At 45.3% G+C, this 72089-nt stretch overlaps 1 protein-coding gene, 1 non-coding gene and 1 pseudogene across 2 annotated transcripts; 1 reads left to right on the forward strand and 2 right to left on the reverse strand.

The window, feature by feature from the left end:
* Positions 1–510: 510 nt before the first annotated feature.
* On the reverse strand, positions 511–47116 carry SORD (sorbitol dehydrogenase). The gene is made up of 9 exons (XM_003900874.5): positions 46876–47116; positions 31119–31152; positions 28149–28313; positions 16114–16273; positions 11965–12083; positions 9062–9127; positions 8274–8449; positions 5210–5331; positions 511–4284 (listed from the first exon to the last, which is right to left on the reverse strand). Exons 1-9 carry the CDS (start codon positions 46939–46941, stop codon positions 4119–4121), a joined length of 1074 nt encoding a protein of 357 aa, XP_003900923.2. The 5' UTR covers positions 46942–47116; the 3' UTR covers positions 511–4118.
* Positions 19516–22159, reverse strand: LOC103885797 (annotated as a pseudogene).
* A 21287-nt stretch (positions 47117–68403) lies between the features above and the next one.
* On the forward strand, positions 68404–68568 carry LOC116276140. Its single transcript, XR_004185580.1, has one exon. It is a non-coding gene; the product is annotated as a U1 spliceosomal RNA (small nuclear RNA).
* Positions 68569–72089: the final 3521 nt, after the last annotated feature.

Below are 72089 nucleotides of genomic sequence, written 5' to 3' on the forward strand. Positions count from 1 at the left end.
AGTATCAGTTCATTGATTTGGTCTCACTGCTTCACAGTGGCTGAGTCACAGCTCCCTATGAATTCTGTGCCAGTCCTTTACAGGAGCTGTTTGGTGTCACGTCCTGGCAGTAGTCCCGGAGCTAAGAGGGACCACCAATCTTACTAATAAGGAAACTGGGGCCTGGAAAGTTGGCAAAATCTGTCCAAGTTTATGGGTCTAGGTCCCTGCTTTCCCAAGGGTGACCTGAAGCCATAGAGCCAGTGGCTTCATGGCCTCATCCTCAGCAGCCCCTGTGAGCTACCCAAGACCCCAGAGTCCTCCCACATCACACAAGGCCTGGGGCACCCCCAGAGATTTTCTTAGACAGTCTTAATGTCAATACCGTGTTTTCTCGTCTAACCAGGTTACCTTAAAAATGTGTGTACCCTTAACCCCAGGTATTTTCATTCTAAAATATAACTTCAAGAAATAACATATTAATAACTGCAGGAAATAATAAGTCAGGAGCACAAAAATATGCAACAAGGGTAGTCATTGCAACTTTATTATTAGAGCAAAACTCTGCAAAGTATCCAAACACTCAAAATACTGCAATTTGCTTTATAAATGATAGTCTATCCATACAATGGGATGTGGTGATTTAAAATAATGATGTGTACAATTATTGACATAGAAAGAAATTTAGCCATTTATTTAATGAAAACAAGCACGTTTGTAAAACAGTATCTAGAAGACAGAGGATCCAGTTTCTTCAACGTAACAGTGGCATGTAAACCAAAATGTAGGAGGAACTATAATAAAGAGGCTTAAGAAAGAACAAAAAATTTTAAAAAACGCTTAATATATCAACCACATGCAATATGTTTAAATCCTGATTCCAGAAAAGCAAGTGTAAAAAAGTACAGTTTTGGCTGGGCATGGTGGCTCATCCTGTAATCTCAGTGCTTTGGGAAACTGAGGCAGGAAGATTGCTTGAGGCCAGGAGTTCAAGAACACGCTGGGCCACAGTGAGACCTTTTAAAATTTTTTTCTCTACAAAAAGTAGCCAGGCATGGTGGCGCATGCCTATAATCCCAGCTACTCCGGAGGCTGAGACAGGAGGATCACTTGAGCCCAGGAGTTTGATATTGTAGCGAGCGCTGATCAAGACCCTGTCTTTGGGGGAAAAAAAAAAAAAAAGTAATTTTTTCTGTTTTTTTAGATTAGGGAAAATACAGCATGGGTTGATTGGGTGTTAGCTATTATGAAATTATTATTAGTTTTATCGGGTATAGTAATGGGAATTATTTAATAATTGTGATTTTTTGTAAGTCCTCATCTGTTACGAGTAAAATGAAAAAAGTAAAGTGCACTCCCTTAATGTTTACAAATGCATGTACATGTTTTATATATATAGATTCATGGAAAGGGGCTGCAGGAAGCCCAGGAATTCATTCCTACCACCACCACAACCCACTAAGTGCTCAATCAATACTGATTGTCTCACTGAATCAGTCCCGGAACCAAGCATGTGAATTCCCCACAAGCTCCGTGACCTTAGAAGCTCTAGCAGCCTCTATGTGCTTTGCCACCAGTGCCTGGCACTTGATTCAGGCTTTCAGTCAACACTGAGGACCCCACCCAGTCAGCAACACCAGTGCTAGTGAGTGAAGAGGTGTCAGGGCGGAGAGCTGGGAAGAACCCTTCAGGCAACCTGGAGGGTAGAAAGCAGCAGACTGCTCCACGGACCCTAACCGAGAAAGGGGACATGTTGGCTCCAGCAATTCCCTCTTGCAGGCCACCTCTGGCTACCGCAGATGCTGGTGTGAAGTCACCTCTGCACTCAGGCACTGGTTCTCTGACATCTTCCCCACCCAGTCTCCCTTGTGTAGCACAGTCCCGCCTCCTCCCTCCTGGCTCCTAGTGTGTGTGCAGGAGGCCTGTTGGGGAGTTGGTAGAGCCAGAGATTAGGAGAAGGGGAGGCAAATAGGATTTACGGGATATTTGCCTTTCCTGAGAACTGTCCTCTGCTCATGATGTCAACCTAGGTTCAAGGTACGGAGGCCAAATAACAGGGAAGCAACGCTGACTATTAGCAGCCAGCTGTGACAGAGGCTGGGTGTGGCTACAGGCGGTGGGGCCTGGTCAGGGTCATCTCTGGGTGGCCTCCTCCACACACTGACTTCTACCTAGGGCTCAGGGAGGAGAAGGATGAAGGGACAGCAGTGAAATGGCTTCGCAAGGAGTACGTAGTCTGCAGGAAGTGCCTCCAAGACACCAGCAGACATTCTCTGGTAGAGCCTCTGCCCCTCACTCCCAGCTTCTTTCTCCTCTTAAAGCTCTGGCTGAACCAGACACAGAGCTCCTTCCCTGGGCACCTGAAAGTGGGCACAGGGTGTGAGGATGTTCCCACCGAGATTGCTGAGTGCATCTTCTCATCAGTAGGAGCTGCTTGGTGGGGGTGGTGCCATGGGGGCATCCTTTGTCCCCTAGGACTGGACCCCTCTGGCCTATGAGAGGCAGCATGTTGTAAACGATTTGATGCCAGGATTCCTGGGTTCTGTCTAATTCTGGGCCATTGACTAACCCACTGTGTGATCTGCCAAGTCACTTCCACAATCTGAGCCTCAATTTCCACCCTTGTTAGCCGAAGGGTTGTGTTAAGACAATCTTAAGGTCTCCTCTGGCATTTATATCTTCTTTATCTACAAAATGATTGTGTATGTGACTTGTTGTGAGGATTAGACATAATTCATGTCAATGAAATTATATTTGGTACAGAAAATATGTCACCTTCAAAAATCCTGGGATCCTTTCCTCCGGGAAATGGGTAACATAAGTCCATTGCCCACTAAACAGCAGCATGAGTCAGATGCCACTAACAATATTTATTACCCAAAGCAATCTGACAGATTCGGGCACAAGGTCATGGCTTTCCCACGTTACAAGAAAATCAGAACCTCTTCAAACTCACCCTCCACCCACAGTCGAAGTAAGGGATTAAAGGCTACAGCTCAAGCTATGTCATGGCTACTATCTCCTCATTCTTGATGAATAATCTCCAAGTCACAAGTGGGCATGATGCGATTTGGATCCAAATCTTACCAGAAAAAAAAAAAACCCCACCATTAAAATAAGACAAGTTCATAGAAATCATTTCAACAGAAAGATATCAAGAGCCTTTACTGGCAATGAGAAGAGGAAAGATTTTCTGTTTATAATAACCAGAAAGAAATGGAATTGTCTAATAATCATCAGTTGAGTATGAGCCTAGTAGGGGATGCTAATCTTCCGGGCTGGGGAAGTCTTGTGAGCTAACCAGACCCTCCTGGTCTCTGGTGAGGTCAACAGGTAGCAGTTTCCTGGTTGCCTAGTAACAAGGGACCGTGTTTAGGGGTGGGGTGGGGTGAGGTATGTTGGGGAGGGGGGCCTTCACTTGGCAAGTGAAATAACACAATTCTCAGGAGATGAAAAAGAGGCAATCTTCAAACAGTGCTGAGAAGTCCTCTTACTTTTTCCACATTAGGGGAATGCAAGCTGGTTTAACCTCACATGACACTTCCTTTTTTGTTTGTTTTTTTCATTTGATTGGTTTCAAAATTATCCTGGATCCAGGAAGGTGATGCCTTTTCTTACTCTCCTTTTATCATCAAACCAAACAGCCAATGTGTCTCTAGAGACATTGCATTCTAAACTGAATGTGCTGACAAGCCTTCATCCCAGACCCTAAGTGGCAGGTTTTCATGAAAATCAGCTTCTGGGCCAGTTAAGTCTTCATGAAGTTATCTTTTCATAATTCAGCCCTCATTCCCCTCCGGGTCAGTAGCAGTGGAACCAGGAAACCCACGGGCCAGATTTCCTTACTCAATGAAGGCACTCCAGGAAGAGTTCCCGGCACCTGCCTGCCAAACTCCGCTCTGCTTGCTGGACTTTGCTCAGCATGAACAGGCCACTCTGGCTACAAGTTCCCCCAAACCATCCCAGATTGTATATTTAAGGCACACCAATTCCTCTGCGTAAGGACTTCTGTTCATGATGAGTTATATTAATTATTCTTAACATTCAAAAGAGAAAGTTCTGCATGAAAGCCCACCCCTGTCCAGCCATTGTGCCCTGAGATCCCGATACTGTGCGGATGAGGGCAAAGCCAATAAACATCAGGGATTCTGGTCATTGGGATCACACTTGAGCATGATCTTCAACCCCAATCCCTTTTTAAATGTTTCAAAGGCTTCCAGAGCTTTCTCCAGAGGAAATCTATGGGTGACGAGGGGTTTTATGTTCACAGACTTGGACGCAAGCATCGAAATCGCCACTGGCCACCTGTAAAAGAGCACGAGCATTATATTCAACCTTCAAGAGGAAAGAGCCAGGTGCCCAAAACTACCAAGCACTAGATCCGCTTGGCCATATTATTGATAGCACTGCGGTTCGGCAAAGCCAATTTTACAGGCCAACAACCGAGGAAAGGACCTTATGGCTTACGATTCAGGGGTACAGAGCCTATTTCCAATTTCCCCCACCCCTCGCCCACCCCCTCACTCTGCCATGTCTGCCATGGAGCCTAGAATTCCTGTGGCACGAAGGAACAAGGCACATGGTGGAAGCCACTGGGAAAAGGCAGAGAAGCCGTGGGGAGGCAGCCCAGGACAATCCAGTCACACCCACTAACAGCTCAGCTTACTGGAAAGCTGGTGCCCTGATGAGGGCATGGAGTTGCAGCCTCTAAAGCTAGGAGTAAGGGACACTGCCGCGGAGTGGGGTCCCAGCCAGAAGGTCCCAGCCGGGGAGAGGGTGGAGCTGCGGAACACCGGTGGGGCAAACTAAGACCCTTTCGCTCCCCAGGGTGGGCCCTAGGGCTCAGGAACGGGAGCCACAGGACTTGATTTCTTCCTTCTGTCCTTTCTCTTCTTCTTCCCTTTAAAGGGAGAAAATGGAGATCTGGCAACTTAAGAAAATGGCGGGGGGGAAAAAGGGGCCTGGCGGGGATAAACAGCAGACACCCAGTAAGAGCATGCTTCAAAATCCCCTCCTTCCTTCCCTCCATTCATTCTTCTGTCCTTCCCATTCTTTAACTGGGAATGAGTGTTCTCTCTTTGGATCCCTGTTATATCACACAGCTATCAGTGTGGCCAGGGAGTGCCCCCCATGAACAAACAGGCAGAGACTCATGGGCCCAGAGGCTGAGTGGGGCCTGCCCTGGTCTTGCTGGAGGCTGGGCATCCTGGCTCACCCACAGCATACTCACGTATTGCAGTATCGAAACACGCCCTTGATATCCACCTCCCGGATGGCTGCATGCAGTAGGGGTATGGTGGTCATCTCAGAGCCCAGCCCCACAAGCACCAGGGTCCCACCAGAGCGAGTGGCCTGGAAAAGGAGGTACAAACAAGAAAGCTCAGAAGATAAGAAATACTGACTTCCCACTTACAATAACGTAGTATCATCACACAAGTATCTTCTGGTTGCATCAGCTGAGCATCTCAAAATTCCAGAGAATGTGATTCTTGTACAGTGCTCAACTGCTCAACCTGCCAACCAAACTTAACAGAGTGGCAGAGTAAACACTGTTTCCTTTAAACCTTCTGAAAAAATGCACTTAACCCACGGAGAACCAGGCACAGTGGGAACGTCTTCCAAAGCTTTACAGATTCGGGACCCAATATTGGCTTCAGCCAGCTCCAGTCTAAGCACCCGTTCCTCCCGCAGAGCGCCCTCCACAGGCAGCGCTTTCATCAGAGCTGGAAGGAACCGCCGGCCCTCTAAGCTCACCGGTGCTGAGAAAACTATAAACACGAGACAGATGAGTCACTTATATTCTGTGGTTAAAAAAGGCTTTATAGGTGCGTGCAGGCTGGCGGTTAGAAATCGTTTTGTTCCAGAGATGTTTTCCTCAACAGTATGAGCCATAATGGGTTTTGTCTTTCCTTGAATGTTTATCTGCCTTATCAGTTGCCCACTTGGAGTGGGCAATTTCACAGGTGGCTGCGAAATTTCTCCTGAAAATTTCCCTAGAACTCCCTGTGAGTGCCATGCTTGTTCCAGAGCTTTCTGGGGATCACTGTGCTCAGTGTGGTGAGAGACAGAACAATGGACAATTCAGTCATGCTGGCTGTTCATTATAGTCAGTAGCAAGCATTTATTGGGACCATTCTAGGTGCTAAACAGTGGAACTAGAGAAAGGCACACGCCACAGCCTCCGCTTCTGAGATGAAGGATACACCATGGAGAGAGGCCTGCGGTGCTGTGAGCAAGAGGTGAACTCAGGGTGTGAGTGGTGTGGGAGTGACTCCTGGGGCTGCCGCTTCAGAGCTGTGGCACCCTGGACGTGCCCTCTCAGCCCATTTTCTAGGGAAACTACTTCCGCATCAGCACTTCCTCTCTACCTGGTGATGAGGAGGAACACCAATTGGCCATCCCAAGCTGCCAAGATGCCAGCAGTTTGCTGACCCCAGGTCAAGGAATGCTGGAACCACCTGGACACTGTCCTGTAGGTATGGCATCTGCACCAAGGATATGACATCAATTCTACCCCAAGGCATCTGCCGCGTGTCATCACAAACACTATCCAGTCAGAACCTGGCAGGACCACGATGCTCAGATATGTCCGTATTTGGTGCAGCCGCCTAGCCTGCTCATTGGCGGGGAGGCCTATAGCATTCTACAGCACCTGTCATGCATGACAGTCCCACTCCCTACGTCAAGAGAGACACTGCTGCAGGTCCGGTGAGGCCCATGGGTCACATTCACCTCCATGCTGCCTCAGGTAGCCTGGCAACCAGGCTGCCACCATCAACAGCTGGAAATGCCAACTGTTCCAAATGCTCTAAGGACCAGGCACAAGAGGAAGGAGAGACACGTCCTTGAAGTCGCCCAGCTTATACTGCCTCTCTGTGGGGTGGAGGTCACCGACCTGCCAACAACTTGAAGACAGTAGACACGACTTACTCATGTCTTAGCCTTCAAAGTGCCCAGCACAAAGCCTGGCACATGGCAGGTACCCAAGACATACCATGGGTAGATCAGTCACACACAGACCCATTGTTCCTCTCTGAGTTTCAGCGTCTTTTTGCCCCTTCCCCCATGGCGACCACTGCCTGTGACAGTGAAGCAGAGGGCTGGCCGACTCCAGCTGAAACTCAGGACAGTGCCGAGGTGGCACCCGCTCCTCCCTCTCCCCCACTGCTTCCTCAGCTCCTAAGGCCACAGGCAACTTAGTAGAAGGAGGTCTAGGCAGCTCTGCTACTCAGCTTGGTGAGTCAGCCTTCCCTAGAATGAATGTCTCGTGTGATGCGAAGTGCCCTCGTGCATGAATCAGCTGGACTCAGAAGGAAGGAAGAAGCCCACGCTACCGTGGAGAAGCAGTCTGGGAGGCAGGGACGGGAGTCCCCTGTGGTGACAGCTGCCTGCGACCCTCCCCAGCCCTGGCCCTGTCCCCCCACCCTAGCATGGTTGTTTGTCCCCTCCTTCCCTTCCTCTCCTAAGCAGCAGGGCAACTCAGGCACTGGGGCCTGGCAGGGCTGGGCCTGAGCCTGACTCGGCTTGCCTCAAACCAAAAATCCTTCAACATAAAACGGTAACTGATTTTCAGCATTACTGTGCAGATTAGGCATCATGTTTATAAAGTACAGCAGAGAAGCTGGCATGCAGTAGGGCTTGGAACCTGGAAGTTATTCTCTTTCCCCTCTTTTCCTCGTACTTTGATCTGTCAATGCCACTCCCTCCCACCACCTCCAACTTCCTGCCAACTTCCCATAAGTGGTTGGTGGGTCCCTGAGGGGCGAGTCAGGCATTGGCAGCTTATCTGTTCCTAAGTCTTGGAGACAAAACAAGCAGTAGACACCTGTGAACCTGGCAAATAACCTCGCCTTCATGACTAACTGAATGCCTGTCACTTTATATCAATGGCTAAAAGATTGCAGTTTTCCTCAATAAAATAAGACGGGGATTTCCCACATACAATTAAGGCATCATTCCCTGTTTATCTTCTTGATCTTTTTACCAAAACTACTGCACTTTTATAATCACGGATATGATCACGAAGCCAACCCCAACCCCAAAGTGTGTGTCCTTAACATTTTTCAAGGCCCATGTATAGCTGTTATCTTGTGTGAACCTCAGATGGCCCAATGAGGATGTAAGGCAAGTTCAAGTACAATCTCCACACTGGAGATAAGAAAACAGAGATAACAAAAGATGAATCAATTTGGCTTGGGGCTCACACAGCAAGCTGGTAAAGAAGCTTCACTCCCTACTTCTATCTCCTTCACTCCCCTATGCTGATTCCCCAAAGCTGCCCTCAGCCCACTCACGTAGATGCCCGCCTGGATGGAGGCCTCTGCCCCCGTGCACTCGATGGTGACTTCCGGCTTGCACCCCAGCAGACCTTCTACTTTACCGGCGATTTCCTGAGGACTTTCCTTGGAGATCTGGAGGACTAAATCAGCCCCAATCTCCTTGGCTTTGGACAACCGGGGAGCAGACAGGTCTGAAGGTAAAGAAAAAGAAAAAAATTATTTCAAACAGAGAAATCTGATGACTCATTAGGAAGAAAAGAAAATGGAGGTGTAAGATCTGATGGCAGCAAAGCTCTGGTGCAATGGGTGGTGCTGTTGAGCCCAACGCATCCTCTTCACAACAAGCTTGTCCAACCCGCAGCCTGCATGCAGCTCCGGATGGCTTTGAATATGGCCCAATGCAAATCTGTAAACTCTCTTAAAATAGTATGAGATTAAAATAAATTTTTTTTAAAGTTCATCAGCTATCGTTAGTGTTAGTATATTTTATGTGTGGCCCACGACAATTCTTCCAATGTGGCCCAACGAAGTCAAAAGATTGGACACCCCTGCTCTATACCCTCATACACTCCCATGTCCACCACACAGCTACACAAACACACCCACACACACACACACTCTCACACAAACTCTCTCTCTCTAATAGCTTCTCCTAACACAAAACACACTCGCACACTCTTCTATATCTCCACAATCCATATCACCCCCTCCACACCATCACAGATAACCTCTCCTCACACATACACATACAGTAGGCCCAGCTGTTTCCCCATCAAGGAGACTGAAAGAGAACAAAGCCTTACCAGTCACCACTACTTGAGCTGCTCCCATTGCCTTGGCCACGAGCAAAGAGACCACCCCGATTGGCCCTAAACAAAGCAGAAGACGGAAGATGTTTGTGAAATATTAAACATCTGCTCTCCCACTTGTCCAGGCCATGGACAGGAACCGTATCTTTTGTGTGTCTCTAGCATCTACCCCAGTGCCTGGCATGATAAGACCTTACTGGCTGTTTGTTGAATGCAGAAGTGAATGAATCCATGAAGAATTATTCTCTACATAAAACACGCTCCTAGTGCCGGGTTCTATTTAATCCTCTCAAACCTCAGAGCTAAAAACTTCCCACTTATTCCTGGGCACTAGTGGAGACAATCTCAAAGAACCACAGGATTCAAGGAAACACAAAGTTATTCAGAATATAAGAACTCTTGGAAGGTCTGGACTTGTTTTCCTGTTCTTTCTTTGCCCCGACCTTCGTGAGAACCCACCACACCTCCCCTAGAGAGAGACATATTCTTTTTAGGTGTCCTCTGAGGACCACCTGGAGAGGGTCCTTAAGTGAGCTGGCTCCCTGGGTTGGCCCAGGTGCCCAGATAGCCCCAGGATACTCAGGTATGCAAGGATTTTCCTGAGATACCTGCTTCCCCATAGAATCTGCATGCTAAGTGACACTGTGGTTTTAATATAAAAATCAGACCCACAGAACGGAAGCAATGCAGAATATCTTTGGGGATTTACTTTTTGTACACACCCCCTGAGAACAATTTTGTGAACTCCCTCAGAAAACAAAACACTGAAAAATAATACCTGAAATGTCCAACAAAGCAAGATTAAAAAACTACACCGCTATTAAAAATTATGCCATAACTCTTTATCTATTGACAAGGAAAAATGTTCACAGTAGATTGATTTTTTTTTTTTTTTTTTTGAGACAGCGTCTTGCTCTGTCGCCCAGGCTAGAGTGCAGTGGCGCAATCTCAGCTCACTGCAACCTCCGCCTCCCGGGTTCAAGTGATTCTCCCACCTCAGCCTCCTGAGTAGTGGAGATTACAGGCACCCGCCACCATGCCTGGCTAATTTTTGTATTTAGTAGAGACAAGGTTTCACCATGTTGACCAGGCTGGTCTCAAACTCCTGACCTCAGGTGATCCGCCTGCCTCAGCCTCCCAAAGTGCTAGGATTACAGGCGTGAGCCACTGTGCCCAGCCTGATTTTTTAAAAAGAATAGGTGAAGGAAGCGGATTTAGCATGGTCTCAGAAAAAAGCTAACGAACTAAAAGATTCTATACCCAAATATTAATAGTGGTTCTCTTGGGCTAATCGGTGACGGGCTTGCAGGTGAATTTCTGTGTGTGTGTGTTGGGGGCAAGGCATGCATGTATGTGGTATGTGTGACTTATTTTCCTTTTCTATGGTAAAACGGTACCGGATCCATGCAGATTTTTATAAGAATCTGTCACCTGAGTCCTGCAGTCTGCTAGCCCATTGTGGCAAGTCTATTCTATATCCATCACCCCTCTTAGGAAACCCTGTGATCATTTATTTGGCCTGCCAAAGAAAATCACAAACAAGTATGAGGAACCCCAGATCACACCCACAAGGAGTGTGAGTGTGCTGTCTGGGTCACCAGCAGTTAGAAGCCTAGAATGATTCGGTCTGAGGCTGCTCGGGCCTGTTCCAGATGGCTGGAAACAGGGGATGAGGGAAGGCAGCTAGCTACAACCCTACTGCAGGCAGAGTGCTGGCTCCCAGTGGCGTGGGAGCAAACCACTGCTCACTCCTCCCACTGGCCGGTAGCGGGGTCTACCTTATTCATAGATGGGACTAGGCCATCACTTTGCTGGTATAATTAGAAAGTTCCAAGAGTTGCCCTTCCCTTTACTATCAAAAATATTTCTCTAAGGTGGAGGTTGCAGTGAGCCAAGATTACACTGCTGTACTCTAATCTGGGCAACAGAGTGAGACTCTGTCTCAAGAAAAAAAAAATTTCCCTAGTTTCCCATCAAGGGTTCAAAAATAATCACCAGATTACTTCCTTTTTTTTTTTTTTTTTTTTTTTTTTTGAGACTGAGTCTCGCTCTATTGCCCAGGCTGGAGTGCAGTGGCACGATCTTGGCTCACTGCAACCTCTGCTTTCCAGGTTCAAGTGATTCTCCTGTCTCAGCTTCCCAAGTAGCTGGGACTACATGGTGCGCACCATCATGCCCGGCTAATTCTTGTGTTTTTAGTAAAGATGAGGTTTCATCATTTTGGCCAGGCTGGTCTTGAACTTTTGGCCTCAAGTGATCCACCTGCCTCAGCCTTCGAAAGTGCTGGGGTTATAGGCATGAGCTACTGCGCCTGGCCCAGATTCATTCTTTTTGTTTGTTTGTTTTGATATGGGGTCTTGTTTTTTTTGAGACAGGGTCTTCTTCTGTCACCCAGACTGGAGTTCAGGGGCACAATCATGGCTCACTGCACCCTTGACCTCGAAGGTTCAAGTGATCCTCCCACCTCAGCCTTCTGAGTTGCTGGGACTACAGGCACACACTACCACACCGGCTAATTTTTGTATGTTTTTGTAGAGATGGGGTTTCACCATGTTGCCCAGACTGGTCTCGAATTCCTGGGCTCAAGTGATCCACCCGCTTTGGTCTCCCAAAGTGCTGGGACTATAGGCGGGAGCCACCGTGCCCAGCCAATTCATTCTTTAAATGAACGAAAGGGCTATGTTGCCTAGGACATATAACCCTAGTTAATATCATGTCTGCAGATACTCATTTGTTTAGCAAAGTGCTAGTCACTGAGGGAACGGGACACTGCAATCCTCCCTTACCCAGAAGGATTCTAGAACAAATCTCAAGCCTTGGAGGGGGAATGAGATGGGCGGAGAGGTCCCCGCATTCCCAGTCAATGAACCCGCAACAGGGTGGCTTCTGTTTCTTACCAGCTCCACACACAAGGACCCTGTGTCCCAGGGTAACTCCACCTCTCCTGCAGGCATGGATCCCCACAGAAAGTGGCTCAATCAGGGCGCCTTCCTCAAAGGTGACGTTGTCAGGAAGCCTGAGGAATCATTTGACATACAGAAATCCTCTGAGTTAACGACAGTGCTAACAATAGTATTATATATGCCCAACGTTACTGTAATAACAACCATAGCTAACACTCATCCAGCATTTATTTATGTGCAGAGCAATGTGCTAAGCAATTTATATACATTAACTCATGTAAAGCCCTGGAATAGTTCTGTGGTAGGTACTATCATTCCCATTTTACAGATGAGGAAACAGGCTTGGTGGGTTAAATGACTGCCCCAGTGGTCCAAAGCTAGTGAGGGGCCCAAAGGGCTCAAATTAGAAGCCAGATATGTTCTGATCCCAGAACCTATGCCACAGTGTCCCCATGTGAAGAAGCCAACATGGTTTTCTTTGGAGAAATCAATTCAGTGAAATGAACACATTACATTTCCTTTAATGTGCTATCCAAGGTAAGGCACGGTGGTTATCATTAATAAATGAAAAGTTTACTTAACAAGGAGTTAACATGGCCACGTTCCAGCATCTCGTCTGCTTCTCAAACTTACAGCCTTTTTAGTTTCATGTTAGCAAACAATCCTGACTATCACCAGTTTTGCAGAACAGTGATTTAGCAATGGGCATCACTCTGATAGCCACCCCCCATATTATACATTCCAGAGGAACCACATCTGAGGACAGCAGCTGCCCAGCTCACCCAGGGCCAGTTAAGAGGAAAAAAGGGCCTGTTCCACACAGCTGATTAAATGCTGTGTCACCTTCACTCTGGGTTCTAGGTTTTCACTTCCACTGGCATCTTGACCCTCTCAATAATACCGCTGATGATGATAGCAAGTATTTGCATAAAGCTTTACAGATTAGGAAGCATGCTCATTCATCACCTCATTTAATCCTCATGGTAACCATGTTAGGCAGGTAGGGCAGGCTTTTTTAAAAAACCTTTATTTTACTGAAGAGGAAACTGAAACTCACTGACATTAAGAGAATTGCCAAGGGTATGAAGCTAGGGAATGGAAGGCCAGACTTAACCAAGGTGTCCTGATTCCACATCCTCTGCCTGTCCCATATCAGCTGCCTACTGGTATGAGCAGCTGTGTAGCTAATATTAATATCCAATTTCTGCTAGTTCCTCACTGCCCAGGATTTACCCAGCACCCCAAATCTCCACACACAGGAACATGAAAACCCTCGAGTTCCAGAAAGAAATAAATGTGGCAGCCAAACCATGTGCTCATCCCCATGATCCTCTCAACACTGTCCCCAATCTTCAACAGAATAACTCAGAGTCCTCCTATCACTGCCCCTGATCCTTGACAGAACTACTCACCAGGCCTTTGGAGGCCCAGCTGCCGCCCACCACCCCCTTATCCCTTCCGCTCGGCTTCTTCCCCATCACTTTCCCTACTCCAATCCACTCTCCTGCTCTGACTGCGGTCACACTCCTTCTACTCCCCCTAGAAGCATCCCTTCTATATAATGGGAAAAAGTTTAAAATGAAATAGTGAAGATTCCTAAACTCTCTCAGGGACTCCACAGGCTCCCAGATACGCCTGCCCTTCCACATCTGGGCTTCCTGAAGAACTCATAAGGGCTCTATGCAGAGGGTGGACTGCATGGAAGCTACATCGAGGAGAGATGGGATTGGGGAAGGTGATGAGGGAAGACTGTTATCAGGAAGAATACTCTACTGATTAAGCAGACGCTGCCTCATCCGCCTGCACCCAACACAGCCAACCGTGTTGGAAAGCTATCTGGTGTGGAGGCAGAAGCATGCACAAGGAGTCCTGGAGGCCAGCCCCGCTGCCACTGACCTTGGGAAAACCACTGACTCCACCCTCTCCAATCTTGTCCAGTGGGGGTTGATGGAGAACAAGGATGAGAAGACTCCAAGCTTCCTCCTAGCCCCAACCTTTCATGACTTTGTAAACACCAGAGAGTGATGAGGCAACTTGGTAGTTTTTACAATGGGGTTCAGGGAACAGGCCAAATTGGGTAATGGATGATTAAGAAGCCAAGGAGGAAGCAGGAAAATAGAAAGAAAATAGGTAGGTACACAAATAAAGAGGCTGTGGTAGTATGGGAATCCTAAAAAGACATCAGAGAGGAGGGCTTGGGTAGGGAGGAACTGGGGACACAGGCAGAAAGCACCCTGGGAGGAGAAGAAAGGCAGGGGCTGTATGACTCCCCAGAGACCTTCCTCAGCACCCCCACTGCCACTGCCAACCAGAGCCCCATCATTCCCTATAAACCACCAGCGCAAGGCTCTCTTTCATGTCTACTCCTGCACCTCCATCCCCAGACCACTAGGCCATGAGTATGGCATAGCTTGGCACCATTTACTGAGCACCTACTATGGGCCAGACCTCATGCTGGAGACTTGACATGCCTTTCTCATTGGATCTCATCAGTAATTCTGTGAGGGAGGTACCATTACTATCTCTATTTCACAGGCAAGGATATCGAGGTTACAAAATTTAAGTGACTTGCCCAAGGTCACACAGTTGTAACTGGCAGAGACCAGTAGGCTTCACCACTATGCTCTTCTGCCTTCCATGAAACTTTTGTTTGGTGTCTTGACTTGGAAAGGGCCCCAGAAAGATGGGTTCATTCAGGAACCACCTGCTGAAAGGTGGACTCTGCACAGGTAACCTGCTTACTTCTAGAGCAGGTTCAGGTGTTGACTTAAACCCATCACAAGGTCTCTGGCCTGTGACTCCTCTCAAGGCTCCCAGTAGGCTCCCAGACTGTTCCTGTGACTGGCACCTGGCCTCCATCGGACAAGCCCCATCCTGGCTGAAAACCACCACTGGGGCCAGGCTAGGGTGGCAGGAGAACGCAACTGAGTTGGGTCAGGGGGAAAGCGGCACTTTGGCACCTTAGAGCTCCATGGCTGGGGCCATGGGGGGCCATGAAGAAAGGCAAGCACTTTGCTTCCTCCAGACTCAACTTCACAATTTCAGGGGTGAGAATTGGAGTAGGGTAGGGGAGTGGGCACAGGGCAGGAGCTTGAGACTCACAGAGACCCCAGTTTGACTCTTGGTTCTGCTGCGTGCCCAAGTCAATGAGCTTCCTTCTGCCTTGGTTAACAACGGTGCCCATCTCACCATTGTTCTTGTGGAGATTAAATAAATTAAAGCATGCAAAGCACTTATTAGCACAAGGGCAGGCACATAGTAATAATAATTATGACTCTCCATGCATCACCTTATTTAATATTTTGGTGATTAAATGAAACTGAAGCAGAGAAAAGTTAAATCATTTCTCCAAATTCGCTTGCTAGAAGGGAGTAGATCCAGGATCCCAGAGCTCAAGCCCTGGCAGCACACCACGGCACCTCAGGAAATGTCAGCTCTTGCTGTCATGGTATGTTGTTGTTATTGTCGAGGTCATTGTTGTTTTGTTTTTTTTTTTTTTGAGACAGAGTCTTGCTCTGTCGCCCAGACTGGAGTGCAGTGGTACGATCTCAGCTCACTGCAACCTCCACCTCCTGGGTTCACACCATTCTCCTGCCTCAGCCTGCCAAGTAGCAGGGACTACAGGCGCCCGCCACCATGCCCGGCTAATTTTTTGTATTTTTTTTTTGGTAGAGACGGGGTTTCACCATGTTAGCCAGGATGGTCTCAATCTCCTGATCTCGCGATTCGCCTGCCTCGGCCTCCCAAAGTGCTGGGATTACAGGCGTGAGCCACCGCACCCAGCCGAGGTCATCGTTGTTATGAACTTTCTGGTGGTTGCAGTGGAAACTAATAACAGAGGATGAACCACAGGAATTCTCTCCAGGATGTCTGCAGAGGGTGAGTGATTTTCAGCAGTATTTTTCTATTGTTGCTGTAAGTAAGGGAAACAAACTAAAAGACTAAAACCAAGCACTGTGAGTCAGTCTTATTCCTAGGGAGGCTACCCTCTCTCAACGCCACCAAGAAGAGTAGCCTGCCCAGGTGATGCCGCATGTTTGGAATTCTGAGCTGAAAAGAATAAAGAAATAACCACAGGAAACAGCACCAAGCTAATGAAGGGAAAGAGGTCCCAGGTGACCCAGTGGGACTGTGGACACTCACTTGTAACAAAAGGCTGCATTGTGCTTGTAGAACCGGCAGAGGTTTCCGTCATCGGGGGGTGTGGCACAGAAGAAGATGGAAGGTGACAGATTGTATCGGCCAGACTTGCAAAATTCATCATTTTCTCGGGGAACACCAGGCTCGATGGCAACACGATCACCTGGAGAGAAAAACAAAGATGGCACCCTGCCCGAAGGTGGGAGCAGTCTGCCCCCTCTTTGGTCTGGTTCTTTGTTTTCCAACCTTTGAAAACAGCAGAAGCAGAGATGTTATGAAGGCTTGCATGCTCATGGGCAGACGCCAGATGCGAGAATCTAGCTTAATGAGCCCCCTCCTCCCTGGGGACCCGGAGTGTCCTAGGCAAGTAAGGAAACTTGGGATGAAGCACAGACTCACTCTGGGGGAAAAGGACCACCCCCTCCTCCACAGTTCAGTGTGGCCTGCCCTTTTTCCAACTCCTGCAACAAGCCAAGCCACCCCTCTACCTCCACAGCCACTTCCCAGCTAAGGCAAGCCAAGTATAGTTCCCGTCTCACACTGCTGCAAAAGCGGTAGCTCATACATGGAGTTTGCAGGCATTTTTTCTTCATCTGTCTGGAAAATAGGGAGCAAAGCCTTTACAAAGACAAGAGCTGTAATTATAGCATGTTTTATGTCCAGTCTGGTCATTTTTAGACAATAAGTAGGAGTCAACTGATTCCTGGTAGTAGAACCGCAACGGCCAATGACCTGCAGAGGCCTCATACAGCGGAGAGTAATAGTTGAGGCTTCTGAACAGCCAGTTCTGTTATACTTCTATTCTATGCCCCACCATACCTGCTTGGAAACCCAGCCTGAGAACTGCTCTCTAATTGTTTTTTTTTTTATCTTTTTATTATGAAGAATTTCAAACACACAGCAAAATTCAAAGAATTGCATAGTGAACACCTGGATAGCCTCCTCCTACATTCTTCGAGGAACATCTAGCTATGTTCACTTTATCACATATCTATCTACCCCTCCGTCTCATCTCTGTCTCTCCTTCCATCAATCCATCTTCTTTTCCGATTCATTTCAAAGCAGGCTGCAGACATCACCCTTAAATGCTTCAGCCTGCATATCATTAACTAGAGTTCAGTATTTGTTCATGGTTCTTTTTTAAAGTTATCACCTAGGAATGCAAACCCCTTTTAAGATACAGAACACTACCACTACCTCAGAAATCTTATTCCTCTGTGTCCCTTCCCTGTCAATCCCCACCCCCATCCCTAGAGGATGTTTTGATTTTTTTTTGTTTTGATTATTTTTTTGTACCACAGTAGTATTGCCTGTTCTGGCACATCACAAAAATGGGATCATACAGTAGATACTCTTTTGAATCTTGCTTCTTTCAGTTAGCATAATGCTTTTCAGATTGATCTATGTTGTTGTGGTATTAACTGTCTGGACAGGTGCAGTGGCTCATGCCTATAATCTCATAATCACAGTACTTGGGAGGTCAAGGCAGGAGGATCACTTGAACCCAGGAGTTCAAGACCAACCTGGGCAACATAGAAAGACTTCATCTTTACAAAAAAAATTTTTTTTTAATTAGCTGAGCATGGTGATGTGTGCCTGTGGTCCCAGCTACTTGGGAGGCTGAGGCGGGAGAATCACTTGAGCCCAGGAAGTTGAGGCTGCAGAGAGACGTGATCACACCACTGCATTCCCACCTGGGTGATAGAGCAACACTGCCTCAAAAACAAATGACAGTTTGTTCCTTTTCATGGCTGAATAGTGTTCCAATGTAAGAGTATACTATAGTCAGTATCACCATTCTCTTATTGATGGAAAAAACCTGGTTGTTTCCAGTTTTCCTGTTGTTGGTTTTTTGGTTTCTCTGTGTGTGTATGTTTCTTTGGTTTTTTGTTTGTTTGTTTTTTGAGACAGAATCTCACTCTGTCATCCAGGTTGGAGTACAGTGGTGCAATCACTACTCACTGTAGCCTCGACCTCCCCAAGTTCAGGTGATCCTCCTGCCTCAGCCTCCCAAGTGAGGGAGGAGAAAGAAAAAAAGCAGGCAGACAGTTAGGGCAGGTCCTCGGTGAAATTCTTTCAAACAAAAGAACAGTCTGGAAAAAAATCAAGCTGCAGGCACATAGAGAGCAGCTTGGAAAAATCAAGCTACAGGCACAGATAAGGAAGTGAGGCCCAACATAGAAACGCCTTGGTTCTCTGTGTAATCAGGGGACTCCCAGGAAAAAGTTTCCTCCCTTTTTTGGGCATGTACACAGTGGGCTCCGTGAGAACTTGCATGGGGTGGGGTGGGGGCTTGCCTAAAACATGCCCGTAGTTGCTCAGGCAAGAGAAGCTACACCCTGTGCTTGCCTAAGACATGCTCACAGCTGCACAAATAAGGGAAGATACACAGGTAGCCACACAGATAAGGTAAGTTACACAGCACCTGCACAGATAAGGGAAGTTTCTTATAAAAACCTTCGTATTTAACTGTAAAACAACAACCGTGTTTCAGGTCGATCCCCTGCTCTGCTGCTGAGAGCTTTCCTCTTTCACTTATTAAACTTTCACTGCAACCTCACCCTTGGTGTCCATGCTCCTTAATTTTCTTGGTCATGAGACAAAGAACTCTGGATAACACCTTAGACAAGGAGACTGCTACAATGACCCTAGACTGCTTCACCCGTAGGGGGTCATCTGGGATATGTCGGAAGGGTGAGTAGGAGCAACCCTCTAATATTTTACTTTCTGTGGTTTCTTATCCACAGTTTTTTTTTTTTCCTCTCAAAATCAAACAAATACCAGGCCTCTGTTGGTCAGTTAAGAGTGGTTAGTGCAGCCACCAGATCTGTAAGACTCAGAGGACAGGCTTGCTGGAGAGGACTCTGTCAATCCCCCATCGCCCTCGGGTGTTGGGAATGTCAGCTGAGTTCCAATCCAGTTTCCATTCATGGAAGACCTAGCCATCGCATGGGGTTGGAAGGAGGTCCTGGGACAACTGAAGGTTTCTGGCTGAGGCTACACCTCAGTGTTATCTGAACGCTCCTGAACTAACTCCAGTCCCTGACAGCCCATCATGGTGTTGGTGCCAGGACTTTCTTTCTTTTCTTTTGCTTTTTCTTTTTTTTTTTCCTTTGATGGCTAGTCATCGTCTCCTGTCGCCCAGGCTGGAGTGCTAGTGGCACAATCTGGGCTCACTGCAAGCTCCGACCTCCCATGCCATTCTCCTGCCTCAGCCTCCCAAGTAGCTGGAACTACAGGTACCTGCCACCACACCTGGCTAATTTTTGTGATTTTCTAGTAGAGACAGGGTTTTACCATGTTGACCAGGATGGTCTCCATCTCCTGACCTCGTGATCTGCCCACCTCGGCCTCCCAAAGTGCTGGGTATTACATGGCACTGTATGCCAGGATGTCTCACCCTCAGCCACATACTTTTTTTTCTATTCATAAAAATTTTATTCCACTTAGATTAATATAATATACATGTTCTTAATAATTATGCTTGGATTGTTCATAAAAATTTCATAAGACATTAAACGAAGCTAGCCATCATCTCAAGTTGTTTCTCTGTTAACTATTTTACAGCACATACATGTTAGGAAGTATCAAAAAAAAAAAAATCACAAAAGCAAAAAACCTAAAAATCACAAAAGCAAAAAACCTAAAAAAGGTTAAATACATGGGTTTTTGTTTTACTGCTGTGCTTGATATACATAAATAATGAATATCAGCCAATTCAGTTTTACTGCATCTTTACTTTTACATTTGTTCTTTGGTTGCCTAAAACATTTAAGTACAAATACAATGAGCATAGCAAAAATAATGAAAGCTAACAGCAGGTAACTGTACAAATAATGGAACGTGAACCGTTTCTGCCCTTACCCAGAGTAAGATGGGTTACGATTGTCTACAGGAAAACTTCTGCAGCTGTAGTCAAAGGTGTGCACATTGAGATTGAGTATTCTACAGATATACCTGGTTTAACATGTGGGATCCATGGGATAACTGTTTCTATCACAGCCTTGCAAGTGCTCCAAACCTTAAAGTACCCACAATTACTACACCTGTGACTGGAACCAATGATCCCTTTAATTCTCCACTAGGACAAACCAATATGTAGGCAGTTTTCTTTGCTTAGATATGGAAGCAGTTTTAACACTGGCCCTTGTGAAGCCGCAATGTACCAAAAGTACTGTGTCAAACATTTATAAGTTGTATAAAAATTCCACATCCCCATATTGGCCACCTCAAGATGAAAACAGGGAAATCCCTAAATGTTAACTGGTTCTACTCCCCTACCATTAAACATAAGAATCACATGGAAAATACAGAAATTCAAATAGAAGTAACATAAACCTGTCATAAATCGTAAACAAAAACTATTTGTGGGACAGCGCAGATGACAAATGGTCTACTGTGTAAATTTTAGGAGTCAGACAAAAGTTGGAAGGCTGGTTAATTTTCCCCTCCTTCTCCTGCTTCAGCTTTGTCTCCTTGGGTATCTGATGTCCACAACGTCAAGTTGTCTCTCAGTAAACGCATTATTAGCGTGCTGTCTTTGTATGACTCTTCACTTAATGTATCAAGTTCAGCAATGGCTTCATCAAAAGCTGTCTTTGCAAGACAGCAGGCTTTCTCTGGGGAGTTGAGAATCTCATAATAGAACACAGAGAAGTTAAGGGCCAGATCCAGTCTGATAGGATGTGTTGGTTGCATTTCCTTTTTGCTGGTTTCAAAGGCTTCTTGGTATGCTTGTTGTGACAGATCCATAATCCCTTACTTGTCATCATCAGCGGCAACCTCAGTCAAGTAACGGTAGTAATCCCCTTTCATTTTCAAATGGAAGACTTTGCTCTCTGCTTGTGAAGCATTGGGGATCAAGAACTTTTCCAAAAGAGATAGTATCTCTTAGCTCTGTCTCAATTTTCTCTCTGTATTCTCGAGCCATCTGCTGTTTTTTCTCAGCACCTTCTGTCTTTTGTTCAATATTTGAGACGACCGTCCAAGATGACCTGCAGGTTCCTACAACATTTTTACAAGCAACTGAGAGAAGATTCCTCTCCTCACTGGATAATTCAGCTCTTTGCTCAGTTACAGACTTCATGCAGGCTGCCATGTCATCATATCGCTCAGCCTGCTCGGCCAGCTTGGCCTTCTGAACCAGCTCATTTTAATCTATGACTGGATGTTCAGTGTCTGGAGTGGGTGGTGGTGGTGGACGGACGGGGGCTCAGCAGTCTCTGGGTGGCGAGGGCAGCAGTGGCAAGGCTGAGACTCTGTCTGCCCAATGAATTTGAACAGTTCCTCTATGCGACAATTTTCTTCTGCTAGGAGGTAGACTATCAAACCCGAAAACCTCTCCTTCTAACCTCTGCCTGGAAAAAATTTAGAATCAGGGTTTTTACCTAACGTTTCAGTCCCTACCATGCCACCTAGTGAAATGAGATTTTTCTCTGTGGAGGTCACTATTGGCCCTTTGTCCAAGGCCTCTAGTTCCCCAATTTCTCTCCCTCCTACATCCCTCTATTAGGGACCAGGCTCCATGCCCCATCTGCAAACAGCAAAATTCCACCTTCAACAGTCAAGAAGAAGCCACCCTTGAGAGACAACTGTTAGCCTCAGTGCTGCCCCCATCACAGGGAGAACAGCCATTCAATCCTTATGTTTGAGGCACCTGTTCTGCATCCAGCTACACTGGAATCTCTGGCTAACAGACAATCGCTTCTTCAAATATCAGGCTTTCCTGCTAGAAGGATCTACAGACCACTTAAAAACCTGTCCCTGCCTAAACCCAGCCACTTTCCTCCCAGAGGAAATTAGAGACTACTGAAAATAGATTTACGTGCAATGTGTGTAAGGAAAGTAAAATGTGTTTTGGTAAGATTATAAGAAGGCATGGAAATGTAAATTTTGCCTAGAAATAAAGGATTGTTTTGAATTAGGTGAAGATAAAGCTGAAGGTTTAAGCGAGTTGTGGAAGGATTATAAAAATAATCTTGCAGCAGAGCGCAGTGGCTCACGCTTGTAATCCTAGCACTTTGGAAGGTCGAGGTGGGTGGATCACCAGGTCAGGAGATGGAGGCCATCCTGGCTAACACAGTGAAACCCCATCTCTACTAAAAATACAAAAAAATTAGGCGGGTGTGGTGGTGGGCGCCTGTAGTCTCAGCTACCGGGAGGCTGAGGCAGGAGAATGGCGTGAACCCAGGAGGCGGAGCTTGCAATGAGCCAAGATAGCGCCACTGCACTCCAGCCTGGGTGACACAGTGAGACTCTACCTCAAAAAAAAAAAATCTTGCAAAGGAAATTCTGTGTGTGAATATATTGACTAAATTCAAAAGGATATTCTATGTTTTTTATGTAAATTGAGCATTGAAATAAAAGCACAACAAGGCTTTCTTAAGGCACTGATCTGCTTTTTAACAACAATTTGTAGAGGGTTATAAAAGCTTTACGAGAATCTCACCTCATGATCAAACTGGGTAAGATTTGATAGAATTATCTCTTAGGTTTCATTAAAAAAATTGGGTTTGACATTAATAGTAGACACCCTTGGTGTCCACACTTGTTAATTTTCCTGGTCATGAGACAAAGAACTCTGGATAACATGTCAGACAATGAGATTGCTATATTGACCCTAGACTGCTTTACAAGTAACTGGGTGCATGCCACCACGCCAGGGTGATTTTGTTTTTGTTTTTGCAGAGACAGGGTTTTTCCATGTTGCCCAGGTTGGTCTCAAACTCCCGGGCTCAAGCAATCCTCCGGCCTTGGCCTCCCAAAGTGCTGGGATTACAGGTGTGAGCCACCACGTCCATCTCTAGTTATTTTTCATGACTATCTTGCCTCCTCATCAAGGATGGGAATGCCTCAGGATTCGTCAGTCTTCTGCTCCATATTTATTTTTCCATAGTGTCTAGTGTTGTGCTAGACAAATTTTTATTGCTAAACGTAGAATTTGTGAATTGGGAGAAAACAAACCATGGGACACAAACGTCGTTTATATCTAGAAGGGCATTACTTATTGGGAAAAAATTCCCTGGAATGTGACAAGTAAAAGCTGTTGGTTAAAGACAGTAGCACTTTTCTGTTGTAAAGAAAGGGAGAGAGGTAGGAATAATTGAGGACAAATAGTTATCCCGAGGTTTTGGGATGGTTTAGATGGTTCATCTTCAGGCAGGTACCCAGCCCTATGTAGGGGAACTCCAAATACGCTGTCAATATAGCAATGGCCTCCAAGTTTGCAGAAAACAGAAAGCAGACTTACAGGGGATTTTAATATCACAGGTATTGCTACACATCAAAGTTACAATTGGATTTAAACTCCGTCTGAATTTGGGGAGTGACCTATACCAGCGAATTAGAGACAAGACTGGAAACCCTGGCGGACCCTCCTGCCTGAGCCCAGGACAAGCTGGAGACCAACACGGCCGAACACCAGTGAGGCAGGAAGCCATGTGGCAGGAGCCCAGGAAAGGACCCACAGGCCTTATCCTGCCTCAGTACCTGGTTATTCGGGAAAAGTCGGATGGACAGACTCCACTGGGAAGAGGTGCTTACACCTACCACACAGAATAGAGTTTACTAATAATGGTGGGATCCAGTCCTGCCATTTACCAGATGCCCATTGTGTGCCAGGTACCAGGAAAGGCGCATCACAAAATCTCCCTTCCCTCACCATAAACCAACAAGATGGTGTTATCTCTGCTTTAGCGATGAGGAAACAGAAGCTCAGGCGCTCACACAGTGATAAGCTGTGGAGACTTGACTGTTCGCTCACCTCTGTACGAGTGCTCGGGCCCTCCGGAGCCTGAAGAGGATGTTAGAACCTTGTGAGGCCTACTGAAGCCATGGAAGGTCTGGCCTTTATTCAGCAGGGACATGGTAAGCTATTTTTCCTAAGTCTTTTTGTGTTGAAAGTACTCACAGAACAGTGTAGAGTCCTGGTACATAGTTAGTGCTCATTAAAATAAGTGGTGAAGGCTGGTCTGAAGGTAGTGCATTATCTTAATTGATTGTTCATAGTCAGTTACAGATAATACTCCTTGTTCTACTCTTTCCCCGCTTCTCACTACTGCACTTGACTAGTCTAGTCTTTTTTTTTTTTTGAGACGGAGTCTTGCGCTGTGTCACCCAGGCTGGAGTGCAGTGGCGCGATCTCGGCTCACTGCAAGCTCCGCCTCCCAGGTTCAGGCCATTCTCCTGCCTCAGCCTCCGAGTAGCTGGGACTACAGGCGCCCGCCACCACGCCCGGCTAGTTTTTTGTATTTTTAGTAGAGACGGGGTTTCACCATGTTAGCCAGGATGGTCTCAATCTCCTGACCTCGTGATCCGCCCGCCTCGGCCTCCCAAAGTGCTGGGATTACAGGCTTGAGCCACCGCGCCCGGCCGACTAGTCTAGTCTTAAAAAACATAGGAATGCTTCCATGCCTTAGAGTTATTGACTCATATGTATGTTTATCTATTTGTTTGTTTGTTTATTTATTTATTTGAGACAGAGTCTTGCTCTGTCGCCCAGGCTGGAGTGCAGTGGCATGATCTCAGCTCACTGAAACCTCCACTTCCCGAGTTCACAAAATTCTCCTGCCCCAGCCTCCTGAATAGCTGGGATTACAGATGCACACCACCACGTCTGGCTAATTTTTGTATTTTTAGTAGAGATGGGGTTTCACCATGTTGGCCAGGCTGATCTTGAACTCCTGACCTCAAGTGATCCGACCACATCGGCCTCCCAAAGTGCTAGGATTATAGGCATGCGCTACTGCGCCCGGCTGACTTATATGTTTAAATTCTGTAAATGAACATTAGGAAATATTTGATGAGTTGTGGTCTTCTTTCTAGATTTGTTGATTAGAATTTTAAGTCAAAGTTAACATATGAAAGACTTTAAATCCAAATTTTGTATCCTAAGAAAAGAAAAGGACCCACAGAAATCCTTATGAGCACCAAAATCTGTCTATATTTTGCTGGCACGGTGGTTTATGCCTATGTGATCCCAGCACTCTGGAAGTCCAAGGAGGGCTGATCACCTGAGGTCAGGAGTTTGAGACCAGCTTGGCAAACATAGTGAAACCCAGTCTCTATTAAAAATACAAAAATTAGCCAGGCGTGGTGGTGTGTTCCTGTAATCCTGGCTACTCAGGAGGCTGAGGCACAAGAATCACTTGACCCTGGGAGGCAGAGGTTGCAGTGAGCCGAGATGGTGCCACTACACTCCAGCCTGGACGACAGACTGAGACTTTGTCTCAAAAAAATAAAATGTCTGTATTTGTCTCTGCCTTCTATCTCCTCTGACTCCCTCTACTTTCTTTCCTGTACAGTTAACTTTCTGCAAATTATGCCTATGCCATTAAGGATGAATTCTTCCACCTAGCCTTCAAGATCCTCTATAATCAGGTGGAGTTTTCATACTATTCAGTTTTACCTTCTAATTATGATTATATTATGATAACATGACATTTCACAGTTTTACAGTGCTTTATTTTATTTTATTTTTTGAGACAGGGTTTTGCTTTGTCACCCAAGTTGGAGTGCAGTGGTGCAATCATGGCTCACTGCAAACTCATCCTCCTGGGGTTAAGTGATCCTTCTGTCTCAGCCACCCGAGTAGCTGGAACTACAAGTGCGCACGACCACACCCAGCTAATTTTATTTTTCACAGAGACAGGGTCAACCTCTGTTGCTCATGCTGGTCTCAAACTCCTGAGCTCAAGCAATCCTTCTGCCTCGGCCTCCCAAAGTGCTGAGATCACAGGTGTAAGCCACCATGCCCAGCCAAATGCTTTTTAAAGAGGGACTTTTATAAAGATTACGCATGTTTATCATCTCCAATAACTCCCCAACACAAAACCTCTGCCCTGAGCAGCACAGACTTATCCGCACTCAGATGTGTTACTCTCGCATCTGTAATTTGATTGTGCACTTCCTCTTTTTTGTTTGAGATGGAGTCTCACTCCAAGGCTGGAAAGCTGGCATGCAGTGGCACGATCTCAGCTCACTGCAACCTCCGCCTCCTGGGTTCAGGCAATTCTCCTGGCTCAGCCTCCCGAGTAGCTGGGACTACAGGTGCGTGCCACCACGTCCAGCTAATTTTTCTATTTTTAGACAGAGTTTCACCATATCGGCCAGGCTGGTCTCAAACCCCTCACCTCAAGAGATCTGCCCACCGCAGCTTCCCAAAGTGCTGGGACTACAGGCATGAGCCACCGCACCCAGCCTGTTCGCTTCCTCTTAACTAGAATATTAGCTCTGACCTCTTCAAGAACTCAAATATAAAACCTTTCTCAAGTATGAAGATGCTGGGTAGCCCAGTGGTTCTGAGCACTTGCTCTAGAGTCCAAAAGACCAGGATGGGCATCCCAGCTCTGAGACAAACTAGTGAATGACCCTGGGCAATAATCGGGCTTCAATTTCTTCTTCAACTAATGAAGACAATAATGCCTATCTCATAGAGTTGTTTCAAGAATGAAATAAATAGCCCAGGCGCAGTGGCTCAGACCCATAAATTACAGCAAGTTACCCAAATTACTGCCAAGGTGGGCAGATCACTTGAGGTCAGGAGTTCAAGACCAGCCTGGCCAACATGGTGAAGCCCCATCTCTACCAAAAATACAAAAATTAGCCAGGCGTGGTGGTGCATGTCTAATCCCAGCTACTCAAGAGGCTGAGGCATGGGAATCACTTGAACCAGGAGGTGGAGGTTGCAGCAAGGTGAGATTGCACCACTGCACTCCAGCCTGGGTGACAGAGTAAGACTCCGTCTCAAAAAAAAAAAAAAAAAAGAAAGAAAGAAAGAATTGTACATCTAAGTGTTTAACACGGAGACTAATGTAGCAAATCAATAAATATTAGCTACCTTCTTATTAATGTTACTACTGTTAGATGTCTAGTTCAAAGACCTATCTCCTCCATGAACTCTTTAACCACCTTTGCCCATAGCAAATGCCCTTTGAACTCCTAAAGCCTGTTCTTTCCCACACCTAATTGTATCCTATGGTCTTGCTGTCTAATTGCTGGTATTTATGTAGGGCCTGACATCTAGTGTTTCCACATTGATCTAAGCATCCAGGGATCATATCTGCTCATTTTTCTATATCCCTCAAGGCTCGTGGCATAAGACTGAGCTCATTGTAGAAAACTGACTAAACCCTTGTTATAATTTACATTTAGAGAAACCCACCCTTTGTTATAATTTATAGTCAGAGACTTTGTCCCACAGGTGAGAACCAATCACCAGTGGCTATTGGAAGCTATAAACATTCCACTATGAAATAACCTCATAACACCACAGGAGCTTTCTTGACTTCCACTAATGATGAATGATTTAACATCCCTAAACAAGACACATGCCTGACTTCTTCACAGCTGGCCAATCCCTCTGCATGTGGTTGGGCTCAGAGAGCTTTATAACTAACACAGGATGGTGCCTCCTGTCAACCTCCACCTTCCCCCAAATAATGTGACCTTATTTCCTGGCTGCACAGCAGCCTCACCGGTAAAGGAAGGTTAAAGCCAACAGCTAACTATGCCAAGACAACTTGGATTTAATTCATGGTATCAGGGAACAACACAGGCTGCCACAGCTGAGAATTCCTCCCTCTGGGAAGATGAATGAAGTAAATCTAGGAAGAATAATGGTGGTTTCCCAGCCATCTAATAAAAATCAAACACAATATCCAAGGCCCTGGTTCACAGCACCTAAAGGTAGTTTGGGTTCGTATGCCTCAAATGTTTTCTCCAGCCCTTTACCTGGCTTATTTCTTACTTGGCTCCAGATGTTGGATTAATTGTCCCTTCCTCAAATGAACCAAGGGTCTGGATAAAAGACACGAGTCACAACCTGCATTCTCCTCTACCACCCTTAACACATGGTGACTAAGTAACTATCTGTCTGCTCCAGGTCCCTCTTTTCTTGTGTAAGGTAAGATCCATGTGAGTATGGACCAAAACTGTCTTGTTCCCTGCTGTATCCAGAGCTTAACAGAGGGTCTGGCCCAAAGAAAGCATGCACATATGTTTATGTTGAATGAACACATAAGTCGAAGGACCTTGCTGACCTGGTTTTAGGTGCTTTACCAATGATCCCACTTTTTCGACCGTTCCTGAAGCTTCATGTCCCAGCACCATGGGCTTTTTCACGATAAAATTCCCAATTCGACCCTCCTCCCAGTAGTGGACATCTGAGCCACAGATTCCAACAGAATGCATCCTCAGCAACACCTCTGATAAAAGAAAGGAAGAAAAAAACAGTGAGAGAAGGAACAACTCCTATCCCTCTGAGGTGCCCTAGTGATTTCCCTCTGCCCAGGGGAGAGGGCTGGGTTACCAGGCCAGGCACACTATTTAGGCCATAGAGGAGAACAAGCTACATAGCAACCCTGACTAAGTCTCGCAAGGCAAACAAGCTTCCACATGTGATGGCTAATTTTATGTGTCCACTTGGCTAGGCTATAATGCCTGGTTGTTTGAAGATACATGTTGGGCATGGTTAGCTTTTAAACCAATAGACTTTGAGTAAAGTAGATTACCCTCCATAATGTAGGTGAGCCTCATCCGATCAGTTTGAAGGTCTTAAAAGCAAAGACTGAGGTTTCCTGAAGGAGAAGGAACTCTTCTCAAGACTGCAACATCAACTCTTACCTGAATTTCCAGCCTGCCCTTTGTACACACACACACATACATACACACACATATATCTTAGTGGTTTTGTTTCTCTGGACAACACTGACCAATACACTGGATAGAAAAGATATTATTAGTAGCATGAAATGTACCAACCACTTAAGAGAACAAACTATTTTCCAAAAGAAAACTTTCTAGATAATTAATATGCTATGCGTGATTCTTACCTGTTTATGAGAACAAGTCTGGTAGAATCTCAGCTTGGCAACATTTTGTGAACTATTGAGTTCTTCATGCCTATTGTTTTCTTTCCTTTTTTTTTCTTTTTCTTTTTCTTTTTTTTTTTTTTTTTGAGACAGAGTCTCCCTCTGTTGCCCAGACTAGAGTGCAATGGCAGGATCTTGTCTCACCGCAATCTCTGCCTCCCGGGTTCAAGCAATTCTGCTGCCTCAGCCTCCCAAGTAGCTGAGATTACAGGTATATGCCACCACATCCAGCTAATTTTTGTATTTTTAGTAGAGACAGGGTCTCGCCATGTTGGCCAGGCTGGTCTCGAACTCATGACCTCAGGTGATCCACCTGTCTCAGCCTCCCAAAGTGCTGGGATTACAGGCATGAGCCACCGCGCCTGGCCAGTTTTCTAAGTTCAAAATAATGATGGTACTGTGCCCCTTTGGTGAAATAAGTACCAATAAATACCATCATCTCTGACTGAGATGATGGTTATGAATACCTCCCTGAAAAAAAACACTCTGCCTTAGAAAGACAAAGAGACCCGAATCTCTGCTATGCAGTGCACTTGCCACAGACTACTGAGGTGGCTCTTCAGAACTTTCTTCCTCCTTAGTTTTAGTGAAGAGAGTAAGAAATGGCAGGGTGAATTCTCAGATCAAAGGCAGGGAAAAGTCATTTGAGTTAGGAAAATCATCTCAGAATTTCCTCTCTTGAAGTAGCAACTGGTAGCGAGAGATTAGATTTGACTTTGCTAGAACACTCGCTAAAATGCACTCTTTTCCCTTCCGATGCAAGTGTAGCAAGAGACAAGAGTGTGAGCAGAATGCTGCTTCAGGGAGAAAAGCCGTACCAGGAGCCAAGCTTGTACTCTGGGTCCAAGACAGCCCTCGTTTGGCCACTTCTGGAATCAACAGTCAACTTTTCAGGACACAGTGAGGTAACTCTTTCACTTCTCTGAACATGGATCTTGGTGAAAATCCTTGAACCCTGACTATACAATACTTGTTCAGCACCCATAGAATGGCTATATTCTGTCTAGTCTGTATTCTCACCACTTACAAGTGGATAACACAAGTGACCTTTCAGTAGCAAAGCTCTGGATCCACCAGGAAAGCTGCCTTCGATCTGATGTTCACCCAGAAGCTGCGGTTCCGGTGTGAGGTAGGACAAAGTGGGAAAGGACACCCCCAACTTCTCAAGGGTAGAAAGGGGACATGACTGTCTAGGTGTGAGAGGGGGAGAGTGAGTATCTACAGACACTCTGCCCACTGCCCCCAGCCTCACTTCAGGGTCCTGCAAGGTTATGACAAAGTGGGATTCCAGGGATGGGAGGGATTAGACAACTGTCAGCAGGGATCTGAGCCAACAGAAAAAAAGAGATGGAAATGTTCACAGCACCTGCCATGTGCAGACAGTGGGCTGGACTCTATCCTCACCACAGCACTCAGTTTGTAAATGAGAAACCCAAGGCTGGGAAGTTACAGATGCCACTTTGGGTGTCAGCATGTCAGCTGAGCCCCACAGGCTTAGCAAGTGAGAGGCCTGGAAGGAGCGGAGTAAAGGTGTTGGAAACCCTGGCCCCATGTGCTCATTCACTTTCTGTGCTTGGTTGATTAGAGCAGAGGACAGGGCCCCATGCAGCCCCTCCCACCCACACTGGACAGAAGGTCCTGGGCTGCCGCACACTTTGGTGACTGGCCTTCCTGGGGAGTGGGGAAAGCTGGCATGATGCTCCCTTTGCTAATTAAAAGATGAAGTTCTGTAGACTCACTCCTTTTCAAAGTTTGGGTTAGGGTTAGGACACTTGGCCACTCCAACAGCAGCTTCTGGTAGATAGGGTACACTGTCATTAGGTCAAAAGAGGAATAATTCTGTCACTGGTCCATATACTTCACATCAAAAACTCTTTGGGATGAGTCAGCAGTCTGGTACGGTAATTTTTCTGATTCTATCACTATTCTTTTTATTTCATGTAGCAGCCAAGATAAACCTCCCACCAGGTCATGCTGCAGACAGTAGACTCCGTTCTCAGCCTAACAAAAGCATAGGTTTTTAATGGACGCAAAAGTAATAAACAGTAGGAAAAGAGAGGAAAGGGAACAATATACATGTGATTCCAAAGGAAACAACAGGAAATAATAAAATATAAGTTATGTTTCCCAAGAACTTACCATTTGGGCCTGGTTCAGGGATGGGATAGTTCTCCTAAAACAAACAAAATTGAAAAAAATCATTTAACATGTATAATAACTTTACCTTATGAACATTTTCCATTACAAACTAGAGTTTCATCATTAGTTTATTTCTTCTTAGAATTAACACAAGCTCAGACCACACTGCTCCTGGGTGCATGCCTGAGGGGATACGCTAAATGGCACGCTGCGCACACCTACCTAGCCCTTCTTCACTTGTCTACATAATACAGTGACCGACCCAACAACAGCATGGCCAGCACACTCACAAAGCATACAGAGGACCACACTTGTCACTAGTGACATGCCACAGGATGAGATAAAGTGCTGATGCTGGGTTCCCTCCCTGGGAAACAGCCTACAAAGCGAAGGCACAATCCTAGCCAAGGAAGAGCTGACTAATTGCTGACCTCATCCCACCCACTGGTGCAACTTCGCCAGGACTAAGGAAAAAGCACACTCCATGTAACTCTAGGCAGAAGGGATCTTTGGGTCTCTAGATCTGCCATCCATGTCAGATCCCGCCTTCCTGGAGAAACATGTTCTTAGATACAGATTTGTTTGGTCTGACGAACTCCCCCAGGGAAAGGATGCAGGCGTTTCCCACAGTTGAACGTGAGGGTGTTCCCCTCTAGACAGGTAGGAGAAAGTGTCTGTGCTGCCAATCTCTTTCCTTCCCATCAGCACAGAGACTGATACCTGGTCCTCTTTCCCTAAAATTCCCATGTGGCATTATAGGGGCCCCTTGGGAACACTTAAGACCTGGATTTTGGCCCCTCTCACAGGTTCAAAAGCAATCTGAGCTATTCTGGTGTTCACAGCTAGTAGTAATAGCAGTAGCAGCAGCAGTAGTAGTAGTGTTGATTTACTAAGCCTTCTTTCCTCATTGCCAACGGGCTAGGAAAGTCCTAGTGACAAGGAAGGACACTAAGTGGCCAAATCCAAGTGTTCATTTTACTATTTTAAGGTAATCAAGAAAAGAGGGTGCAGTGGCTCATGCCTGTAATCCCAACACTTTGGGAGGCTGATGCGGGCGGATCACTTGAGATCAGGAGTTTGAGACCAGCCTGGCCAACATGGTGACACCCATCTCTATCAAAAAGATAAAAATTAGCTGGGCGTGGTGGCAGATGCCTGTAGTCTCAGCTACTCAGGAGGCTGAGGCAGGAGAATTGCTTGAACCCAGGAGATGGAGATGGCAGTGAGCCAAGATTGTGCCACTGCACTCCAGCCTGGGTGACAGGGCGAGATTCCGTTTCAAAAACAAGAAAAAGAGAGAGAGAGAGATGGAAACGTTCACAGCACCTGCCATGTGCCAGACAGTGGGCTGGACTCTATCCTCGCCATAGCACTTAGTTTGTTCATGAGAAACCCGGAGCTGGGAAGTTAAATAACTTGGTCAAGGTCATGCTACCAGAGAGTGGATGAAGCCTGCTTCCACTGTGGAATATGTCTTTTCTCCTTCAGGGGTGGTGCAAAGAGCTGCCAAACAAGTGATGAGAATGTCAGAGCTGGGCCCCATGAAGCAAGCTCTGGGACGAGGCACTGTTCCAAACTTACCTCCCCCAAAAGCGCTTATCTAGCTGCTTTTACAGGCAGCCCCACCGCATGAAACCACACCACGGGCACCAGACACACGCTGCTCGGCACCAGCACTGCGCTTAGTGGTCCGTGGCTTTTGTTTTTCCTAACAAGATCATAAACGCCTTGAAGTCAAAGACCATGCCTTCCGTCTCTTTAGCACCAGGCACAGTGCTTGGCCCCAAACTCAAGTGTTTGTACTTGTTAAATAACCACTATCCAAAATAGTGTTTCCAAGAAGGTCAGAGGTTTTCACTCATCTCAAGTTACCAGCCCTTTCTGTTGAAGAGGCTCAGTGCTAATCTGAACCTCTTCTCCAGGGAAACAAAGCTCAAAGCTTTAATGCTATTGCTGCCTAGCTGACATTGCTCAATGGCTTCTTTGTGTCAGGTACTGTGTGCTTTACAGGCATTACCTCACTTAATACTCACAAAAAAACTACATGGTACATCCTACTATTTCCCTTTTCCATGTGATGAGACTGAGGAACCCGCCCACGGTAACACTAAGGTAGCAAATGGTGGAGCTGCATCCAAAGCAGCCTGATGGGGGCAAAAAGGCTTAAGGGAGTTTTTAAATCTCTTAATAATTTAGACTGGCTACATTGGAAGGAAGGAAGGAAGGAAGGAAGGAAGGAAGGAAGGAAGGAAGGAAGGAGGGAGGGAGGGAGGGAGGGAGGGAGGGAGGGAAGGAAAGAAGGAGGGAAGGAAGGGAGGGAGGGAGGGAGGGAAGAAGGAAGGAAGGAAGCGAGGGAGGGAGGATGAGAGGAAAGGAGGTAATCAGTCTAGAAATAGCCACCTCAAGATAGCTGATTGTCACCAAAATATTCCTCAAAGTCGTTGCTGGTCCCACATCAGACATCAGGAACCACTGTGCAAAGTGATGCTTCTGTTATACCACTTGAATTTTTTTGCCACTTTAAGTTCTGGGATACATGTGCTGAACCTGCAGGTTTGTTACATCAGTATACACGTGCCATGCTGCTTTGCTGCACCTATCAACCCGTCATCTAGGTTTGAAGCCCCACATGCATTAGGTATTTGTCCTGATGCCCTCCCCTTGCCCCCAACCCCCCGACAGGCCCCAGTGTGTGATGTTCCCCTCCCTGTGTGGATGTGTTCTCAATCTTCACCTCCCACTTATGAGTGAGAACATGTGGTATTTGGTTTTCTGTTCCTGCATTAGTTTGCTGAGAATGATGGCTTCCAGCTTCATCTATGTCCCTGCAAAAGACATGATCTCATTCATTTTTACGGCTGCATTATACTGCGTGAAATCTTAAACTGCAGGTTAAATTGAAACTAAAGACTAAGGCCTTTATTTCAAACATGGCAGAGCACCCCACCCTCCCTGCTAAAGGTACTAGTAGGCAAATTCACAGACATTGAAAGACAGTTCCACAGCATACAATTCATAGCCTTGCCTAAAGCCAGGCCAGACCTGAACGCCCCCATTTGGAGGTGGAGAGGTGGTAAGACTAAAGCTTAGAACAACAGTCAGGCACACCAAGTAGGCCCTGGGTCACTAGAGAGAACACGACTGTAAATATTTGTTCAAGTTAACGGAGCTGAACAACTGTGCTCCTACCACACCGCAAAGCTGCAGTGACTCTCCCAGACACTAGAGGGTGCTGTGCCCACAGCCTGTGCTGTGCCTATAGCAGAACACACTTGATGGAGAAGTTAAAACAAATTCCTCTCCCTGCACACCAACTTTCTTCTTCCATTCTTTTTCTTGCTGATTCTAATTACCCTTACAACTCAGGCTTGTCTCCTGCCCCCTGTCTCTGTAGGAGACATGCTACCTGAGCACAAAACTATTTTAACATCAGCCCGTAGGTTTGTAAATATTGCCCTAAGCACACTGTGGAGACTACAATGTTTCAGAAAGTAATTACAGCATGGTTACTCAAAACCTTGCTCTTCATGTTTCCTTGGCATGATGTTGGCCACAATCCTCTGTTTGCTTAATCTCTTTCTTTCTCTCAGATACTCTTCCAATTATCCTATTTCTCATCTACCAAAGTTCCTTAGGTTCTCTGAGATCCCGAACTTTCACTTTTATCTCCACAGCTCCTTTTCTCCTCATTCCCAAAGGTTTTGTCAAATCAATCATATTCAAGGTTTCCTAAACAGAATTTCTTTTTCTTTTCTTTTTTCTTTGTTTTTTTCTTTTTTATTTTTAGTAACTTATCAGCAGTCCCTGATGTCAGATGTCACTGCACTCAGGCTAGAGTGCAGTGGCACGATCTCAGCTCACTGCAGCCTCGACCTCCTGAAGTCAAAGTGATCCTCCCATCCTCCCGCCTCAGCCTCCCAAGTAGCTGGGATTACAGGTGCGTGCCATGCTGCACGACTAATTTTTTTAAATTTTTCGTAGAGATGGGGTTTTACCATGTTGGCCAGGCAGGTCTCAAACTCCTGGCCTCAAGTGATCTGCCTGCCTCTGCCTCCCAAAGTGCTGGGATTACAGGTGTGAGCCACCGTGCCTGGCCGAATCTCTTATCTTTTAATGAGTGACTGTACAAGGGGGTAAAAAGGAATTGAGTAACTCTTCTTTACTATAGTTGTGTCTGTTTTCCAGCATATTTCACTTCAAGTCAGAAATACATATCTGAATCACATATATACTCTCCCTTCTACCCCCTTCAGCTCCTCCCGCTGCCCCACCAGCCCACTCCTGAAGCAACTCATGGAAATACTTCAGGAAGTACCCTCTGTGGGGACACAGGATCATTTCAGGTACCTCTCACATACTATAAGTTATCTTGCTTTTCCTAAATATATATTTTATATTAGCCTAAATATACATTTCCTAGCTATGTTGTCACTGGTGCCATTTCCTCTACTTCCACCTGCATAACTGAGTTGATTCCCTTAACCTATCTTGCTTGGGTTGCAGCAATGGCTTCAACACAAGGAGAAATGGAAGGAAGATGCCTTTTCCCTCCTCCAGCCAACCTGAGTGGCACAGTGAACTCAGACTCTAGAACTGCCTGTCTACATGCAGCCCAGGCTTCCCCCACCAGCTGCATGACCTCAGGGTAAGTTATGTAACCCGTGTGCCCCAATTTCCTCCTTCATATGATAATCATGAAAGGGAATGCCGACTCAGTAAATACGTTCGCTGTTATTACAAAACAAGTAAAATCAAAGTTCTTTTTCCATAATTAGCTCATGCTATGGTTGAACCAACCCTGGTCAATCTTGTCCTTCTGATAAGAGTAAAGCACGTTAAATAGAAATTTCAGGAGGCCACTGTTTTGCTCCTGCACTGGGCCCCAAGAGAACAGAATAAAAACCCAGAATGGAGCCACTCATACTAAAGTTCCGCGTCATCAAAGCAAAATTGAGTTGTTATATGATCTTCAGAGAAATCAGGAGAGATAACAGCCAAATATCCCAAACAGGCCAGTTTCAGTCAGCATGATAATAAAGTTCCCTCTACTTTAATCCTTACCAAAAAAATGAAAAATTATGACCTGAAGAAACCTCATCTTAACCAATCAGTTATTTTTTTTTTTTTGTTCTATTTCCCCGTTCCCACCTTACAAAGAAAATAACTGAAATGACCAATCTGCTTTTTCTTGTGTTTCTGCTTTCTTTAGCTCTTTTCTGTTTGTAAAACCACCTCCTCTCTTTACCTCACTGGAGCACACGCTATTTTATGGAATGATGTGTTGCCCAATTCTAGAATTGCAAATAAAGCCAAATAAAATCTTTTAAATTAAATTGTAGTAATTTTATCTTTTGACAAGTATTTTAAATTGTTTTGTGGGAAAGTTGTGTTCTGCATCCTGGATTCAACCAAACCTCAGGTCAAAAATATTCAAAAAATAAAAAATAGCAATACAACCCTAAAAAATAATGCAAATGAAAAATAATCTATAACAATGATTTACAGAGCATTGACATTGTGTCAGGTGTTATAGGTAATCTGGGGGGATTTAGAGCAGATGGGAGGATGCATGGAGGTTATATGCGAATACTACACCATTTCATCATGTACAAGGGACTTGAGAATGCTTGGATTTTGGCATCCGCAAAGGGTTCCTGGAGCCAATCCTTCCCCTACTCCAGGATACCAAGGACAACTGTATTCTCATGGTTTTCATATCAACATTAAGAAAATCTGACCACTCTTTACAAGGCTGGAATTTGGAAGAAAGTGAAGGGATTCTAGCAGTTATTAGGCTTGACTCTGCCAGTTGTGGAAAGAGTGCAACATGCTCCCACTGTCTTAGGGTGGGGGATGGCTGGCAGTGTGTGGGGAAGGTGCTGGTCTCATCCCAGATGCACAGCAGTCACCTGCTCCCTGCTGCCAGGCTTCCTGTGGCCTGTGGAGGGCTGCCCTGCACACCTGCAGAGCGCAAGAGACCCTGTTTTTCTTCCTTTCCCCTTCCATTCTCCCTTTCTCTTGAGTGCCTGAAAGGTGTTTTGAGGGTGGGAGGAAAATTCAAAGGTTTCCCAATTGGCTATTTTGTCATGACAGGCTTTGTTCTAGCCGCGTTGGTCCTGGCAAACTTGAGGTCAAAATAGGAGGTAGAATGTCTTCCCAAGGTCCAATGAGCTGGTCTCCAGCCCGGGCTCTCCTGGCTCCATTCAACTTTGTTCTGCTGATAACAATCCTGCTGAAATGCAAATTTGTATCAAGTCGCCATGACCCTGGAGACTCCTAAACCTCTCACGTGGTGGCCACCACGCCCCCATCTTACCTGCAACCACACCACACTCACCCTTTCCCATTGCCTAATCCCTCTCCCTCTTCCAGATCCCACAGGAGGTGGGAAGTGAGGCATCTGGGATGACTTCTAAATTCCTACAAGAATTAGGAGACACTTAGGTTTGGACATGCTGGGACTAAGGTGTCTTGGGACATCCAGGTGGGGCTATTGATATATAATAATGTTTTGTGATTCAAAATGTCTCAAAATGGAGTCTTTTTTTTCTTCTAGTTATTGTTTTATAAAAACATATTGTGGTACAATACATAACATAAAATTTACCATCTTAAATCCTTTTAAGTGTATAATTTAATATTGTTGTCTATATTCACATTGTTATACAACAGACCTCTAGAATTTTACATCTTGTAAACCTGAAACTGAATACCTATTAAGTAACAACTGCCCATTTTACCCCCTCAGGAGCCCTTAACAAACACCATTCTACTTTCTGTGAGTTTGGCTACTTATTTCATACAAGTGGAATCATATACTATTTGTCACTTTGTCACTGGTTTGTTTTTATTAACATAATATTCTCAAGGTTTATTTTTAACCTTGAGAATGGTTTAATCTGAGATGATAACACCTGCTGCGGCCAGGCAACCCCAAAACTTGACAAGAAAGTGAAGCCAAGGCCAGGTGGGATGGTTCACACCTGTAATCCCAGCACTTTGGGAGGCCGAGGCAGGTGGATTGCTTAAGCTCAGAAGTTCCAGACCAGCTTGGGCAACATGGTGAAACCCTGTCTCCAAAATTAATTTTAAAAAATAAAATAAGAAAGTGAAGCTAAAAGGTGGCTAAGACATGAAATTGGACATTCCTGTGTAGGGTATAAAAACAGTAAAGAAAGTGACCATGGCCGAGAGCCTGTAGAAGCTCTGCCCATGAGAACTCTGAGGCCTCCTCCTCATGAGCAGAGGCTGCCATAAGTTCTGCAGGGAGAAGAACAGCCACAACACTCCTCCCACTTTATTGTTTCGAGGGAAATCCAAATCGGTTAATCGGTCAGCGTGCTGGTCTCTGGAGCTACTTGCCATGGCTCGTTTCCTCTGGTTTCTTTTTTTGTTTGTTTTTTTTTGTTTTTTTAAAGAGATGCATTCTCATTCTGTAGCCCAGGCTGGTACATTAATAGCTCACCACAATCTCGAACTCCTGGGCTCAAACGATCCTCCCACTTCAGCCTGCTGAGTAGCTGTGACTACAGGAGTGTGCTATCATACCCGGCTACTTTTTAAATTTTTTGTAGAGATGAGGTCTTGCCCAGGCTGGTCTGAAACTCCTGGCCTCAAGTGATCCTCCCACCTCAGCTTCCCAAAGTGCTGAGATTACAGGTGTGAACCACCATGCCTGCCCCGACCTCCCCTATCACTGCCTGTGTGTGTTGAATATATTTGCATGATTGTTGGTATGTGAAAGCCTCGCATTTAATTGACCATTGAGTTCTTGTGAAACCTCTGGGCTCCTGGTTGGAGTCAGCACGAGTAGGCTGGAACCTGACATGACAGCTGTCCAATAGGCAGTTGCTTACTGGGACTGGTGCTCAGGCATCACCTCCTGCAAGAAGCCTCCCAGGTCCTCACAAGGCTGGAGAGGTGACTCCTTTCTCTCCTTTGCACTTCTCCAGCATCTAGCATTGAATCCACACAGGATAGTTAAGGACCATTTAATTTTCACCAGGGATAAATAGATTAAAATTTCCTCCTAATTCAAAGTGTATGAATATAACCATACATGATCTTATTAAATGGTTCTCTCTATGAAGCAAAAATTCTAAGTCTTTGAGCTTTTGTCGGATGCTAGTCTGTTAGTGATCTTGATAAGTGCTCACTGTGTTCAGGTCTATGTTATTGAATATTTGCATGTTTTTTAAAATTGTTGAGTTGAATATTACTTTGCAAAATTTGAATATACTTTCCCTGGTAATTAATGTTCTTAATGTAAACCTGATTTGGGGAAAACTGCCAGGCTTAACAGCCACACTAAAAGACTTCTAAGTTAGATGCCAATATTGTATCTACGTGTACATATTTCTCCTTCTTAATTTCTGCCATGCATTTTTATAGAGAAATTTCCCCTACATCCATAATTCTAGTATCTCCCCTTAGAATAGGGCTGCTTTTACGGAATGTTAAAATCCTATTTGTGATATTGCTTGCTTCTTCTCCTGCTTTTCATAGCGAAAGGAGGTGGCCAAATACCTAGGCAGATAGGACTGGGTATTTCTAGTGACATTCCACCTCCAAGTGGAAGACAGTTTAAAGCCTGAAAGCCAAGCTACAAGTTAAATCCTGGGACTGGATCAAGAACTTGTCTTCCTGTTTGAACGCTTTCCTCTGATTGATCCCCACCCTTCACCTATTTTACAGATACCTAATCTTTCCTAAGTGGTTTTCTACACTGTTTTGCCCACCTTTGAGTGGTGTCTTCACTTTAACATTTTTTGCATACTCACAAACCAGTCAACACACACTTCCCATCCTGTGCCTGTAAAGATCCCAGACTCAGTTGGTAGAGGGGGAGATGGCCTGACTTCGGGGAAGAGACAACCTGACTTCTGGGAAGACAACCTGCCCTTCCCATCCCTTCTCCAGTTCCCCTCTCTGCTGAAAGCCATTTTCATCGCTCAGTAAAATTCTCCACCTTCACCATCCTTCAATCATCTGGGTGACCTCATTCTTCTTGGACACTGGACAAGAGCTCAGGGCCCACCAAGTGCAGGTACCCAGAAAAGGCTGTCACACTGGCCCTTTGCCCCTCACCAGTGGCATGCCCTGTGCAGTGAGGCAAGGGACCAACTGAGCTGCTAACATGCCACCACCTGCAGATGGTGGAACTAAACGAGCACTGTAACAGCCCCTCTGGGGCTTCGGGGTCATGGACACCCTCACCTGGGTGCTGCCACATTCCCCTCGAGGAGCTTGCTCCTGTGTCAGTGCCTGGAGCAGCTGGCTGGCTGGATCCTGCACTTGCTCATTCATGTGCTCCCTCCCACAAGGGGTTGAGCACAGTAGGTCCAGTAGACAAGGCACCCCTTCCGTAAGTCCAGCAAAGGGGCCAAGAAAAAGCTTGCATCACTTTGAGAGGAAAATGCTACCTTTGTGCCTTGTGGTCTTTCACAGACAAAGGCACTGCCTTTCCAGAGCTGTTGGCGGAGGTGGGAGTGTTTGCTGGATTTAATCTCCTGTTTTGAATTTGAAATGGTGTGTCCAGTTTGGGTTTTGTTTTGTTGTTGTTAAAACATAAAATTAAGATAAAAGCAAGAAAGATGCTTCTTTGGGCTACTTGCTGCTACCCAGTTTCTCTTTTTCTGGAGGAGTTTTAGATTCTCTTTTCACTCTTGAGTGTCTCTGACTGGTAAGGGTTAAGCAGCCTGCATCTCGTCACTATCAGGGTAATCTGGTTTAATCCAGCTGCTCCTTCATGACTATCAGCCCCTTTAATCTGATCACATAGAAGCAGCTGGCTCAGAGAAACAGACATGATGCTCAGGACCATCTGAGCTGCCCATGTTCATGCCCTCTCATTATACAATCCGCTTTTTACCCCAAAATCTTAACAGTAAATTACAGACGGCAAGGAGGGGACATTTTGAATGTGCTGTATTAGATATAGATTTATCTTATTTTTAAAAATACACAAAAGTATTTGAAAATGCTTAGGTCAAGGCCGGGCACGGTGGCTCACACCTGCAATCCCAGCACTTTGGGAGGCCGAGGCAGGTGGATCATAGGGTCAAGAGATTGAGACCATCCTGGCTAATACTGTGAAACCCCGTCTCTACTAAAAATACAAAAAAATAGCTGGGCGCAGTGGCAGGAGCCTGTAGTCCCAGTCACTTGGGAGGCTGAGGCAGGAGAATGGTGGGAAACCGGGAGGCAGAGCTTGCAGTGAGCTGAGGTCGGGCCACTGCACTCCAGCCTGGGCAACAGAGCAAGACTCCATCTCAAAAAACAAAACAAAACAAAAATGCTTAGGTCAAAGCAATTCTTTTGACCTAAGGTATAATACATTGCCTCAATGGACAAAAACTCAAGAAATACCTTCATGGATCTCCGAGTAATGTTTAAACTTGATGCCTATGTATTGTTTTTTTCTGCCCTTTATAAGTTAAACAGCATTCACCCATCATTCTAAAATTATTATTTTTTCCTTTAATTTGTTGCCTCCTCCTATAGCTGATCATAACGAGAATCTGACCACGTCCCCTCCACGGTGCTCAGTTTCCTGGAAGTGGAGGCTGTTTTGTTGCTGTACTCCCCCCTGCTCAGCGGCTCCTGCCTGAAGTCTGGAAGAGCCGGCTTTCAGGAAGAAGGGAGATGAAGTGCACTCAGAGGGTGACTGATGAACTGATTTGTAATGCAATGTACAGAACTTGAGAGGAGCATTTAGAAATGTTTATAGAATTTTTTTGTTTGTTTTTGTTTTGAGATAGAGTCTTGTTCTGTCACCCAGGCTGGAGTGCAGTGGCATGATCTTGGCTCACTGCAGCATCCGCCTCCCCGTTCAAGTGATCTCGTGCCTCCGCCTCCTGAGTAGCTGGGATTACAGGCGTGCACCACCGCACCCAGTTAATTTTTGTGTTTTAGTAGAGATAGGATTTTGCCATGTTGGCCAGGCTGGTCTCAAACTCCTGGCCTCAAGTGATCTGCCCGCCTTGGCCTCCCAAAGTGCTGGGGTTACACGTGTGAGCCACCGTGCCTGGTTGTTTATAGCATTTTGACATGACACAGCATTCAAATATATTGATGCAAACATATCAGTCCATGGCCGCCTGGAAAAAATAAAATTGGTCCTTCATTGTGGACAGTTTGTAAAGCCCTGTATTAAAGTACCCAGCACATGCCTGGAACGCAGTAGGCAGTCAACATATTAATTCCCCTCATTTCCCTACCATTCGAGTGAACCCTACATTACAAAAACAAGCTGCCCACCACCCCTACCACCAAACATAGCTTCTGTGGGGGAAAAGCTAATTTGACTGTTTTATATTCTAACTTCATGAACCAGGAATTCATTTCCTAATTAAAAGCTTCTGGGTTTCTATAGACTGATCAAAGGGGCATACAGTAAACTAGAAAACACAGAGGAAAACAGGATTGTTGCCTGGGCCCACATTATAATAACTTGGTTAAGAAAACTGTCCATGTGTTTGAAGGCCCTGGTCTCTGTCCAACTCTTTTTAAGCTGATATGGTTTAAGTGTCCGTTCTCAGGGTCTCTGGCTTCCTGCTCATCTCCACAGTGAGCACGTACCACTAACAGTGTGCTGGATGCTGTGCTAGGCCTTTCACACGCACGACTGGTCCCACTGAATCCTCATACAACCAAACAGAACACTACTATTACCCCCATTTCACTGGGAAGTTGAAGTGGAAAATAATTTGTTGAGTCATACAACTAGCAGCAGTAGAATGGGGACTAAACCCCACTCTGGCTCCCCAGCCTGGTTTGGGAACTTCGCACTATTTGCATTTAGAGAGAACCCCAGCAAGCTGACACTGTTTGCTTCCTTATACATCAACTTGGTCATCAGTCCCTTTTGCTCCCTCCAACTCCCAAACTTTCTCTATTTAAGATGTGGGGAAAAAGCGAAAGTCCTTAAGTCTCAGGTTGTTGTTTCATTTTGTTCTCCTCATTATAAAAGAAAACCACCGGTCTTAGTGTGTGTCTGACTTACCACCCAATTTATAAATACTCCTTGCTGTGGTCAAGGTGATCATTAAACTAATTAGTAGGCGAGGAGTTTAATTTTTTGTTCCCTGCAGCCATACATCAAGAAAGAAGAGAATGGTGCCTTCTGCTTAGGCAGTAGGGATGCTGTGCAGTACGTTTCCTTCCTGCCAGTTAAGGGACAAGTCAAGTGGACCAGGTCACACTCCCCCACAGGACCACTGCCCTGGACGCTGGCTGGCTCCTGGCCTTACCTCAAGCAGGAAGGCGGCACTGGGAAGGGTTGAGCCGTCGCTTCCTGCTTCAGAACACTTCGGAACCCTGCTTCAGATTTTAGGAACGATTTATACACATTTTGGAAAGCAAATAATGATGTAATTTAAATGATACACTTTTCCCTTGAAAATGTATGCATTTTTTGAAAAGATTTTAGGAATGAGAGTTTCCCCAAACAACTCCCTTCATAGGAGTTCCTGAGGCACTGAACCATTTTATCAGCAGACCCTGCCCTCGGTATACCTAAACCGGCCACAGTTTTTTGAGCTTCAGTTCCCCAACCAGCCAGAAATGGAAGCGTTTTTGATCTGTGGCTGCGTGGTCTTACATCAAAAGAAGAAAACAGTCAAATTCTCCCCACTTCCCCTTATCTTTTTTGTAATTTATATCCAACCAAGGTTCCCCCTCCCCACCCAAATGCAACCACTGACAATTTATTAAGCCCAGGAAATCCTGGGTTTCATTTTGGTCCTCTTGCAGAGAGGAAAATGGCTGGTTCCCCTCAAAGCTTCCCCAGGATTGTTCCTCCTAGTCGCTATCTCTGGTTCACTACTGGCCCCAAACCCAAGCCACCGAGCCTATCTGTCTTAAGGAAAAGGTGGAGGAGCAGTGATATCACACTGGGGTCGGGGGTGGGCCCTGTGGAGGTGCTGGTGGAAGACCATGCCTGAGAAGGAGTGGCGAGGGCCCAGAAGGTTTGTGTGGAGCTGCAGGTGCACCTGAGGCAGCATAGTCCTCGCTGGTGGGTCTCCTCTGCTGACAACTCTTTCTGCCCTTTCCCCTCCAGTGTTGGGGCTCTCTCCAGGGTAATGGCCTCCTCTTCTTTCCCTCTCATTCTACATGGTTCACTCAGCCTAGGCAAGCTCAACCATACACAATTCCCCATAGGGCACTATTTGGGACAGGACAACTCTTTGTTGTCCAGGACAGTGCTATGAACTGAATAAAGTCTGCAGTAGTGCTCCTCAGTCATTGTGACAACCACACCTCCCTGAAACATTTCCAAACGCCCCCTGGGTGGGGGTGGGCGGTGCAGTGCTGCTCAGTAGAGGAGCAAAGGACTCCTGAGTTTACATTTCCACACCAGATAGCATCCCTGCACTCCAGACCCCTGCACCCAAGGAAATTTCTCAAAGGCACCTTGTGTCCTGTCCTAGAGACATCTTTATTTTTATTTTTTAATTTTTTAATTTGTTATTTTATTATTATTATTTTTTAGACAGAGTTTTGCTGTCATCCAGGCTGGAGTACAGTGGTGCGATCTCAGTTCATTGCATCTCTGACTCCCATACTCAAGCAATTCTCAGCTTCGCAAGTAGCTGGGATTACAGGCATGCAGCACCACACCCAGCTAATTTTTGAATTTATAGTAGAGACAGAGTTTCACCAAGTTGGCCAGGTTGGTCTCAAACTCCTGACCTCAAGTGATCTGCCTACATTGGCCTCTCAAAGTGCTGGGATTACAGGCATGAGCCACCACATCTGGCCTCCAGAGACATCTTAAACTCAAATTTTCAAACCTGATCTCATCATTTTAATCTACTCTGACTAGTAAATGACCCTACCACTTCCCATTCTCAAACTGAGCCTACGTGTTTTCCTAAATCCTCCTCTGAACTCTTTTACCCAGTTAGTGTACCAGCACACAACCACAGGTGAAATTCTCTAGGCCATCATATTTTCTAGATCCTTTAGGTTACAGCCACCCCAACCTAGCCCCTAATCCAGTCAGAGAGTGGCTTCTAATGCACAGCTGATGAGATCAAGGTTAGTTCCCTGCTGCTGTAATCTTCAAAGCTTTGTCTACAAAACCATAATAGAGGTAGTCTGCCTGAGCAGTGGGAGACCATGAGTTTGAGTTAAGGTGGAGGAGAACTTAAGTGTGGTTCTGCACCTTAGGTGCATGACTTTTAAGCAGGCTCTGAGCAGACAGAGGGCCAAGGGTCCCTCCCTGTGGGGTCTTTTCTCTCTGAGGCCTCCATCAAAGCCCTCGGGCTCTTTCATAATTGTTGACTTTGTCTCTCTGCCTCCCTCAGTAAACTTGGGAGCAGGGGCTGTGTCCTCCTCTCTGGGCCCTCAGCCCAGTGCCTGGCACATGGCAGGCATCCTTTCATGAGTGAATGTTTGTGGAATGAAGTACTGAGTTGGAAATCACTCTGCAAACTGTGTAGAGCTGGCCCACTTTCCCTTACTCATACCACCATCTGGCATTTGCAACAATAAACACTAACAGCCTCACTTTAATTCAGGACCTTGGGTGGAGGCTCGAAAGAGTGGAATGAACACTGGACTGGGGAGTCTGAACATCTGAGTCTGTTAACTAACACAACTTATCACCTCGGCTATGGCACTTTCTCCAACTGAGGAGATGGAGTGTCAGCTGGGACAAGGGTTCTACAGAGGGGCTTAGAGCGGCTTAAAGAGAGTCCTTGAACAATCTGAAATTGTTGCCAAACTCAGTCTATTTGCATTCTGTTGAGGGGACATCACAGATTCTTAAATAGTCAAGAACTGCTAATCTGGATAAGCTTCTGAATTACTGCAGTTTACATACTGACGCATGGACTTTGAGGGAAAGGAGGTACAAGGGAGCAGCAGAGATGGCTGGCACTCGTCCCACACAGCCACTGCCATCACAGGCCCATCTGAGAGGGACTTTGTCAAGGCAGCCTTGGCATGACCAGGGTGCTGACTCAGCCACTCCCTAAACTTTATTTAGTGCCACAAGCCAGGGAGCAAAAGGCAGGGTCTCAGGCAGAGAACACACATACAGAATGCTCCTAAAGAGACAGAGGCACGGGATTAGAAAGGAAAACTGCTGGAAAGTGAACCAGATAGGGACTTAGGGAGAGAAGGAGCCTTACAGACAAGGGGACTATCAAGATCCAGAAGTCTGGCACAGGCAAGGGGAACACCAGGGGTTCTGGAGATGGAGGCCTAGACTGGAAGGAAAGGAGAAGGAGCTGGCACTTCCTGAGCACGTACTAAGTGCTGAGTACTCTTGTGATCATAATAATCCTGCAAGGGAGGTTTATCAGTCCCAAGCAAGGGGAGTTAAATAGAACTTCCGCTGTTTTTAAGTGTCCTCTGACCCTCCTTTCTGCTCTGCACTGTCTGTCCAGATAATTCAGACAGCCTTAGCATTTTCTTTGAAAAGGTCAATGACAAGAGGCTGGACTGTAAATCTGCAGCTGGCAAAGGAGAGAGAAAGATTCATTCAAACAGTTTGCAACCATCCTGGGCACCGGCCACGTGCCAGCCACGGGGCTAGGTTCAGGGAGGCACAGGACTAGATCCCTGCCCTTTGCAACAGCCACTACCCGCCGCCCCCACACCCGGAGGGGAACCAGCTGGGATCTGGGCAGCCAGGGCGCTTAAGGTGCGGGGCCGGCGCAGGGCTGGAAGTGGGAAGCCAGGACTGCGGCTGGGCTCAGAGGAGAGTGAGGTAGGGTCGGTAGGCTTCCCACCCTCCTTCCCGGCTTACCAGGCGCAAGTCCCCCGGTCCGTGCACCACCAGGGAAAGGTTCTTGGGCTTGGCCGCCGCCGCCATGGAACTCTTTTGGCTCTCGGGTGCGGCCTGGAAGGCGCGGGACGTTTGGTCGCTCTGGTGGCGCTGCCCAGCCGAGGGTCCAGGGCACAAGGTGGAAGGCGGGGCCTGGAAGAAGCGGCGCACGCAGGGGCGGGGCTAGGCTTCCTCCTTTGTGACAGCCCGGGCGGTGCTAGCGTGGAGGGGCGGGGCTTCCTGGCCTTCTCCGGACCGGAGGCGGGGCGGGGCTTCGCGAGGGGGCTGGGGGCGCGAAGCCTGGGCGCTGGCTCCATCTGAAGCACACTGTTTGTTTGTTTGTTTGTGGCGGAGGCTGGAGTGCAGTGGTGCGATCACTGCAAGCTCCGCCTCCCGAGTTCACGCCATTCTCCTGCCTCAGCCTCCCTAGTAGCTGGGACTACAGGCGCCCACCACCACGTATCTCTGTTTAGTAGAGACAGGATTTCACCGTGTTAGCCAGGATGGTCTCGATCTCCTGACCTCATGATCCGCCCGCCTCGGCCTCCCAGAGTGCTGGGATTACAGGCGTGAGCCACCGCGCCAGCCCTGAAGCGCGCTGTTTTTGCCGCCTCACATCCAAGCGCGCACAGCTGCCCTGAAAACCGCCTGCGGAGGCAGTAGGCACAAGACCAGGGCTCTCAAATGTTATCTGCAGAAGAATGGGGGTGGGAAATGTGAGGAGCTGTTGATAATGCAGATTCTCAAGACCAGCACCGAGATTCTGATCCAGTAGGTCTAGGTCTGAGGTGCATATTCCTAGCAACAAGAACGCTGAGGCTGTGGGTGGAGCTCAGTGTGCACTCTGGGAGACAGGCGCTACCATGACGCAGCATCCGTTCCGGCCCTGTTTCTCCGGCCTCCAGCAAAGGGCCTGGCACGACTAGGAGTGAATGAATTCGTGCATTATTCCATGGGCCTGGTGCATAAGTATAAAAAAGACATGAGGCCAGGCGCACTGGCTCATGCCTGTAATCCCAGCACTTTGGGAGGCTGAGAGGGGTAGATCACCTGAGGTCAGGAGTTCAAGACCAGCCTAATATGATGAAACCCCATCTCTGCTAAAAATACAAAAATTAGCCGGGCGTGGTGGCATGTGCCTTAATCTCAGCTACTTGGGAGGCTGAGACAAGAGAATAGCTTGAACCTGGGAAGCAGAGGTTGCAGTGAGCTGAGATTGTGTCATTGAACACCAGACTGGGCAACAAGAGTGAAAATCCGTCTTTAAAAAAAAAAAAAAAGCCATGAAATGGAATTTGTGGACCTCTTTCTCTCAACTGGTTCTGCTGCTTCTATTCAAAGCAGAGTTTCTGCCCAAACTCTTCCTTCAAGCCTCTCAGCCCTCTGAGAAACAGTGAGGTTTTACTCTCTGAGGAGAGAGCCGCTTCTAGCGAGGCCTAAGTCTATAAGGCCCCTTCCTCCTTTGAGGACAGTGCTCAGGATTTCATTCCCTTACAGTCCCCCCTCCCCCATATGTAACTGCTGAATTGATTCACCTTGCCTGCTGCCTAGACAAAACTAATTTATCAAGACAGGGGAACTGCAATAGAGCAAGAGTTCATGCAGAACCAGCTATGCAGGAGACTGGAGTTTTATTATTGCTCAAATCAGGCTGCCCAAGCATTCGAACATACGGGGACTCACAGTGTTTAAGGATAGTTTGATGGGTGGGGAAAGGCCAGTGAGTCAGGAGTGCTCATTGTTTGGGTCACAGATGAAATCACAGGGGATCTAAGCTGTCTTCTTGGACTGAGTCAGTTCCTGGGTGGGGATCACAAGATCAGATGAGCAAGTTTATCAATCTGGTTGGTGCTACTTCTTGAGGGACCAGTGCCAGTATAGGCTGTATTTGTTCCTTGCTGAGGGCCCTGGTTCCTCTGGGATTAGGCCTAGATATTTGACTTGTTGTAAGCAGAGCTGGGCTTCTGGTTTAGACGCCTTGCATGCTTGATTAGCTAGAAAGTTCAAGAGATCTAGAGTAGCCTGCTGGCATGAGGCTTCCAAACTGGGAGACAAAAGTAAATCATCCAGATTCTGTTCCAAGATGGCCAAATAGGAACAGCTCTGGTCTGCAGCTCCCAGTGTGATTGATGCAGAAGATGGTGATTTCTGCATTTCCAACTGAGGTGCCTGGTTCATCTCATTGGGACTGGTTGGAGAGTGGCTGCAGCCCATAGAGGGTGAGCCGAAGCAGGGCAGGGCATTGTCTCACCTGGGAAGTGCAAGCAGTCGGGGAATTTCCCTTTCCTAGCCAAGGAAAGCCATGACAGAATGTACCTGGAAAATCGGGACACTCTCACCCAAATACTGCACTTTTCCAATGGTCTTAGCAAATGACACACCAGGAGATTATATCCTGCGCCTGGCTCAGTGGGTCCCACGCCCACAGAGCCTTGCTCACTGCTAGCACAGCAGTCTGAGGCAGCAGCCTGGCAGACGAGGGGTGTCTGCCATTGCTGAGGCTTGAGTAGGTAAACAAAGTGGTCGGGGAAGCTCAAACTGGGCAGAGCCTACCACAGCTCTGCAAGGTCTGCTGCCTTTGTAGACCCCACCTCTGGGGGCAGGGCATAGCTGAACAAAAGACAGCAGAAACTTCTGCAGACTTAAACATCCCTGTCTGACAGCTCTGAAGAGAGAAGTGGCTCTCCCAGCACGGTGTTTGATCTCTGAGAATGGACAGACTGCCTCCTCAAGTGGGTCCCTGGCCCCTGTGTAGCCTAACTGGGAGACACTTCCTGGTAGGGGCCGACTGACACCTCATACAGGCAGGTGCCCCTCTGGGACAAAGCTTCCAGAGGAAAGATCAGGCAGCAATATTTGCTCTTCTGCAATATTTGCTGTTCTGCAGACTCCACTGGTGGTACCCAGGGAAACAGGGTCTGGAGTTGACCTCCAGCAAACTCCAACAGACCTGCAGCTGAGTGACCTGACTCTTAGAAGGAAAACTAACAGATAGAAAGGAAGAGCATCAACATCAACAAAAAGGACATCCACACCAAAACCCCATCTGTAGGTCACCAGCATCAAAGACCAAAGGTAGATAAAACCACAAAGATGGGGAGAAACCAGAGCAGAAAAGTGGAAAATTCTAAAATCCAGAGTGCCTCTTCTCCTCCAAAGGATCAGAGCTCCTCATCAGCAATGGAACAAAGCTGGGCAGAGAATGACTTTGACGAGCTGACAGAAGTAGGCTTCCAAAGGTTGGTAATAACATACTTCTCTGAGCTAAAGGAGGATGTTCGAACCCATTGCAAAGAAGCTAAAAACCTTGAGAAAAGATTAGACGAATGGCTAACTAGAATAAGTAGTGTAGAGAAGACCTTAAATGACCTGATGGAACTGAAGACCATGGCACAAGAATTAAGTGATGCATGCACAAACTTCAATAGCCGATTCAATCAAATGGAAGAAAGGATATCAGTGACTGAAGATCAAATTAATGAAATAGAGCAAGAGGAGAAGTTTAGAGAAAAAAGAATAAAAAGAAATGAACAAAGCCTCCAAGAAATATGGGACTATGTGAAAAGACCAAATCTACATTTGATTGGTGTACCTGAAAGTGGCAGGGAGAATGGAAACAAGTTGGAAAACACTCTTAAGGATATTATCCAGGAGAGCTTCCACAACCTAGCAAGGCAGGCCAACATTCAAATTCAGGAAATACAGAGAACACCACAACGCTACTCCTCGAGAAGAGCAACCCAAAGACACACAATTGTCAGATTCACCAAGGTTGAAATGAAGGAAAAAGTGTTAAGGGCAGCCAGAGAGAAAAGTTGGGTTACCCACAAAGGGAAGCCCATCAGACTAACACCGGATATCTTGGCAGAAACTCTACAAGCCAGAAGAGAGTGGGGGCCAATATTCAACATTCTTCAAGAAAAGAATTTTCAACCCAGAATTTCATATGCAGCCAAACTAAGCTTCATAAGTGAAGGAGAAATAAAATCTTTTACAGACAAGCAAATGCTGAGAGGTTTTGTCACCACCAGGCCTGCCTTACAAGAGCTCCTGAAGGATACACTAAACATGGAAAGCAACAACTAGTACCAGCACTGCAAAAACATGCCAAATTTTAAAGACCATCGATGCTAAGAAGAAACTGCATCAAATAATGGGCAAAATAACCAGCTAACATCATAATGACAGGATCAAATTCACACATAACAATATTAACCATAAAAGTAAATGGGCTAAATGCCCCAATTAAAAGACACAGATTGGCAAATTGGATAGAGTCAAGACTAATTGGTGTGCTGTATTCAGGAGACCCATCTCATGTGCAGAGACGGATATTGGCTCAAAATAAAGGGATGGAGGAAGATCTACCAAACAAATGGAAAGCAAAAAAAAGCAGGGCTTGCAATCCTAGTCTCTGATAAAACAGACTTTAAACCAACAAAGATCAAAAGAGACAAAGAAGGCCATTACATAATGGTAAAGGGATCAATTCAACAAGAAGAGCTAACTATCCTAAATATATATGCACCCAATATAGGAGCGCCCAGATTCATAAAGCAAGTCCTTAGAGACTTACAAAGAGACTTAGACTCCCACACCATGATAATGAGAGACTTTAACAGTCAACTGTCAATATAAGACAGATCAACAAGACAGAAAGTTAACAATGATATCCAGGACTTGAACTCAGTTCTGCGCCAAGTGGACCTAATAGACATCTACAGAACTCTCCACCCAAAATCAACAGAATATACATTCTTCTCAGCACCACATCACACTTAGTCCAAAATTGACCACATAGTTGAAAGTAAAGTACTCCTCAGCAAATGTAAAAGAAATCACAACACACTGTCTCTCAGATCACAGTGCAATCAAATTAGAACTCAGGATTAAGAAACTCACTCAAATCCGCAAAGTTACATGAAAACTGAACAATCTGTTCCTGAATGACTACTGGGTAAATAATGAAATGAAAGTAGAAATAAAGATGTTCCTTGAAACCAGTGAGAACAAAGACACAATGTACCAGAATGTCTGGGACACATTTAAAGCAGTGTGTAGAGGGAAATTTATAGTACTAAATGCCCACAAGACAAAGCAGGAAAGATCTAAAATCAACACCCTAACATCACAATGGAAAGAACTAGAGAAGCAAGAGTGAACAAATTCAAAAGCTAGCAGAAGGCAAGAAATAACTAAAATCAGAGTAGAACTGAAGGAGATAGAGACACAAAAAACCCTCCAAAACATCAATGAATCCAGGAGCTGGTTTTTTGATAAGATCAACAAAATTGATAGATGGCTAGCAAGACTAATAAAGAAGAAAAGAGAGAAGAATCAAATAGACGCAATAAAAAATGATAAAGGGGATATCATCACTGACCCAACAGAAATACAAACTACCATCAGAGAATACTATAAACACCTCTATGCAAATAAACTAGAAAATCGAGAAGAAATGGATAAATTCCTCGACACATACACCCTCCCACGACTAAAGAAGGAAGAAGTTGAATCTCTGAAATAGACCAATAACAGGTTCTGAAATTGAGGCAATAATTAATAGCCTACCAACCAAAAAAAGTCCAGGATCAGACAGATTCACAGCCGAATTCTACCAGAAGTACAAAGAGGAGCTGGTACCATTCCTTCTGAAACCATTCCAAACAATAGAAAAAGAGGGAATCCTCTCTAACTGATTTTATGAGTACAACATCATCCTGATACCAAAGCCTGGCAGAGACACAACAAAAAAAGAGAATTTTAGACCAATACCCCTGATGAACATCAATGCAAAAATCCTCAATAAAATACTGGCAAACCAAATCCAGCAGTACATCAAAAAGCTTATCCCCCATGATCAAGTCAGCTTCATCCCTGGGATGCAAGCTGCTTCAACATATGCAAATCAATAAACATAATCCATTACATAATCAGAAGCAATGATAAAACCCACATGACTATCTCAATAGATGCAGAAAAGGCCTTCAACAAAATTCAACAGCACTTCATGCTAAAAACTCTGATAAACTAAGTATTGATGGAACATATCTCAAAATAATAAGAGCTAGTTATGACAAACCCACAGCCAATATCATACTAAATGGGCAAAAACTGGAAGCATTCCCTTTGAAAACCAGCACAAGACTAGGATGCCCTCTTTCACCACTCCTATTCAGCATAGTGTTGGAAGTTCTGGCTAGGGCAATCAGGCAAGAGAAAGAAATAAAGGATATTCAATTAGGAAAAGAGGAAGTCAAATTGTCCCTGTTTGCAGATGACATGATTGTATATTTAGAAAACCCCATTGTCTCAGCCCCAAATCTCCATAAACTGATAAGCAACTTCAGCAAAGTCTCAGAATACAAAATCAATGTGCAAAAATCACAAGCATGCCTATGCACCAATAACAGACAAACAGAGAGCCAAATCATGAGTGAACTCCTATTCACAATTGCTACAAAGAGAAAAAAATACCTAGGAATCCAGCTTACAAGGGATGTGAAGGACCTCTTCAAGGAGAACCACAAACCACTGCTCAATGAAATAAAAGGGGACACAAACAAATGGAAGTACATTCCATGCTCTTGGATAGGAAGAATCAATATCATGAAAATGGCCATACTGCCCAAGGTAGTTTATACATTCAATGCCATCCCCATCAAGCTACCAATGACTTTCTTCACAGAATTGGAAAAAACTAAAGTTCATATGGAAGCAAAAAGAGCCTGCATTGTGAAGACAATCCTAAGCAAAAAGAACAAAGCTGGAGGCATCATGCTACCTGACTTCAAACTATACTACAAGACTACAGTAACCAAAACAGCATGGTACTGGTATCAAAACAGATATATAGACCAATGGAACAGAACAGAAGCCTCTGAAATAACACCACACATCTACAACCATCTGGTCTTTCACAAATCTGACAGAAGCAAGCAATGAGGAGGCCGGGTGCGGTGGCTCACACCTGTAATCTCAGCACTTTGGGAGGCTGAGGCGGGCGGATCACGAGGTCAGGAGATTGAGACCATTCTGGCTAACATGGTGAAACACCATCTCTACAAAAAAAGTATATATATATACAAAAAATTAACCAGACATGGTGGCGGCACCTGTAATCCCAGCTACTCGGGAGGCTGAGGCAGGAGAATGGCGTGAACCTGGGAGGTGGAGCTGGCAGTGAGCCGAGATTGTGCCATTGCACTCTAGCCTGGGTGACAGAGCAAGAAGACTCCATCTCAAAAAACAAAAAACAAACAAACAACAAAAAAAAAAACCCAAAACAAGCAAAGAAAAAAAGCAATGGGGAAAGGATTCCCTATTTAATAAATGGTGCTGGGAAAACTGTCTAGACATATGTAGAAAGCTGAACCTGGATCCCTTTCTTATAACTTATACAAAAATTTATTCAAGATGGATTAAAGACTTAAATGTAAGACCTAAAACCATAAAAACTCTAGAAGAAAACCTAGGCAATACCATTCATGACATAGGCATGGGCAAGGACTTCATGACTAAACACCAAAAGCAATGGCAACAAAAGCCAAAATAGACAAATGGGATCTAATGAAACTAAAGAGCTTCTGCACAGCAAAAGAAATAACCATCAGAGTGAACAGGTAACCTACAGAATAGGAGAAAATTTTTGCAATCTACCCATCTGACAAAGCGTTAATATCGAGAATCTACAAAGAACTTAAACAGATTTACAAGAAAAGAACAACTCCATCAAAAATTGGGCAAAGGATATTAATAGTCACTTCTCAAAAGAAGACATTTATGTAGCCAACAGACACGTGGAAAAATGCTCATCATCACTGGTCATCAGAGAAATGCAAATCAAACCACAATGAGATGCTATCTCATGCCAGTTAGGATGGCGATCATTAAAAACTCAGGCACAACAGATGCTGGAGAGGATGTGAAGAAATAGGAACACTTTTCCACTGTTGATGGGAGTGTAAACTAGTTCATCCATTGTGGAAGACAGTGTGGAGATTCCTCAAGGATCTAAAACTAGAAATACCATTTTATTGGTAATCCCATTACTGGTATATATAAGTTATAAGTCATACACATATATTTTGTGTATTTTGTTCACAATAACAAAAACTTGGAACCAAATGTCAAAATCAATTTATTAGACTGGATTAAGAAAATGTGGCATGGCAGGCCTTGGTCAGCTCAAGCCGCAATCCCAGCACTTTGGGAGGCCGAGACAAGGCGGATCACGAGTCAGGAGATGAGAGACCATCCTGGCCTCAACCTGGTGAAACCCCATCTCTACTAAAAAATACAAAAAACTAGCAGGCTGAGGTGGGCTGAGCCTGTAGTCCCAGCTGCCCAGGGCTGAGGCTTGGGAGAATGGCGTAAACCAGGAGAGGCGGGCTTGCAGTGAGCTGAGATCAGGCCACTGCACTCCAATTTAAGAGGCGTGGGGCGAGACTCTATCTCAAAAAAAAAAAAGAAAAGAAAATGTGGCACATATATACCATGGAATACTATGTAGCCATAAAAAAGGATGAGTCCATGTCCTTTGCAGGGACATGGATGAAGCTGGAAACCATCATTCTGAGCAAACTATCACAAGGACAGAAAACCAAACACCACATGTTCTCACTCATAGGTGGGAATTGAACAATGAGGACACTTGGACACAGGGTGGGGAACATCACACATGGAGGCCTTTTGTGGGGTGGGGGGCAGGGGGAGGCATAGCATTAGGAGAAGTACCTAATGTAAATGATGAGTTGATGGTTGTGGCAAATCAGCATGGCACTTGTATACCTATGTAACATACCTGCACATTGTGCACATGTACCCTAGAACTTAAAGTACAATAATAATAATAAAAGTAAATTATCCACATGCTGAAGGACCAGGACCAGAGTGCCTGGACTTGAGAAGTGGCCTAGATCTTGGGCCAGTGCCTGACCAAACAGATGAGGGCTATCCCTAAACCCTTGAGGCAAGACTGTCCACGTAAGTAGGGATGTGTGGCCTGTGGGATCCTCAAAGGCAAAGACAAACTGGGAGTCAGAACGTAGGGGAATGCAGAAGAAGGCATCCTTGAGGTCCAGAACAGTGAACCATTCTGCTTCCTCTGGTATTTGAGAGAACAGGGTATAGGAGTTTGGTACAACTGGATATAGAGAAATTACTGCCTCATTGATTAGTCTGAGATTTTGCTCTAGTCTCCACTGACCATTCGGTTTTTGTACTCCTAGAATTGGGGTGTTGCAGGGACTGTGGCATTTTCTTACTAAGCCTTGAGCTTTTAAATGTCTAACCTGTAATCCTTTATGAGCTTAAGGCCTTAATGGATATTGCCTTTGATGAGGAAAAGTGGTGGGGTCTTTTAGCCTGATTTGAACTGGGCAGGCATTTTTTGCCCTTCTGAAATGTCCTTCCAATGCCCAGAATTCAGAGTTGATTCCTTCCTGAAGTAGGGGACAACAAATGGGTCAACTTTCCCCTGTATTCATATAGATAATAGCTCCAGCTTTGGCTAATACGTCCCTCCTTAATAAGGGTGTGGGACTTTCAGGCATAACAAGAAAGGCATGTGAAAAGAGCAAAGTCTCCCAATTACAACTGAGGAGGTGGGAGAAATACCTGGTTACAGACTGTCCCAGGATTCCTCAGATGGTAATGGACTTTGAGGACAGCGGTCCAGGGCAGGAGATTAACACTGAGAAGGTCGTGCCAGTGTCCAGGAGGAAATCAATTTCCTGGCCCTCAATGATTAAATTTACCCGGGGTTCAGTGAGGGTGATGACATGAGCTGGCGCTTGCCTCAGGCACCCTCAGTCCTGTTGTTGGATCATCTGGTTGGGGGCTTCTGGCTCAGAGAACGTTTGTCCTCTGGGGCAGTGCGTTTTCCAGTGATTGCCTTGGCATAGTGGACATGGGCGATGGGGCGGTTTGTTTCTCATTGGACAATCTTTTTTAAAGTGTACTTGCAAACCACACTGATAACAAGCCCTACAGGGTGATTGGCCTGCTCCATTTTCTGTCCTCTCTGAACCACCAAGGTTTGTTTGTCTGAGGGTCATGACTAAGGCTGTGGCCTTTCTCTGATCTCACTTTTCCTTCTCAGCCTGTTCCTCTTGGTCCCTATTATAGAACACTGAGGTTGCCAGGTTTAATAAAGCCTCCAGATTTTCCTCAGGGCTCAGGGCTCACTTGTGGAGCTTTCTCCTGATATCTGCAGCTGATTGCATAATAAACTTATCTTTTAGGATCAATTGACCCTCGAGGGACTTGGATGACAGGGGAGTATATTTTCTTAAGGCCTCCCGTAGCCGATCGAGGAAGGCAGAAGGATTTTCTTTCCTTTCCCTGAGTTATGGTGGACATCACTGAATAATTCCTGGGGTTTTTCCTAATTCTCCTCAGTCCTTCTGGAACACAGGTCAACACATGTTTGCGATTCCAGTCCCCATGATCTGAGTCAAGGTCCCAGTGGGGATCCATACTGGGGACGGCTTGCTGACCAGTAGGGAATTTGTCCCTTTCTTCGGCTGTCATTCTATCATTTATTTGACTAAGATACCAGCTATCTCCAAACTCTCAGGCTGCAGCTAAAGCTGCATTCTTTTCATTAAAGGTCAGGGTTTGATCTAACAATAGCAAGACGTTGACCGGGTGAGGTGGCTCACACCTGTAATCCCAGCACTTTGGGAGACCTAGGCGGGTGGATCACGAGGTCAGGAGATTGAGACCATCCTGGCTAACACAGTGAAACCCCGTCTCTACGAAAAATACAAAAAATCAGCCAGGCGTGGTGGTGGGTTCCTATAGTCCCAGCTACTCGGGAGGCTGAGGCAGGAGAATGGCATGAACCCAGGAGGTGGAGCTTGCACTGAGCCGAGATTGTGCCACTGCACTCCAGCCTGGGTGACAGAGTGAGACTCCATCTAAAAAAAAAAAAAAATCCCCAAAAAAGCAAAAAACCTAAAAAACAATAGCATGACATCTCTCCAAGTGAGATTGAAGGTTTGCCCTAGACCCTGTAGGATATCTATACACCTATCAAGATCGCCTGAAAACTCCCCCAGATCTACCTTGATCTGCTTTAAATCAGAGAGGGAGAAGGGGACATGTACCCGGTTTGGGCCAAATTCCCCCTCCCCCTACAGCTTGAAGAGGACGTAAGCTATAGCCCTGGGGTTTTTTGTGGTCCCCTGGAGATTTCTTTGCTTGTTTCCTTCTGGGTGGGGGAGATTAGAGGAGGCTCATCATTAATAGGAAGGAGAGCTGTAGGGAGGCTAGGATATGGGTGTAAGCTGAGAGGTCCTACTGTGGAATGCAGATTGCAAGCTTCGCATAGTTGAGGATTATCCTTCAATGAAAAGAAAGCTTGGACACAAGGTATTTCAGTCAATTTGCCTTCCTTCTTACAGAAAAGGTCAAGCTGCAGGATAGTATTGTAATTTATACTTCCCTCAGGTAGCCATTTTTCCCCATCAGAGAGAGAATATTGGGACCAGGCCATAGTGCAGAAAAAAATAAGCCACTTCTTTTTCAGGGTTTGCAGGTCAAATTGGTCCCAATGGCTTAGGATGCATTTCAAGTGTGAGCCTGTTGATGCCTGAGTGTTTCCCATCTGAAAGAAAAAAATGCCTGCGGTTTTGATTTGTTTTTTATTCCCCCGCCCAAGAACCCGCAATGGTCCCTGGACCCCGCTGTTCGGAATAGTTTCGCTCACTGAAGCAGCAGTGGAAACAATAGTTTTCCTCCTAGACCACAAAGAGGACGAAGGAAGCTCGGATTTAGTAGCCCTTACCAACGCATTCTCGAAAACCTGCACCCTTGCCTTTCCTCTTAGACCACATAGAGGACCAAGAAAAATCAGATCTAGTGGCCCTTACTGATGCATTCTTGAAAACCTGTTAGAGTCCTAAGCGTTTTCTTCTGTTGGTATTGGGACCTTACCCTTGTCCTATAAAGATGATGCCTCAAAATGGAGTGGCGGGCCATACCTTGAGGGATTGAAGGGATCTCCAGGGTTGTAAGAGTGATGCCTTTTGTCCTCACTTCTCATATGAATATGAAGGATATCCCCTCCTCAATTTTGGAGTCTATAGTTTCTGAGGATCCCCATATCTTAGCTTCAGGAATAGCCTTGGTTAGGCCTGCTAGTCTGAGGAGGGATCCCAAAATTCCAGATAGTCTCTCCCACGATGGGGCTTTGGGAAATAATTATGTCTTTCTGATTGGTGAGCCCAGATGCCTAAAAAAGGGAACAGAGTCCCGAAATTTATACTAGAAACCATTCTTTTCAGAGAAACTAGAAGAGCACCAGGGACAGGGAGTGGTATTTAGAAGCAGGACTAGCCTCGGAGAAGACAGGCAGGAGGAAGTTTCTCTGTCAGGTGTAGGACCCAGGAGGCAAGGGTCAGGATAGATAGGATAGATGGACAAGTCTCGCTTGGGTGATGTAAATTTGAGAGTTCTGCTCGTGGTTGCAGGGTCAACCAACTTTTTGTTGGGACCTCGGAGCTGAATGGCTTTCCTCTCTGTTGACCCTTGGCTCAGCCCAGAAGTACAGGAAACGCAGAAGCTGGTTCCAGGCAAACAAATGCTCCGAACTCCGAAGAGTCAGGGGTTGTTAGAGAGCCCTTTCCTAGAAAGCCTGACACCTGTGTCTTTATTCCGGCAGCCACACTAGTTGCCTCTAATGGCCAACAGGTGTCCGGTGTTTAGCCCCCGAATTCTAAGGAAAAATAGGACAGAATAGCAAGTGAAAGAGGTCCGATGGTACTCACTGCATGGCACTATCCCAGACGAGCCCCCAAGGTGTGTATGGAGTTGGTTTGCGGTGGGTTTGTGGTCTCGTTGACCTCAAGAATGAAGCTGCAGACCTTCGTGGTGAGTATTACAGCTCTTAAAGATGGCACGGACCCAAAGAGTGAGTGGTAGCAAGGTTTATTGTGAAGAGTGAAAGAACAAAGCTTCCACATCATGGTAGGGATCCGAGCGGCTTGCCACTGCTGGTTGGGGGTGGCCAGCTTTTATTCCCTTATTTGTCCCATTCCGTGTTTCCATTTCTATCCTATCAGAATGCCCTTTTTTCAATCCTCCCTGCAATTGGCTACTTTCAGGATCCTGCTGATTTATGCATTTTACAGAGCACTGATTGGGGCATTTTACAATCCCCTTGCTAGCTACAGAGCACTGATTGGTGTGTTTTTACAGAGCACTAATTGGTGCATTTTACAATCTTTTTGTAAGACAGAAAATTTCTCCAAGTCTCCACTCGGCCCAGGAAGTCCAGCTGGCTCCACCTCTTGCCAGCACTTTGGGAGGCCAAGGCAGGCATATCACCTGAGATCATGAGTTTGAGACCAACCTTGCCAATGTGACAAAACCCTGTCTCTACTAAAAATACAAAAAGTAGTCAGGCATGGTGACGGGCACCTGTAGTCCCAGCTACTCAGGAGGCTGAGGCAGGACAGTCACTTGAACCCAGGAGGCAGAGGTTGCAGTGAGCTGAGATCATGCCACTGCACTCCACTCTGGGTGACAGAGTGAGACTCTGCCTCAAAAAAAACAAAAACAAAACAAAAAAGAAAACAAAAACTAAGTTCCCCCCAAAGTTAGTTCAGACTTTGCCCAGGAATGAATAAGGACAGCTTAGAGGTTAGAAGCAAGATGGAGTTGGTTAGGTTGGATCTCTTTTACTGTCTCAGTTATAATTTTGCAATGGCAGTTTCAATCCCTTCCTTTGGGTTTTATAACACCTTAATCTTAAGGTGTTGGCTAATGAAGACGAAAAAAGGGCAAAGAACACTCTAACTTCTTCCTGCTGACCAGGGGCATAGTTGGGGTAGATGTTGACCCCAGCTGAGAGGACTGGAACCACTTTGCAACTGTCTGAGAATACTCATGCAGGACAGCTGAAAAATGTGTTAGTATTGTCATCTGTAATTTTAGTATTGCATTTAAGGGAACAGCATACTGCAAAGTAAATAATGAATTCTAGCATAAGGAATTCAATTTCTACCTTTAAAAGTAAAGATTTGAAATCATTAATTTGGAGACTTGTAGTCCACAAATAATTTAGGATTTAGTCCAAACTGCAGAAAAAATTCAAGAACAACTAACAATGAGTGTTTTTTATTTTTGGATCATAACTTTTCTGTCTCCAGTCCCCATTTTTTATTAAAAATAAAGCCCAGTAGATCAACATTACTTGCAAAATAAGTTTTAGTCTTATTATGCTCTGCCTGATTATTTGCATAAAGTGCAGCAAGAATACTTATTTTTCACATAGGCTTTTTCAAATGGCTTTGATCGAACTCTGTTTCATAAAGAATCTCACGTAAGACTTTTTAAAAGCCAAGCCCAGCCACACGTTTGTACCCTCAAATAACCATGAGTTGGGTAAATTCCTCTCCTCTTGAGGTCCCAAGATAACTTGGGGCTCCAGGGCCTGTTAGAAAGAGACAATCTTTACTTACCACAGATCAGGAACCCTGTACAGGAACTGTGTAGACAAGGTATGAGGCCTGTTTTCCCAAGGGGCTTTGTTTTCTCTGTTTTGTTTTGTTTTTGAGACAGGATCTTGCTCTGTCACCCAGGTTGGAGTGCAGTGATGCAATCTCTGCTCACTGCAACCTCCCTCCCCAAGCTCAAGCAATCCTCCCACCTCAGTCTCCCAAGTAGCTGGAACTACAGGCATGTGCCACCACACCCAGCTAATTTTTGTATTTTTAGTAGAGATGGGGTTTCACCATGTTGCCCAGGTTGGTCTTGAGTTCCTGAGCTCAAGCTATCTGCCTGCCTCAGTCTCCCAAAGTGCTGGGATTGCAGGCATGAGCCACCACACCTGGCCCCAAGAGGCTTTTATTCCTTAAAGGCAAGCACATGATTCTAGTCAAAGCCTTGGTAAAATAACCAGTTTCTTCAATTATGTCCTGTTGCAAAGGAAAACATTCTTATTGTGCTTATGGAAAGAACTATATTGCCATAAGTTAAGAATACTCACAAATAGTTACCAAATCCTGGCAAACCCGGGAAGAGAGAATCACATATGCTCCAAATTTTGTTTACAGATGTGTACTTTACTCAATATTAAAAGCTGTAAATAGCTCAAAAGAAAGGTTTTCTTGGCTCTGAAAAACAAAAAAGGATCAGCAATGTTTTAAGCAAAAAGTCAAAAAAGGTTGCTTCAGTCTTCTATTAGTTCAGCCCATGCAATTAACTTCTGTTCTGCTTAATATTCATGAACATTTCAGCTCTCAGTGAGAGTCCTGAAAGTTTTTCCTCTATTCTAACGTCACAATCTCCAAAGTTTTCAGAAACCTGCATTTAAGAGCACCTGTTGGAGTTTTATAGCTGATTATAAAACCACCATTTAAAGAGGATCAAAAGACAATAAATGTCTGTGGATGACAAAATGTTTTAGGGCAGCCACAGTTAAAGACACAATTAACAAGGAAATTTGTTACTTCTGTGGCACACAATAATTTAACATGACAATTATAATTATTACTGATAACATATACTAAGTCATATCAGAATTATAGGAGTTTCACATAATTTTGGAACATATATCAATAATACAAAAATCTTTTTCAAAAGAGAAAACCAAATTTCATGTTTGCATTAAGGCCTGTTTAATGCTAAACTAGTTTTTAAATAAAATGTTATAAATTATCCAGTTTTAATTAGTTTGACCATAAGGTAAGGTTTTTATAAACTTTTTTTAGAACCCTTTACAATTTTCTATTAAACAGCAGATTAATTTTCTAATAAAATCCTGTTGTTTAGACACATGGGCCCAGATTCTGGCCCTGCTTTAGTGTGCTTTTGTGTTCAACCTACAGAAAAAAATTAAATAATCCCCTTCAAATCTTAGCCAACTTTCTCATACTCACAGAACTTTCTGTACAAGACCAATGCTTCACAAACACTTTTCAACTTGCTTTAACCTTCAGTTTTGTCCTGTTACTCTTTTAGGTTAAGTCAATCTTTAAAGCCCTCTGAACTAGACAAAATTACATTCCCTTTGACAAAAACCATATTCCCATGCCTTATTTAATCTTTTAGCTAAAGCACATTCTACTTTCCTTACACATCTTGCATGTAAAACTATTTCTCCAGTAGTCTCAATTGCATGTTGCAATGTTAACTCTTAGCAACCTTTGTTTTTGGTGAAAAACCTGATAAGTAAGTGGTTTTAATTACATACTAAGTGTGGAGCCTAGGACATCAGACAGAAGTGCGGATAAGGTCTGACTCCAGCATAGCTAGGGGGCATGGCTAATTCCACATGTCCTCAGAACTTAACTAGAATTTCTAATGGCTCCAAAGTAGGTAAGTCTAACAATTTTCAAAGTCAAAGAAACAGTTTATGACCTTAAAGCATTTAGCAAACCTAACATCTGACCTAATTTAGATCAAAAGTCTAAATTGTGAAGACATTTTTTGTTTTACCTGTAATCTTTAAAACTGTTTTTAGTTCCAAAAGATCACTGAAATCACATGAACAAAAAGGGATTAAAAAGTTTCTATTTTTCTGAAAAAATACTTGATTTAAGTGCTTATTTTTCTAAGCCAATTAGTCAGAGCTCTTTTATACAAACATCATGCATACAACACATATACATAGACAGACAGACAGAAGGTATGGTGGTTGTAAGATTTTTCATCTGCCAGTTTCTTAATTGAATTACTGGCTTCAAGGTGGCACCCTTGGAGGAACAGCATCAGGAAAGCATGCCATTTCTAGGGCCTAATAAGAAGGCATGGCTGGAAGGCAAAAACATATCCCCAAAATTAAGGGTGCCATTTATATACTGCATCCTGGATCTCCCCAAAAGAGGGAAATACTATGGGAGAAGACAGTGCAATGTTTCTACCATGCACGTCATGGCAAAGCAACCCAAAACCAATCAGCCCATTTTGAAATCAGCCCATCCCCCATGGGAGTCTCCTCTCAGTTTCGGGTGGGGATGTTTCCATATCTTCCAGGCAGCCAGGAGCATGCTTCTCTAATCCAAAAATCCATGAGCCAAGCATCCCTCTTAACTGCCATTAGCTATCCCTTAAAGTGTATTTCCTACTTGGTTATTACACACGAAGACTAAAAGCTCTCCAATAATGCAAAGTAATTTTTGGTACCTGCCAAAGTAAAAAATGTCAGGTGATATAATGTAAAGCAGAATACAGCCTTAGATTTTGAGAGGGATCTATTCTTTTTCAATTCCTAGGGTCCCATGAGAGAAACAGAGGTTTTTCTCAGAATGGGGTCTGTGGCACCTCCTCTGTTTTTCCCTAATTGTTCCAGGTGTTAGAATTTATCTTAGGTTCTTTCATGTGGGCATCAAGAGTGTTAAGAAGACAAAAGTGGAGAAAAACAATTCAGTTGACTGAGAAGAAAAAAACCTTTTTTTTCTTTAGAAAAATAAGATCCAAGAAGAGAAAAAAAAACAATGTAAAGGTATTTTAAATATATGTACAGTTTGGATATCTGCTCTTAATGCAGCTGATTTTATCCATGCAACTCTTTAAAAAATTATTTTTAAAATATCTAATTACTAGACTCTAGCCAGGACCAATAGTCAATATTCCTTGCTTTTGAACTTTACCACAGGTAACTTCCCATGTGAAATTAATGTTTTAAATAAGGTTACAATGGATGCATAAAGTGTTTCAAAGAGACAGTAAGCAGTTTCTTTCTTTCTTTCTTTTTTTTTTTTAAACAAGATCTAGAATCTTTCCAAGGTAGTTAGTTCAAAGGGAAACTCAAGACAAGAAATCAAAAGTGGTACATGGGGGAAAAAGAATCAATAAGTGGTAAAGGCCGGGCGCGGTGGCTCAAGCCTGTAATCCTAGCACTTTGGGAGGCCGAGAGGGCCGGATCACAAGGTCAGGAGATCGAGACCATCCTGGCTAACACGGTGAAACCCCGTCTCTACTAAAAAGTACAAAAAACTAGCCGGGCGAGGTGGCGGGCGCCTGTAGTCCCAGCTACTCGGGAGGCTGAGCCAGGAGAATGGCGTAAACCCGGGAGGCGGAGCTTGCAGTGAGCAGAGATCCGGCCACTGCACTCCAGCCTGGGTGACAGAGCGAGACTCCGTCTCAAAAAAAAAAAAAAAAAAAAAAATCAGTGGTAAAAAGTTACACAAATAAACCAGAAAAGACTAATTCCCTAAGCCAAGAATTGAGCCTGGGTTGACATTGTCAAAAAAGACGGCCTTAGCTACTGAGTTACAACATTGAGCAGTTTCTATTGCTCTTCCTAGAAGAAGCCTAGAGCAGCCAATTCTGAGCTTGCAAAGGCTTTTAACTGCTCAAGATAACTTTTAGGGTTAACTATGATATGAACCCCCAAATTCCTGTCCTTTGGATGGCAGAGACCAGTAGAAAGTATCCCCACATGGTCACAAGTTTGGGCTCTTAAGGACACAAAACCAGACAGATAAATTCCATCTGGTATTGGTTTCAGGGACACACAGCAAAGTTTATAACTGAGCAGCCTGCCAGGCTGGATTGAAAAGTGGGCTTACAGGAGTCCTAAATCCACATTGTATTCTGTGATACCCTTCTCTCTATTACAGGACAACACAGAAAGACAAATTCTTATCATGAAGTACACCAGATTTGCTACAACCTAAGACCAATCTCAGAAATCCTTTCTTCCATCAATCAAACTCTTGCAGAGGAGATGGTGATGTTTATCATTTATACAAACACACACACACACACCCACACCCACACCCACACACAGAGAGAGAGAGAGAGAGAGGAGACAGAGAGAGAGAGAGAGACCAGAAACTTGACTGGTAAGAAATTCTTACCCTTTTTACCAGCATACCAGATTTCTGTGTCCCCTTCCTCTGAAGCTTCCAGAAAAATGGAGCAACTTTTGATGACCCTGCTTACTGTGCCACAGCTGTGGGGACCAGGCCTTGTTACCAAAGAAAATAATCCATTTCTGTTTTATGGAATCATAGGCAAAAGCTTCTCACTTTTGCAAGATGCTGCCTGACAGGGTGCATGGGGAAATGGATTAATATTTTCCATCCCAGCTGAAGCAAAATACACATAACAAAACAGACACTGTTCACCTCGTTCAGCACCCAATATTGATCTGGCAAGGATCAAACTTTCTCACGGTCCCTATAGTCTTTGATCCACTCCAAGTGGAGAGGGACGTCCTCCAACTGGTAATTAAATAGGTGGTCTCTGGGCAAGATGAAGAGTGGATGATCGCCCCATGTCAGTCCTGTTGAGCTTTCTTCAGGGCTCACCAGATGTAACCTGACTTATGGAGGGTTCTCCGAGTTAGGCCTGCTGGACTTCCATCAGCAATTCCCTCAGAGATCCCCTCAACATATACAAACACATATACAACAAAGACAAGACAGAAGGCCTTTGAGACACAGATTCCAGACCCAGTCACAAACCAAGAGCATTCCTCCAAACAAGTCCCCTATTCTCCATCCAATTGGACACCCCACCAGTAGACATCTCGTGATGGGGCTAAAGACAGACACCCTATGATGGGGCTACAGACAGACACTCTGCAAGACAACCAAGAGATAGCAGCACCTCCAGAGAGGTTGACAAATAGGAGAAGGAAGGGGCTGTTGGCAGCACCTAGAATATTCACCAAATCAGACAGCTATGGCCAGGGCTATAGCTGGAGCACTCCCGTGGCGAAGGCTACAGACAGACTTACCCAGTGATAGGGCTGCAGGCCCCGGACACCCAGTGGGTGGGCTGGGAGACAGACTACCATGCAGGAGTCAGGAGTGCTGATTGGACCAAATTAATTGAAATCACTTAAAGGAGTCAAAGCTGTCTTCTTGGGCTGGAGTCCCAGTTCCTGGGAGGAGCTAGGAATCAGATGAGCCAGTTTATGCATCTGGGTGGTGCCAGCTGACCTATCAAGTGCGGGGTCTGCAAAATATCTAAAGCGCTAACATTTCATTTTACAATAGTGATGTTATCCCCAGGAGCAATTTGGAAAGGGTCGGAATCCTGCAGTCTCCAGTTGCGTGACTCCTAAAGCATAATTTCTACTCTTGTGGCTAATTCATTAGTCCTACAAAGGCAGTCTAGTCCCCAGGCAAGAAGGAGGTTTGTTTTGGAGAAGGACTGCTATCTTTGTTTTAAACTATAAATTAAAATCTAAGATCCCCTCGAAGTTAGTTCAGACCATGCCCAGGAATGAACAAGGACAGCTTGGAGGTTAGAAGTGAATTTTGATTCAGATCTCCCTTTCCATCTCAGTTGTAGTTTTACGTGGGTGGTTTCACAGACACACTGCTAATCCTGTTACCTAATCCAGTAGACTTTGCCCCAGTCCTTGAAGTTGTCTCCACCTGACCTGCCCAACAGATAGGGCACAGCCTGTACTTTCACCAGTAATCACCCCTTCCCCAAATGCACTGGAATCCCACTGATGACAAGGCCTCATTTCTTCACCAGGATGTGGTAAAGTGTTCTATACAGCATAGAAGCCTCCCAAAAATTTGATGATGAAGACAGATCAAGTTCTGGAGCTCCAATAATGACAAAAAGGGAAGTGTGTGTGTGTGTGTGTGTGTGTGTGGCCAATCCATGTTTGCGCGCGATGCACGTGTAGAGTGCAAGTGGGAGGCATTACAAGATGTACAAGGCAGTGGAATGGATTTTTGCAGGGATTGCTTATAGAATCAGTCAGGTCCTTTGCTTTTAGATACTTCCCATAGCTCTTAGCTGTGCATGACTGGTTCCTCCAGGAGCTCCTGCACTAGCCTTCTTTCAAGGTCTTCCTTGGAGATGAGGTGCCTTCACTTTACCACTGAATTTAGGCAGTTTTAACCCTCTTTTGCTTTGTGGGGTTTCCTCACTGTCTTCTAAGCATGTCCTTCCAACGGGTGAAGCTGAAGGAGAAGACCCCAGGAATAGCTTAAGAGCTGAGGGCCACTTTAAGTAGATACTTCTTGGACTTCAAATTATGAAAACAGAACCAAAGAAAAGCCACTGGAATAATGACGTAATGGCCACACTGGAGTTGTATTTGTTTTCTCCTGAACAGTAACACTTTAAAGTTGTCTTGAAGGTTGTTGCCTGGTAGCAGAGATTTAACGGAGGGAGGGAGGCAGAGTTACAGAAATTATATTCTATGACTAGGGCTCTTTATAGAGAAATTAAAAGGATGAGTTATTAAAAGGATTCCTGTTTTCAAGAGCAGAGAAAAGAACTTGATAAAGTCTAAGAGCAGAGAAGCATTTAAAAGCAAAAAAATCAAGTTGTTATTATAGTATTGTGACACTTCTGCATAATTTCCTAACAAAGACCAGCATTCATAGTGCTGAGGAACAGACTTTTCCAGGCATTTTACTGAATAAGCTGTAAAATGCTGCCTTTGCCTTTGCTGGTGGCCTGCTTGGCACAGCTTCTCTGGGCCTCTGCTTACCTTTCCCAGACAGCACAGCACTTACAGAACACTCTCAACACTAAATGCAACTAACAAGTTGTTGATAATCTCATGTAAAACCTATTTAGTTCTTTACCTGGCAGGGGAGATGCCATGATCAGGAATGTGGTTTTCCCAGGTCGAGGCTCATCCGTTGTACTCCGTAAGTGTGCTTACCCCTGTGATTTCCCCACATGCGGGAAACTCGACTGCATAATTTGTGGTAGTGAGGAAGGGCATTCCTGCTTTCCCTGGGAAAAAAAAGAAAAAACTTATTTGGAGTTTAAAATATAATTAATTAAAAATTAATCCTGTGGAGTCATATATCTAGGGGAGACTTTAACGCATCACAGTTACTGGGTCAGGATAACCTGCAATAGCCCAGTGTCTGTGATGGGTTAGTCTCCCATATCTAGATACTGGATTTATTACAGGTCTAGTTACATAGTGTATTAACAAGAAAAATCAGTGTGCCATACGTCCTTGGTGTCCCAAAGGTCAGAACAGTTATAAAATCCTGACTATGGCTTTCTCCATTGCTTCATCAGCTGTTCAGTTACTCACCTAGCTGGCTAAAGCAAGCCCCAGAAAAGAAGCGAAAAACCAAGCAAGTAAAATTTCTTGAAGAACTTGGAAATAAGGTTGACAATGAAAGTTAAACTAGTAAAATCCACATTCAATAAAAGAGATTAATAGAGGCCACCCTGAGGAAACATTAACATACTTTCCATTAACAAACCTGAAGAAAGCACTAAGAAGAGTTAGGAAAAGAGAGTTAGAGAGCAGGAATTTTAGTCTAGAACTATCCAAGGAGAGAGGCTCTTTGGTAGTGGTGGCAGTGCTGGTGGCACAGGAAGAATGGAAGCAAGTAGACCCCGGTTAGGTTTCTGCTGTGTGGCTGGGAATGAGTGATTTTGGACTTGGATAAAATGGGTGGAAGTGAAGGTAGAGTGAAATAGACAGATCCAAGATTTATTTTGGAGGTAGGATCCATGGAACTTGGTAAAGGGTTAGCTTATGGGAGTTGAGGAGAAGATAGCAGAAAGGCTGACTCCCAGATTTCTGGCATGACTAACTGGATGGATGAAGATACTCTCAGCTGAGATTTGTTGAGGAGCACATTTGGGGAAAATATCAAACGTGTAATTTTGGGTAGGCCAAGTTTGAGATGGTGTCTTTGTCTCTTTTATGTTGCTGTAAAGGAATATCTGAGGCTAGGTAATTTATAGAGGAAAGAGGTTTATATGGCTCATTATTCTGCAGGCTATACAATAAGCATGGTGCCAGCATCTGCTCAGCTTCTGCCGAGGGGCTGCAGGTTGCCTCCACTATTGGCAGAAGGGAAGGGGGAAGGAGAGTGAGCATGTGCTGAGATCATGTGGTGAGAGAGGAAGCAAGAGAGAGCAGGGAGGTGCTAGGCTCTTTTTACCAACCAGCTTTCCTGGAAAATAACAACCAGCATAATAGAGTGAGAACTCCGTCCCTTTACCTGCCCCACCAACCCACCCAGGAGGGCATTAATCCATTCATGAGAGGTCACCCTCCCTGATCCAAATATTTCCCATTAGGCCCCACTTCAACATTGGGATCAAATTCCAACATATGAGGCTTGGGAGACAAACATCAAACTATAACATTCTGCCCCCTTTCCCCCAAACTCATGTCCTTCTCACATACAAATGCATTCTACCCCAATAGTCCCAAAAGCCTTAACTTGTCCCAACGTCAGCTTAAAAGTCTGAAGTCCAAAGTCTCATCTGAGACTCAGGGCAAATTCCTTCCAGCTATGAGCCTGTGAAATCAAAAACAAGTTATTTAATTCTCAGATGCAATGGTTATACAGGCATTAGGTAAACATTTTCATTCCCCAAAGGAGAAATTGGCCAAAGAAAGGTCACAGGCCCATGCAAGTCTAAAACCCAGTAGGGCAGACAGGCAGACATTAAATCTTAAAGCTCCAAAATACACTTTGACTCCATGTCCCGCATTCTGGGCACACTGGTTTGAGGGATGGGCTCCCAGTGCCTCAGACAGCCGTACCCCTATGGCTTTGCTGAGCGCTGCTTACATGGCTGCTCTTATGGGTTGGAGTGGAGTGCCTGAGGCTTTCACAGACTGAGGTGCATGCTGCTGGTGACTCCATAATGCTAGGGTGGAGGGCAGCAGCCCTGCTTCCTCAGCTACTAGGCACTGCCCTAGTACAGTTTCTCTGCAGTGGCTTGACCCTGTGGCAGGCTTCTGCCTGGGCACTCAGGTTTTCCAATACATCCTCTGAAATCTAGGTGGAGGCTGCCAAGCCTCTACCACTCTTGCATTCTGGGAGCCTGCAGACAACACCATGAGGAAGCTGCCAGAACTTAAGGCTTACACTCTTTGGAACAGCAGCCTGAGTGGTACCCGGGGCTGTTTGGGCTCAGGCTAGAGCTAGAGCAATTGGGATGCCCCTCCCATCCTGTGGTGGCACACGGCAAAAGCACCCCAGGCCTGTCCCCTGAAACTGTTCTGTCCTCATAGGCCTCTGAGCCTGTGATGGGAGGGACGACCTCAAAGATTTTGGAAATGTCTTTGAGGCCTTTTCCCCATTGTTCTATTAGCACCTGCTTCCCTTTTATCCATGGTTATCTCTCTAGCAAGTGGTTGCTCCACATCACCCTCGGATTCCTCACCTGAAAACATTCTTTCCTTCTCTACCACATGACCAAGTTATAAATGTTCCAAATTGTTTTGCTCTGTTTCTCTTTTAATTAGAAATTCCACCTTTAGCTCATTCTTTTGCTGCTGTATCTGATCATAAGCTGTTAAAAGTAGGCATGCCACTAATTGAATGCGTTGCTGTTTAGAAATTTCTTCCACCAGATACCCTAGGTCATCACTCTTACATTTGGCCTTCCACAAAGCCCTAGGCCATGAACACAATGCAGCCAAGTTCTTTGCTAAGGCATAATATGGGTGACATTTGCTCCAGTTCCCAATAAGTTCTTCATTTCCATCTGAGACTTTGTCAGCATGACCTTCACTGTCTATATGTCTATAAACATTTTGGTCACAACCATTTAACCAATATGTAAGAAGTTCCTAACTTTTCCTAGTCTTTTTATCTTCTTCTGAGCCCTCCAAACTCTTCCAACCTCTGCCCATTAACTAGTCCAAAGCCATTTCCACATTTTCAAGTATCTTTATAGCAACACCCTACTCCTCAGTATTAATTTTCTGTCTTCGTCTATTTTGTGTTGCTATAAAGGAATACCTGAGGCTGAGTAATTTGTAAAGAAGAGGTTTATGTGGCTCACAGTTCTGCAGCCTGTATGATAAGCATGGCATCAGCATCTGCTTCTGGTGAGGGCTTCAGGCTGCTTCCACTCATGGTGAAGGTAAAGAGGAGCCAAGGTGTGCAGAGAGCTCATGGCGAGAAAGGAAGCAAGAGAGAGTAGGGGGGTGCCAGGCTCTTTTTAACAAACAGCTTTGGTGGGAACTAACAGAGCAACGATTCACTCGCTCACTCTCACTTCCCCAACCCCAGAGGGATGACATTAATCTATTTATCTGTTGTCCACGCCCATGGCCCAAACACCTCCCATTAGGCCGTACCTTCAACATTGGGATCAAATTTCAACACGAGCTGTTGAGGGACAAACGTCTAAACTATAGCAGATGCCTATAGCAGACATCCAGGTAAAGTGACCAAGCAATATAGGGCACATGCTATATAGCAGACTGGGAAAGTCTAGACTTGAAGGTCTAGATTAAATTTGGAAGTCATTGGTATATAGACTTC

This window comes from Papio anubis, chromosome 7, assembly GCF_008728515.1.
Source record: "Papio anubis isolate 15944 chromosome 7, Panubis1.0, whole genome shotgun sequence".
Taxonomy (NCBI): Eukaryota; Metazoa; Chordata; class Mammalia; order Primates; family Cercopithecidae; genus Papio; species Papio anubis.

What these genes read in the sequence shown, in the direction of transcription:
- SORD (XM_003900874.5), bottom strand. Translation starts at nt 46,941, where the DNA reads ATGGCGGCGGCGGCCAAGCCCAAGAACCTTTCCCTGGTGGTGCACGGA. An exon ending in CCCTGAACCAGGCCCAAATG is followed by an intron (nt 28,314 to 31,118) that starts GTAAGTTCTTGG and finishes TTCTTTTATCAG; the next exon opens with AGGTGTTGCTGAGGATGCAT. An exon ending in AATGCAGCCTTTTGTTACAA is followed by an intron (nt 12,084 to 16,113) that starts GTGAGTGTCCAC and finishes ATGATTCCTCAG; the next exon opens with GCTTCCTGACAACGTCACCT.